At 37.1% G+C, this 72089-nt stretch overlaps 3 protein-coding genes across 4 annotated transcripts; 1 reads left to right on the forward strand and 2 right to left on the reverse strand.

Annotated features, from left to right (window-relative positions):
* Nucleotides 1-5113: 5113 nt before the first annotated feature.
* Nucleotides 5114-13669, reverse strand: LOC132600972 (uncharacterized). 2 transcript variants are annotated; one of them, XM_060314294.1, is made up of 2 exons: nt 12945-13658; nt 5114-6178 (listed from the first exon to the last, which is right to left on the reverse strand). In XM_060314294.1, the coding sequence occupies exons 1-2, from the start codon at nt 13508-13510 to the stop codon at nt 5734-5736; spliced, it is 1011 nt and encodes a 336-aa protein (XP_060170277.1). In that variant the 5' UTR covers nt 13511-13658; the 3' UTR covers nt 5114-5733. The 2 variants fall into 2 exon arrangements, with proteins under 2 accessions (XP_060170277.1, XP_060170278.1); XM_060314295.1 differs by having other exon boundaries at nt 6007-6189; nt 12945-13669.
* Nucleotides 13670-23672: 10003 nt separating this feature from the next.
* Nucleotides 23673-34905, forward strand: LOC132600999 (uncharacterized). The gene is made up of 15 exons (XM_060314296.1): nt 23673-26625; nt 26726-26854; nt 26978-27169; nt 27262-27314; nt 27427-27763; nt 27872-27941; nt 28056-28232; nt 30872-30985; nt 31609-31793; nt 31923-32138; nt 32223-32498; nt 32673-32820; nt 32951-33084; nt 33878-33964; nt 34041-34905. The coding sequence occupies exons 1-15, from the start codon at nt 23953-23955 to the stop codon at nt 34125-34127; spliced, it is 4878 nt and encodes a 1625-aa protein (XP_060170279.1). The 5' UTR covers nt 23673-23952; the 3' UTR covers nt 34128-34905.
* A 28189-nt stretch (nt 34906-63094) lies between these two features.
* LOC132625745 (zinc finger protein BRUTUS-like At1g18910) lies at nt 63095-64621 on the reverse strand. The gene is made up of 3 exons (XM_060340355.1): nt 64196-64621; nt 63534-63768; nt 63095-63202 (listed from the first exon to the last, which is right to left on the reverse strand). Exons 1-3 carry the CDS (start codon nt 64315-64317, stop codon nt 63110-63112), a joined length of 450 nt encoding a protein of 149 aa, XP_060196338.1. The 5' UTR covers nt 64318-64621; the 3' UTR covers nt 63095-63109.
* Nucleotides 64622-72089: the final 7468 nt, after the last annotated feature.

A 72089-nucleotide genomic window follows, 5' to 3' on the forward strand; every position in this document is an offset into this window, starting at 1 on the left:
AGAATAGTTCTACTACTTTTAATAAAAGAAAATCAATTATAACTTATGTAACACCCCCCCCCCCCCCCAAAACCAACCCAACCAAGTAATTATCCCTAATTTAACTTCTCCTCTGGTTAGTCCATATGGGTGACCCAATTTTAACTCAGTGAACATTAACTAACATTTTGTGACAATAAATGTGAACTTAGTATTATTTTGAGAAAAAAACGACGAACATGCTCGCAATTGCTCTCAAATAACTATATCCATACCAACAAATAAGTTATATTGTTTAGAAATAAATATTTGATCTAATTCAACCTCGAAAGCTTGCTTATGAGGCGAGGATTATCCAAGTCTCATATAATGAGATAAATACTCATTCTCTTAACCAACAAATGGAACACTTAACACCTCCGTTTGAGCTCGACTCAAGTTTAAAAGCTAGCGTATAAGATGAGTATTGTCCAAGCATATACTATGAAACAAAAACTTATTTAAAGTTTAAACAACCTATATGGAACGCACACTAAACATATTTATTACTCATAGACTAGTATTATGTTGAGATCGCGTGAAACACCCAAGCACTTTTCATATACTTTATTCTTTGGGTAATTAGGTGAGCAGCAAGGAAAATTAGACAAAAGAAAAGGATTGAAAGCGAATGCAAATTAAATTGAAGACTTCAAAGAGGCCCAAAACTTAAATTACTAAAAAAAAAAATCAACTAGATTGACCATGTTGTTCAGTGAAATAATGGGATATGGGATGTAGATGAAAGCAAAGACAACAAAGAAGACACAGGACATGTGATGTGGCACATGTACCTAATCAATTGACAAACCTATGTTATTTGGCTGACTTTTTCCCATAACCAAAGGCCATAATTCAAATTTCAAACACCAAAGCCTTCACAAATTTGGGGAAAAAAAAAACATCACGTGATGACTGTCCCATTTTCCAAAAAATGGTACCATCCGTACTATGCCGTAACACCTCATACTTCAATTATATAATCCTATATATGGCTAAAAAGATTTTCTTTAGAGTTCTTGCAACCTTATGTTTCTTGATTCAACTTTCTAACTGTTTTTACAACTAGCAAAAAACTATTGTTCTTATTCTTTGATGTTATCACCCTCTGCCAGTTGAGACAGAAGTCATGGCCAGGGTGTTAGGAAAATCGAAAGAATCGAATCAAATCATAATTATACCAAACTGACATAAAAAGTTGACGTATTCTCTAACTTGATTTGGCTTAGCTTGATTTTAAATTTAAGAAGATCGATGATACTTAATCTGATTTAGTAACCGTGCGCGCATACACACATGTTTAAAAAAATACATATTTCTAGCCATAATAGTCGGTTGAGTTTTGTATTCTTTTACTATATACTCCCTCCGGATAAAAATGAATGTTCACTTAGCTTTTTTTTTGTTTGTCAAAAAGAGTGTTCACTTATCAAATCAAGAAAGAATTGACCTTATTTTTTCCCCCCAAATTTTGCCCTATTAAGTGTTATGTGATCAAATCTCAATACCTACTTAATGAGAGGCAGTTTAGTCAAATTACCTACTTTTTTCTAGGAATTAGTATTTTCTTAAAGAATGTTCAAATGGCTAAGTGGATACTCTTTTTGATCCGGAGGAAGTATTAGTACCGTAATTATTAAGGTTACTATGTAAGTTTGGAATAATGTATGAATTTAACGTGGTGGCTTAATTTATAAAAATAAATAATTGTCATATTTCATGATGTGAGTTACTCACATATATATATATAAAGTTTATCCATTTGTTCAATTTTCATCTATGAACTGTGATGAACATATTAAGGTATTCTACAGAGACAATTTAATCATGCAATTAGTGGATTATGCTCTGTCGCTTTATCATATGAATATCTCTCACGATATCATCTTTTTGTTTTATTTTGTGGCCAAGGAGCTGAATGGCCAGCAGAGTGACAAGAGATGCTCATATTATTCACTTCTTACTTGGTGATCCAATCCGCGGATATATGATTCATCACATGCACAGCTCATTGAATCTATAAAGCTCTTGGAATTTCAACTAGGAAAAGATTCGTCTATGCATCAAATAATAAATACATGATATGTGTATTATTATGTTTAGATAAAAAAAAATATTAAGAAAATTAAAATCATTTGAATGAAACAATCTAAAGTTCATAGTACACAAGGCTCATAATCAAGACAAAAAATTGAACCATGAACTGGCAAAAGGAACGTTGAATTATGATCTGTAAAAAAAAAACCTCTCTTTTGTTATTTTCTGAATTGCTTAATAGTAAGTCGTAAAGTTAATTAATTAAACTTGATGGATACACAGTCAGTACGTAACTTTTATTCGTTTCAACTTTTCAAGCATAATTCAAATCTCTCAAGCTTAAAGGATTTTCCAGGAAATTCAGCCTTGAATACCACATATACCTGTTTTGAGAAAGATGTTTTGGACTTGAAACAAATGGGTCTAGCTTAGCTAGGAAGGAATTAGATGAGCTACAATGTTAAAAGTAAAGATTATTTTTTTACACGATCCAGAGGGTGAAGCTAGAATTTTTAGTTTATGAATTCTGAATTATCATTATTTTTGCTTATTGGATTCTGAATAGATTATTTACACATAGTTCAGGAAGGTAACATAAACTAGACATAGTTTAAGTTGCCTAGTTTAAGTATGAAACAAATAAAAACATGATAGTTTAGGTGGGTTTAGCACTTCAAATGGGTAATAAAAGCTAGGCGTCGTTTAAGTATGAAACTAATAAAAACGTGATAGTTTAAGAGGATTTGATCCATTATCTCCATATTAAATGATTTTAAAAAAAAATACAAGATTTTAGCCAATATTATTAAATTCTGCCTGAACCCGTAATTACTATTGTGGCTCCACCCCTGACACAATCATAAAATTTATTTTCAAATACTTATAAGTGATCTAATTAATAGATAGAACTTCAACTCTTCGAATAAATAACTTAAAAAGAACATTGGAGAGAAATGAAACTTGGGTCATGGATTGGGGATATATCCACATGGAGGCCCCTGTTGGGGTCACCCACGCTATGGAACACGGAGATTGAAATAATTGCTTGGAATCAGAAACACATGTACTACCTTTAATTTCTCAACAGTATGTCTAACAATTTATTAGAGCCGATATCTATTCAATCATTTATTACAATTCCACAACTCAATGAATGGTTCTACTTTCCAAACTACGGTCATGTTCAAGGTAGTAATCAAGAATACTTCAATGCATCAATTTTTTTTTATTTTTTAGGAATAAAATCAAGATATTTAGAAAGTAGAGTAAATTAGCATATGTGTATATAGCTAACAATTTTTGAAGAAAAATAAAGTTAACTAGCGGAACAATGAGGAAGTTCCTCCTTTAAGAGACAATTCGTCACGAAGATAATGAAGTCATTATTTGCATGTTGAAATTTAGGCTTTAATATTTATCTGTTGTTTCAACTTCAATTTGAAATAGAAAATATGAACGCAAAAAGTTTATTTGAGAAGTATTTCAAGTAAAATAATAGTTTTGCAAAAAAAAAAAAAAAAAACTTTTTTCTAATGAAGTTCATGTCCAACACAACTTTTTCTTAAAAATGCTGTTTTCAACTTCAACCAAATAATGTCCAAACTAATTTAAGGTAAGAAGTTGACATAGAAACATTTTTTCATAAAATTAATTTTCTTCTCGTTGAAAGCCTAACTATTCAAATAATGTCCAAACTAATTTAAGGTAAGAAGTTGACATAGAAACATTTTTTCATAAAATTAATTTTCTTCTCGTTGAAAGCCTAACTAGTACTACGTAAACACGGTTCAGGACCATTAGTTAGTGGAAGGTCACAAAGAGATACAATGCTTACCTTTCACATCCCCAAGATTTGGTTGTACCTTTGGGACCATCACTAATTCATTATTCACAGGAAAAAATAGTACTAATAATCTACCAAGTATGTTTATCAGTTTATGCAACGACAGAATCAAGATTTTATGCCCAACAGATGTAAGACCAAGTATAACAATCACTAAATAATTCCTATTGAGTTCAAGAGTCTCTTGTGGCACTTTGATGGATACATACATACATACATATATATATATATATATATATATATATATATATATGTTATATATATGTGTATATAATTAGGATGGTTAAAGCCTAATGATCCTTCTTTCTTGACATACTTATTCCAAGGGGTTACCCCATGTAGCAAGAACCATTAACTTCCCTCAATTTGACCCCAATTTTTTTTTATACAAGCCTCCAAACTGCCTGGATAATTTACCTTTCTGTGTACGTCCAAGAAAATCTGACATTGAGCTTTTAATAATTGCGAGTTAATACTTCTAATTCTTCAGGAAAACCTGATCAACTTGCTTGAAGTTTACTTAAAACTTGTAACTCATTTGCTATACAATAAAAGAGCAAACTATACACTAGGTTACTCATTCCTGGTACTAAACCGCGCCAGTTAATCATAGTTAAGTAATATAATGATATAAAAATGTGTTAAGTAATCATAGTCAAGTGACAAAAGTGCATGTAAAAGACACGACGTTTGTTCATTGATTTGGTGTAAACCAAAAGTGTCGGTAAAATTTTCTTCAGATAACAGGTTTCCATAGATGTCACGTACTTGAGAGTAGACAGGTGAATGAGAACAACGCAGAGTTAGGTCCAGGCCGAACTGGCAGCACAAGAGGAAAATATCATCACCTATGACCTAACTTTGCAACCTACCTTGTTTATAAGCTATAATCAGGGACCAATATAGCACTGTCACCTAAAATTTAGGCACTTACTTTCACTCTAAACAATACTTGCAATATTAAGTAGTTAGGACCATCTGCCAAACTATCATAAAAGAGCTCCAGCACAACACATACATCCACCCTTCATCACCGTGTACAAATACAGGTTTACAGCCAACCTAATAGCTTACAGCTCCCCTGGAGCCCTTTACTGAACCAGGTGCTAGCATGATCCGCGTAGAAAAACCTACCAAGTACTCTAATGAGGTTGCATCAAGTAGTGGAGAAGGATATAGTACCCCCAGAAAAGGAAAAAAACAAACCGAAACAAATTAAACAAAAAGTTGTGTTAGCTTAAAAACAATGGACTTTGTAATAAGTTTAAAGAAGTCAGTAATCTGCTATCAGTACATGATGCGGGAAAAAGAAAAGAGACCAAGAAAAGAACTAAGGGATTTTCTAAAGGGAGAAGCAGAATTCTTGCTCAATGTCAAGATACAATGGATGTAATCAGCATTGAACCAAATAAACGCAAGATCCTAGTGCACTTGCGTCCTGATCAGACCTAAAATCACAAGCAACAGAACAAAAGGGCTTGCATTAACGTCATCTATATTCTATCAACCAAATAATGTGAAGGGACATGTCCCGACCAATGGAAAAAATAACCCCTCCACCACCCAAACTCCAAAAAATATCCATTTTGCCCCTAAACATTGAAACTACTAGACCTTCCTAGTATTCACAGTTTCAATTGAAAGCATGTCCTATATTTACATCCAACATCTGCACTATCTACCTGTGTTCATAAGGTCACCCCTGGCAATCTGAATACTTATGTTTGTATGATCACCCCTGGCAATCTGAATACTTATGTTCATATGCTCACCCCTGGCAATCTGAAATACCTGTGTTCATATGGTCACCCCTGGCAATCAGAACCAAAAGACGATCAGGAAGATCCTCCAAGAACCCTCCTGAGATCAGATTTCTGTGCTTCTGTGAGCCTTGTTGGATACTTAACATCCATCTTGATTCTTAGATTTCCTTTTTTCCGAGGATCTTTTGAAATTGGCATCCCTTCATTTGGTACAACTACCTCATGCCCAGGTTTGACAATGTCAGTCAATGGGATAATGAGATTTCTCCCATCCAGGGTTGTCAGCTCCAGCGTTTTTCCAGTGAGCGCTTCAAGAAGTGAAATCTCTTGATTGACAGTAAGGTCATTACCATCTCTGACATAGACATGATGAGGTTTTTCCTCGATTACAAACACCAGATCTGCTGGAATGATACCAGGTTCCTGATTTCCCTTTTCAGGAAAAGTTACCTTGGTCCCCTTCTTCCAACCAGGTTTAATATCGATGGTCAATATCTCCTCAAGAGTCCGAAGCTTCCTGCAATAGAACTATATACATATCACAACAAAGGAAAACTTGGTCTGGATAATCCATCACAATCACTAATATTGATGAACATCCTAAAGCAAATGAAATTACAGAATGTATCATAAATTTGTCATCACATAGCGAACAGTACTCAAGCTGTCAAAAAACTTCTCTATAGATCAAAAAAACTACAAAATAATGTTCCAACTGGGAAGTTCATTTCTTGATGGAGTGTCATTGTTACTCTATAGTCTATACAACAATAATGTTGGCAAATAGTCAAAGATTAGATACCCAACCGAGATCATTAGTACTTAACGAGCAATTTACATTCATACCATAGCCAAATCCAAAGCAACATAAACCATTTCATGTAATAACATATTTCTTATTCGAAAAAGACCAGAGAGAACAACAGATTATAAGGAGACATACCCAATGAACCACAAAAGATTAACAATAGAAACTAGTATTCAAATTGAATAGAGCTAACTAATACAAGATCATGACTGATGACTCTCACAGTTTAAGAAAGTTTAAGAGTCCCACGTTCATGAAGGAAATGGTTGCTTCCTTATATTGTCTTGAACAAGATCCGAGGATTGTCCAAGACCATATAAGGAGACAACAATAATTTTCTTTACCAATGTGAAAATGACAATACCTGATTTAGACTGAGGGATCTCAATATCCAAAAAATACTTCAATCTGCTAAGATCCTTAGTTTGGAAGTGCTTAAAAAGATGTTGCTTCAAATTGATCGACTTAAGGCCTGCCTTGTGGCCAATGGTTACACTCAGATATTTGAACTTGATTAGAATGATACTTTCTCTCTTCTAGCTAAAATAGCATATGTCCGTCTTTTTCTATCCATGGTAGTCGTTTACAATTGGCTACTTATCGATTGGACATTAAGAATATTTTTCTCCAAAACTATCTCGAGGATAAGGTTTACATAAAGCAATCACCTGGCTTAGTTGCTTAGGAGGAGTCTAAGGTCTTGTTTGCTGACTGCTTCGGTTACTCTATGGTTTGAAACAGTCTCCTTGAGCCTGGTTTGGTAAGTTAATCATTCTTATTCAGGAGTTTGGCAGGACTCATAGTGAAGCTGATCATTCTGTGTCTATCGGTATTCTGCTCCTAATCTGTGCATTTACCTGGTGGTTTATATTGATGACAGTCATCACAGACACTAGATTAGCCACAACATTTACTGCAATAGTTTTCTGGGAAGACCACTGGCTGGGTAATAGCAGCCTCAAATCTACCTTCCCTGATCTTTACTCCATAAGCACTCAAACTCATCCCAGGTAGATAAATGTGGACTCAACATGGATGGGATTTGAATTTTAAAAGAGCCTTGGATGACTGGGATTGACAAGGTTTCTAGTCTGCTTCAGCACTAGGATCCTTTTGTCGAATCTCAGAACATTCATATAGACTCAGATGGAGACTGAACAGTAGAGGAATCTTCACTGTGAGGTCTGCATACTGGATCTCTAATCAGGGATGTCCTATGAATGGAATTTAGCCTTGGAAACTTATTTGGAAAACTAAGATACCAGTCAAGGTGTCTTGTTTTGTCTGGTCGGTGGTGAGGAAAGCTTGCTTAACTCAAGAAAATCTCTAAAGAAGAGGTCTCCAGATTTGTTCAAGATGTATGCTTTGTGGTCAGGATGGAGAAAGCAATGAACGTTTATTCAAGCACTGCAGGACAACTACAAATCTGTGGGACATGTTCTTTTGTATTTTGGGTACAAATTGGGTTATGCCTAGTTCTACTAAAGAGTTTCTGAGCTGCTGGAAGAGCGAGAAAAGGAATGCTGAAGAGGAATGGTGGCAGATCATCCCAGCTTGAATATAGTGGACAGTTTGGAAAGAAAGAAATTCTAGATGCTTTGAAGACAAGCAGTCCCATCTAGAAAATTAGGATGAATTGTCCTAGCCTTTTTAATTTTTGGTGTAAACAGAATATGTGGGGGAAGTAGGAGACTTGATAGATTTAATTGGCGATGTGTAAGTTCATAGTTTTTGGATAGGACTTCCCTTATACCTTTTTGCAATTGTAAAGTTCCCCACTTAACATGTTTTTGATGTTCAGATTATACCAATAAATGTGGCGACCTATTTCAAAATAAAAAAGTTTTGCTACAATAGTTTATTGGAGAATCTATCATATTTATTTTCAATACACTATACAGTCAAGCACAAAAAAGATCTTCCTTCCCGGCTTGGCCATTGGACTCGTTCGGAACCCAAACCTAATCTAATCAATCAACTAGACCTCAACCCAAATCAGCTGGAGAGTTTTGAATTGTTGATAAATCTAATACTTATAGTAGTTAGGTATTTTGGTAAACGTATCAATTTTTAAGTACAGTACACTCAAATCAAACAAGAAAAACGTTAATAAAATGACAAACAACACAGCCAACCCGTGCCAGCCAAGCAAAAGGGTTAGCCTTAAGTGGTGGTTTAACCAAAGGGAGAATGTGCAATGGTCGGATTCAGCACACTCTAATAGTTGTTCCAATCCGAACTGTCGTGGATCGCCAGGTCTAAGTTTTTCTTCCCGAAAGCCATAAGCCTCTATCCTAATGTTCGAATAAGGAGATTTCTCTAGAATTTGAGAAAGACTTTGCTTACATTGTTTCAATAAACAATACTCCCTCCGTTTCAATTTGTTAGTCTGGTTTTGACTTGACACGGACTTTAAGAAAGTAAAGAGGACTTTTGAATCTTGTGGTCTTAAATTAAAGATATGTAGAATGTACCAAAATGCCCTTTAATCTTGTGGTCTTAAACATGCCAAGTGGAAAGTTAGAATTAAAGAGTTTCCAAAAAAGGAAATAAACATTCTTTTTGAAACGGACTAAAAAGGAAAGTAAGACAAACAAATTGAAACAGTGAGAGCACAATATTGTATAAGACGATACAAAATAATACATTATGAAACGATGTGAAACAACAATCCAAACATTCTTAAGTCTCACCTTAATGAAAATTGCTAGAGAATGGCCTCAACAGTATCAACTAACAACGAAATTGGACCTTTGTTTTCTATTTGTCGAAGAATCTAGAACCCTAAAATGTGTGGTTCTAAACTCCTTACAAGCCACCTTTAATTCAAAATCATAGCGAGTCAAGGCTGGTGGATTGCTTTGGGTGATTTGGATGCATCCTGAATAGATATGGAATGGGCCAAGTCTTGAGACTTGAGAGCAACCTAAGAGAGGCTTGAAAAATGTACCAGGGAGTTGGGCCACATTTAAAGCCAAGCCCATGGAGGGAGCCACGTTGGTTGCATAGAAAGAATTATGGGCTATGGTGTGAAACTCAGACGATTCAGAATTTGGATCTTTTCAATGCAACATGTGTCGTGTTTGCAGGATACCACTTCATTGAATAGTATAACCTCTTCATTTATGAAATGTAATGTAGTATAACATCTTCAAAAAAAAAAAAAAAAACCGAGAGTATTAACCTCTTCTTAGACACAGGTAGAAATGTTCCTTTGACAGATTGGTTGAGTAGAAGGCTAACGTGATGAATTTGAATCAAGGAAAAATGTTGATTCACCCAGATCGTATCAGCTTGATTCTTTTGTTACCGATCTCTGAGTTTGATTTTGTTAGCTTATGGATGGAAGTTTAAACAAAATAGACCGCCATCAAGCTAGAAGACCTGTGCAGAGGAATTCCAGGAATGTATTCCTGGGCCCATGAGAAATCTTAAAGGAAGAAGGAGGATTAGGATGTCATGTGACCAACCAGTGTCCTCTTAATAAAATAAGAAAATCCACTCCAAAGATAAGGGAATCTTCTTTCATCAACAACAGATTAAATAAGTGTTGGCCCTTTTTTAAATGCAGCGTCCCAGTATGCCATTAAGTTCACAACTTCTCAATAGCTTCTGCAATGAAAGGCTGAGCAGGCAGAGGATTTATTGGGAGGGTGGTTCCTTTTGCACAAACCTCCCAAATTGATTTCGGGAAAAGGTATGCTTTATTGATGCATTGTTGCTGCTGTGAAATACATCCAAAATATATTATGTTTGTTACTGTTCACAAAGTCCACCATGCAGCAAGCAAAATCCAAATTAATTTGCGATTAGTATTGAGTGGGAACTTCGTTAAGACTTAAGATCTTTACTGCATAACGACCTTGATGTATTTCGTATCTGTTCGAGTTTTAGAATGAGAGTTAGCCATATAACTGATCGTTTTCTCCCTCCAGTTGCTGACTTCACCTGGTCTACCGAATGCTAGCAAAGGATTTGGCAATACCAGAACATCATAGCACATCAAGCATGGATTTTTCTGAAACTTTGCTTTCTTGCAATTCACCCACACCATATGTCCTCTATTTCTCTGTTAATTTTTCTTTGATCTAGAAAAATTTGTGACCAACTATGAAGAGATGTTTTTCCGCGATCTGAATGGAATTCAGCTTTGGAGTGGTCACTCCATTCATCCTTATAACTTAGATTTAAATAACTCAGTCATCATCGAAAAGATAGTTGCCAAAAGTAGGATAAAAACATATAAGATTTGGGGGGACAAAAAATGGGATTACAGGGTTGGTTTTGAAGGAATAGGGGAGGATGGTTAAGGGGTTGCAACTAGGAAGGAAGAGAAATAAGAGGGGGAGTTCGGGGGTTGATTGAAGTTAGCACATAAGCTGTTGGAACTCTAGAGAGAGGTAAGACTGTATTTCTTCTCCAATAATCTGAAAAACTGCAAGTTGAAATAAATTTCAGAAAAATTTCCATGATTGAGAGGAGGAAAAGTGACAACAATGGTTAAAAGGCTGGAAGAAGAACAAGAGATCACACATGATGAGGAAGACATGTCAGTTTGGAAGATAACTAGAGAAGGGATATTTGCAGTGAAATCCTAATCTATTGATTAGTACAGAGGAAGGAATGAACCAGAGGCTTTGGACAATGATTTGGAGATCAGAAGCCATTCCAAGAGTAGCTTGCCTTGGAATGTAACTACAATTATGCAACAGACATTACATGGTTCAAAATGTTCTAAAATCCTCCAGTCACTTTCATCCTTGCAGTAAAGTACAATAGATATGGTGTCTAGTGTCTACTCTTCAACTTCTTTAAAGCATGGCTGGTTATGCCTAAAACTATTAAGGAGAATTTTCGGGGCTTGGAAGGCAGTTAGAAGCATCACAGAGTGTTAAACAATTGGTTGTAGAGAAACAGAAGATGCTTTGAAACAAAACAGCATCAACGTCTATGTATAATTTAGGTGTCTCCAATCACTTAGCTTTTTGTGGATATGGATGTTAATCACTTGTTAGAACCTGATGTAACCCACTTTGTGATTTTGCTTTTTTCTTTATATAAAATGCTCACTTATCAAAAAAAAAAAAAAAAAACACTGAGATTTTTTGTAAATTGAGAAATGTATATGATTTTGACACTACTGTCGATTCTTAGTCTTTGTATGCTGAAGGAGTCTCTAAATCTCTTGATGTTGTACATTGTTTTGAGCACCTACTTGGTGCTACGATTGGTGAAATGGATTCTACTTATCAAAAGACGTGGGGGTGCCATTTGGTGCAAAAATGGCTAGAGTACTTTATATTCATGCATTTACAGTTAATTCTACCTAAGTATCACTCATGGACGTGAACCTTTTCCTTGACCTAAGAACACTCTTGGAAGTGAACCTCCCAGATAACACACATTCTTTTGCAAGTTTTACACTTGGTACTAAATGCACCAATTTCCAACTAACAACTTCACAACATCCAACCGATCTAGCCATCTTCTAAACTCGAAAAGGGCTGTTATGTTCCCTAAGCAAGTACTTACTCCATTGTGTAAAGATAAAAATGCACTATGAATCTAACGGTTTTATCAGGCATTCAAAAAAAGCACCTTAATCTCACCCAATGCACATCAACCGCCCCAGATACTAACCAACAACTAGGCATGAATGGAACTTCAAATTACACTAATGCACACACAAATCTCATTTAACTTTGAAAATGTTCTTTTTGACGTTCTAACAGCAGAAAAAGTAGCCTAAAAGCATACTACATCCCCATAAACTACTCTTACGAAATTCACAAAATGCACAAAGAATTCCCCGATAAAGAAAAATCTGATCTTTCACAAAATGCACAAAGAATTTCCCAATAAGAAAAATCTAATCTTTCACAAAATGGCCAAAGAATTTCCCCATAAGAAAAATCCAATATTTCACTAAATGCACAAAGAGTTCCCCCATAAAGAAAAATCCAATCTTTCCCAAAATGCACAAAGAATTTCCCAATAAAGAAAAGAAAACAAACAGTAACCTAATTCATCAACAAAAAGTATACAACTAAACTCAATCAGACAAGAAAAATGGGAAATTTAGTTCAGAAAAATTAAACATGCCCGGAAGCATATAGAACAGTCCTAGAGACCTTCATCTATTTTCTTGGCCCCTTTATACAAACCCTCCAAACTATGCAAAGGTAATTGAAAATGCTCTCTTGAAGTTCTAACAGCAGAAAAAGTAGCCTAGAAACATACTACATTCCAATTGCACTACTCTTATGATATTCACAAAATGCTCAAAGAATTCCCCCGCAAAGAAAAATCCAATCTTTTACAAAATGTAGAAAGAATTTCCCAATAAATATAAATCTAATCATGCAATTAACAAACAACAACAACATACAAATAAAAGAAAACAAACACTAGTAACCCAATTCATCAACAACAAGTAGCAGTACAATTACACTCGATCTGGGAAACTTGAACATACCCGGAAGCATCTAGAACAGTTCTAGAAATCTTCATTTTTTTCTTAGCTCCTTTATACAAATCCTCCAAACTACACAACAACGCATTCTCCACAGGCGCAACCTTTCTCAACCCACCTCCACTGCCAGATGTCCCCACCCCAGAAAACTCGGCCCCACCATTCGTCGTACTCCTAAAAAACCCATCTCTAGATTTCCTCGACTTGTCCGATGACGTGGACCCAAACAACTCGGCATAAATATCATCAGCATCTCGGGGATTAAACCGAAATGTAGGGTTAGGATGGGGATTTCCCATGTTGTGGGGTCCACCACGCGGTGGTGGTGGGACCTGACCTGTTTTCAACGCTTCCTCACCGTAGAGATCGTAGATCTGACGCTTTTGTGGATCGCTTAGAACATCGTAAGCCTCGGATATTTGCTTGAATTTTGCCTCGGCCTCGTTCTTGTTTGTGCCGAGGTTCTTGTCCGGATGCCAAATCATTGCTAAACGGCGGTAAGCTTTGCGTAAATCTTCTTCGCTTGCGTTGCGATTAACCTTCAGAATGTTGTAGTAATCGACCCCCATTTTTTCCGGTTAGCTATCTTCTTGCTGTATACAGAAAATGATGAATTGGGTTTGTTAAGACGTAGAGAGATGGAATTTCAGGTAGTGTGTCGGCTAGTTTTGCTAAGATTAATTTAAGGGCCCGTTTGGCCATGACATTTTTTCACCGGAAATTTTTTTTTCACTTTATTTGAAAATTAGTGTTTGGACGTCAAAAATCCAAATACAACTTAGAAAAACATCAAAAATCTTATTTTCACTCTTTTCTTTCACCTTTTTTACTTTCGTTATATTCAAATAACTAAATATTTTTTGCAAAAGTTATATCCAAATACTACTCTATCTTTAATTCTAACTTCAAATTTTCAAATACGGCGAATAAGTTTTTGTTTTCGCGGCCAAACGCCTACTAAACATTGCATCTCTGAGGGCCCCCATGTTATAGAAAATGGGATATAGTAGTGACCCTCCTGGGAAAGTTGCACATTTAGCCGATTTGATAATGCCTCTATTTAAAAAATAGTCAACATTTATAAATTTTTGATAAGTTTAGCCTTTTCTAAATTAATTAACTTCAGACACGCAAGTCTCAATTTTAAAAAACTTCAGATATACGTGTCAGAAGTTTTAATTGGAAGCTATGTTAGAAATTGGCATAAATTTAAATTTTAGATATTTATGTTTAAAATCAAATATGTCAGTTTCGTCGATATTTTAATTTTATTCCCCCTCCCTCAATTTTGACAACTGAAATTTGCTTGAACTATTCAATTGTTCATAAATCCTACCAAATTATCAAAGCCTTACTTGTAACTACTTACAATTTGGGGTGTACAAAAGCAAACTGACAAACCGCACCAAACCGATAAATCGAGGCAAACTGAGAAAAAAACTCTATTAGTGATTTGGTTTGACTTGGTTTGGTATTGAAAAAAAAAATCTACCATAATGGGTTTAGTTTAGTTTGATTTTAGCTAAAAAAAGTCAAACCGAACCAAACCAACCCGACATTACGTGTATTCGATTTTTAAAATATTTTATACACAAAAATTTTTATTTGTAATGTAATTTGTAAATATTTCTTAAATTTTTTCATAGTTTTTTGTCTTTTATAATATTATTTTAAGCTTGAACGTAGAATTTTGAATGCCAATAAGTTTTATATCTCATAGATGTTAGTAACCCAAATAAAGTCCAAATCAAAACCAACTCAACACTAACGCTAATAAAAGAAATTCAATTCTAACACTAGGAATGACAGTAATGTTGGATATTTATTCTTTAGTTTTGCATAATTGGTTTAGAGCGTAAAAATACATAGCTTAATTTTTTTCTTTGTCATGTAAATAATATTTATTAGCTGTACTTATTTTAGTATAACTTAGTATTTAGATTAAAGTCATTTTCTTTATGGCTTATTAACTAGCAATACTTATTTTAACCGATTTTATTATCTTTTTGGTTGAATATTTTAATACGATGTCATCACCCATCTCACATTTTGTGTTATTTTCTTAAGAAGCACCTTAGTTATATGGTTGTATCTTACTGAGACTAAAGAAATATTTGAAGTAAAAGTCATGTTTTGTATGAAGACTTTTTCGGGAAAAAACCGAATAACCCGAGAAAACCCGAAGTTGAAAAACCCGAATTTTATTGGTTTGGTTTGGTTTATAAATTTAAAAACCCAACGCAATTAGTTTGGTTTAGTATTTGAAAAATCCGAACCAACCCGATCCATATACACCCCTACTTACCATGTGTGGTTCAATTACCACACTGCATCGTCAAGACTCACTTGTAACTGTTTACATTAACTGTTGTTGAATTATTTTAAAGTGCTACTGGATTGATAAGATTTGGTGATTGCTCAGTTATTCACAAAATTTTACTAGATTGACGTAATTTGTATGTGTTGATCAATAATTTATTCTTTACTTTGCAATCTCAATCTAAATCAAACACTCCATATTTGCTCCAAATGTTCTCAAATTTTTCAAAGAAAAATACCAACATACATCAATCTCAAATAAGTAATTTAATTAAATTACATAAAATCAAGAAGAGTCATTTTGTCTTTCTCAAAAAACTTTCTAAAAGCCAAGAATATAGTGTTGAAAAGTTTAAAGAACGTCACTAAATCAATATTTGAACTAAAAAATTCAGTACAAATAGTAACTACTCCAACTATTTTAACAATAATCAACATCAACCTCAAATTTTCATCTCAAACAAAAATTTCAAGTTTCAAAATCAAAAAACTATGATGTTATAAATGAAGAATAAGAGCTAGAGAACAAACGAAAGAATGAAAAGCTAATTAAGAGGATATGTTACCTCTTTCTCCGGAAATATTTAAGTTGTTACTCCACACCTATATATAGATTAAGAAGTAGGAAGACGACGAGAAGAAAAATAAGAGGAGTAGGAGCGAAAAACTTGCATGAAGTTTATCGATACAGACTATAAATTAAATATTCTGAAAAAAATTGGATATAACTTAAATAGCAGGATAAAAACTGAAGACTTATTCTTGTTTCCATTTCTTATTTTGATAGCTGAATTTTGCTTCTACTGTTTTATTTTTTATTAGAACTGGAAACTAAAGTAAAGATCTTTCTCAATTGATCTATTTTAATCAAAACAAAACTTTTGGATCAATTATACAAGTTAGACAAAGGTGTATTTGTAGTTTGAACTTTATGGGTTTAAGATTTTAAGACAACTTTAAGAATTACTATCTGAGTTTTAAATATGATATTTATAAATATTTAATGGATTTCTTAACATATATATAAAATTTGAGCCAACAGTACTAAATTCAACCAAACCATATATTATACTCTACGTTTGCCCCCAGGCTAGATCAATCGTCAGGTTAGATCAATCGTTTAGGTGTTGATGCTACTTATACTACAAGTAGGTGACGAGGGATTAGATGAATCTTTTGACTTGGTTTATTTAGTTTTGGGGTTGGTATATGATATTTTAAATATTACTTCACTAATATTGCTTAGCAAAAACAGGAGTGCAGAGGACGAAACTAGAACTAAATCAAACGATGAAAGTGCATCCAAAAGAGTAATGCAAGTACAATTTTTTATTTTGTTGCCTTTGGGAATACCGAATCTCTAAGTAAAATTTGGACTAATTAATTGCAAAGAAGTCATAGTTCAGGTGTTCAAGTGCTCAATTGGAACAAGTCTAAATGAAATTTACTGATAAATTTTAGAAGTTGTGCATGTATTAAGCCAATTTAAATATTAAGGACCCCTATGTCCATATTTTTTAAGAAATTTGAAAAAACATATATTTAGAGATGATTTCACATAAGTGTTTGTTTATCAAATTATCTCATTATTTCAATGTCAGATTTGAAATATGAATTTTGAAGTTTGAGAAATAGGTTTCAGGATATTTTCAAATATTTTAATATTTTCTCATAAAACTTCAATTATATTTTCATGTCCAAACACGACATTAACTTCCATATATCATTTCTCTAGTTAACTTCAAGTTCTACTTTTTTTTTCTCTCTTCAAATATCAACTAACTCACATCCAAGGACTATTAATTCGCTCGTAAGTTTTCTTGGAACTATAGCTCATTATAGTGCTACTTATAGGAAACATGATTGCAGAGGATGAAATAGATCAAAAGTAAACAGTGAAGTGCACCCAAAAAGAGTAAATGCAAGTACGACTTTTGTTGTATTTTATGCCTTTGGAATTACCGAATCTTTAAGTGAAATTTGGGATAATTAAATTGCGAAGGAAAAAAATAACTCTGCTCAACTAGAAAAATGATAAAATTCATTGCAAGAAGAGCAAGAGACACAATTGTTTACTCCGGATTTGGATAATCAATTAAATTTGTGGATAAGGTATAGGATATGTGGCTACATCATAAACTTACTTGATGGAGAAAAGCAATATATGAGTATGTTATAGGGAGAAATCGGTTATCAATGATTTGCTATGAACACACGTTTCTACTAGCTCATAAGCGTTATTTGATTTAAGAAATATACGGAATGAACACAACAAATGTGGAGCGAATCTGATGTTTGAGAGAGATTTTGTATATATTTTGGTATTACAAGAATGCTTGATAAGAAGGAGCCAACCCTTTAAAAGGAGGACAATGCCCCTTATTTATAGTGTTGCCCCATGGGCTTCATACAACATAAAAGATAATAGAATAAAGAAAAAGTTCTGAGTTGGATTAGGTTGGGTTAGGTAGACCGTACGGTCTGTCACCCGTACGATTGGCAGTTGAACACAGCAGGACGTCATCGACGTGTGGCAACTGCGCAACGGATCTCCTGGACCACCGGTCACGGTCAAACGGACATACGGCCTCGAACAATCGGTCATGGAAGAACCGGACCAACTGACGCCCTTCCTTTGCTCCGGTCCAAGCGTTTCCCTGGTTTAGAATGGGAGCCTTCATGCACGTTGTTCCCTCTTTCCCTCCTCGGCCTTCGGTCTCACCGGTTTAACGCATTCCCGGTTTTTACCGTATACAACAATCTCTTCAAATGAATGGATCCAAGATTGATTGGCATAGAGAATTCAACAAAAATGTAGACTTTCAGGTGCGATCATGTATATATTAATATGTCTTGAAAATTACAAAACTCTATAATTTTTATAAATGGAAAATTTTCATTATAAGCTATATAACAATCTCAATTTTATTTCTTAAACTGAAACACAAAAACATCATATTTCGAATTCTTACAATATTGTCGCAAATATTTTATTGTTCGGACCACTGAGGCTAAGAGCCCGTTTGGATGGACTTATTTTAAGTGGCTTTTAAGAATAAGCCATAAATTAGGAATTGTAGCTTTTTGCTTTTGCTTATTTTGAATATTTTGACTTAAAAGCACTTTTTTACTTTATTCAAACGCTACAAAATAATTTAAAAGCTATTTTGACTTAAAAGCACTTAAAATAAGCCAATCCAATCGGCCTCTAAATATGGGAAAGTGAAGACAAATGGAGAGGGAAAAGGTTAGACAAAAGCAAAAGAAAATAAACTTTTTCACTTTTTAGCAAAACAAATATTTCAAGTTGTCATCACCTTGTTGGACACCCATACCATTTGCCAGATTTATTGTACAAGTTAACTCAATCATTTAGGTGTAAAATATTAATCACACTCTAAGTATGTGACAAGACCAAGGACTTGATTTATCATTTGGTTTAATTATATAACATTTGTGGTTGTGCCACGACCCAAATTACCGATCGTGCGGGCACCTACCTTATTATCATTATTAAGCGAATCCTTACCCGTTAACCCATTAATCATTAGCCAATTTCAACTTCTTTAAAATTTATTAACAGCCAATAGATAAGTAAATGAATAAATAGTCTAACCAAGTCATAAATAATATAAGTGCGGAAGTCTTACTATTACAACCCTCAAAATCTGAAAGTCATCGTACACAGACTCTAACCAACAATGTCTAAAGAATGAAGTATATCTCAAATATAATAACAAATAATGTTTGGAATGAAAGTAAACATCTGGAAAGAGAGATCTTCAGGTGGCATGACATGGATAGAAGCTCACCCTCGGATCCGATCAAGCTAACTAGCTTCAAGCTAAAGATGTGGTTTGGATGAAATCTCTGGAACACAATCTGCACTAAAAAAAGGTGCAGCAAGGTATACAAACACTATGTATCGGTAAGCATCATAGGCCGACTAAGATTAGTTCACGCATATAAGTATAAAATCAACAAGATAAACATATAGGTACTTAATACTCAAATTCAAGTCACATACCATCCCATTATTGAGTCTCAGCCTAAGATGAAGCTTCTAGACCACAAGTCTGTCAAGTCTCAATAATCTCATCTGATAATCACAAGTCCAAGTTCCGACCCTAGGTAGAATCACTAACCCATAATTTCACTCAGTCAATGATCATATGTATATCATAATAGCCATTCAACAAACCATACCAAAATTAGAACTAAATGAGCATATAATAATGCAGAATAAAATGTAATGTTGTGCAATGCAAAATATGATGAAGTGCATGCAATGCACTGGCCAAATACCTTACTTCTCAGTCACTTATCACTTGTGTACACACATGTTTTGGTGTCTTTGCCCAATAGTCATGACCTGCGGGGGACCCATGGTGTCCATGTACCACTCGTTCTAGAACGAACCTCTGACCACGAGCTCACAACTAGGCCACATCCTCACTCCCTGTCAAATGTGCCTTTTCACTCGTAGGCCACATCGTCTCCCCCTATCAAATGTGCCTTTTCATTTGTATAATAACACTGTCACATCACTCTCAAAGATCAATTTATCAAGTACCATGTATCAAATAATATCACAAGTTCAACAAGAAGATTATATTAACTTCTTCACATCACTTTCCATCATGTATGAATGCATAAATGAGTGTAAACGGGGTAAAACAATGCAAACAAAATAACAATGAAGGTACAAGTCACAAAGCCACAAGTCATATCAAGACTTAGATAAATCAGCTCAACCATAAAATGAATCATACCAACCAGCTCAACCAACATAAAGGTCTATGTCCTATTTACTTCCCAACATAACACGTACACCTCCTAACTAAGTGTCTTGTATCACCAAGATGCTCCATTTTCTCATATGTCAACACCAAGTCATAATTCAATATTAATATGCGTATGAATGAGAATGTACGCCATGCACGATATCGTTATCAACAATAAATCATAATTAAGATTTCATCTGCGTACTATCATAAGTCTATATCATGATTCAGATCTAAACTCATTATCCTTCCTTTCTCCGAAGATGTGTATCATAACAAGAGAGAGTTGACTACAATACGTATCACAATAACAACAATCCAGGTAACCACCTAATCATACTAACAGGGTAGCAAGCCACAGTCAACATCACGAGTATACATTAACTCCTTTCTTCCTATATCACCACAAGTACACCTCCTATTTCTTTCTCTCTTGAAAACTGACTTTGGGGTCTTGTGGGTAATGGTTCGGAGTTGGAATATAAAAATAGGGTTTTCTGCCCCTGTTGGTTGCTGCAGCGGTCTAGCTACGGCGGCCCTGAGTCCGCTACAGCGGACCTACTGGAACAGTCCGCACAAAAATGGTCATAACTGCCTCATACGGAGGTGAAACACGACGATTCTTTTTGCTATAGCTTCGTAATTACGATACGGATCTAATGGTTCAATCCTCACACAAAACAAAGGTCGTTTGATCAATATGGATCCCTTTCTAGCCAAAGACCTACGACGAAAACATCGAATACGAGCGCGACAAAATCCAAATCCATCTGAAACTCTTCGGATCCTCACCAAAACTTGTGGCCAAGTTCAAAATCATCATATTAACTTGTTGGAGCTTCCAAAACATTGACACAGGATCATCCTAACCCGACGTTGACCGTGGTCAACTCTAACTCGTTAACTTAACTAGCTTCTGCATTAATGACTCAATTTACACTCGAACCTTGCGGGAACCAATCCAATGACTTTATTAAGTCGTAGATCATACTAATGGAACTTGGGGAAGGTTTAACAAGAGTAAATGGTCAAAAACATTATAACGACCAGACGGTTCGGTAGAGGTTGGTATGTGAATTATATATTAGTTCACTCCAATTATAGGAAACAATATTGTAAAGGACGAAATTAAAGCGAACAATGAAAAGTGCACCCAGTAAAGTAATGCAAGTATGACATTGGTTGTATTTCTTGCCTTTGGATATACTCAATCTCTAAGTAAGTGAAATTTCGGGTTAATTAAATTACATATCAATATATATAGCTTGATTAGTAAAAAAAAAAAAAAGAAAAAAGAAAAAAAAGATACCTTGATATACGCACATTTCTTAAGAATTAGGAGAGCACGTAATGCGACCTCCTCCAGTAAATTTAGGAAAAAATTATAGTTCGATTAAGAAAAAAAAGAAAGAAAGAAAACTTATCAAGAATTATGAGTCACGTAATCCCATCTCCTTTAATAAAGTGGTATCACCCACCAAGTGAAAAATAAAAAAAGATCCATCCATCCTTAATCAAATGTCTCGAATTCGAGTCAAATGTCTTGAATTATGAGAGCACATTATCCTATCTCCTTTAATAAAATGGTATCACCCACCGAGTGGAAAATAAAAAAGGATCCATCCATCTTTAATCAAATGTCTCAAATTCGAGTCTTGAGAATGGAAAAATCGTGCTAGGGAGCAATTCACCGAGCTTTACCTGACGTGAATCCAAATTAATCACTATCTCAAAGCAAATACTGAACATCAGCTAAAAGAAAGATTTGGTTTAATTGTGATTGTGAACCAATACAGACTATTTGAGGCAAGAGTGACAAGTTTTGAAAGAAGGTTGTCCTCGTATATTTTTTGAGACCATATACAATTTATGAACAAGAAATAATTTAATCTATTTTAGAAACACACACCATGGAAAGGTTTCAATTTTCTATGTGGAGATTTTCATTATAAGCTACTCTATTTACTAAATTTGCTTTCTTAAATTAAAAAGAGGAAAAGTTTCATAATTCGAAATCTTTAAGTGGTTGTTGCAAATTTGTACTGGTTGGACCATGAGCCAAAACATGAAAAGGGAAATCAAGGGTGAGAAAACATTTTGACAAAGACGGAGGCTAACATACTTTTTCACCTTTTAGCTAGCAAATATTTCAGGTTGTTATCGTCTTAGTTGAAGACATACAAAATTTTCTAAGTTTCGTTATGTGTTCTTTCTCATAAATATATCATATACTAAAAGTAATCTGAAAATAATTCATATTGTTTTATATTATGACTCTGTTTCTATTCTTCAAAACGAGTTAATTTTAGGTAGAAATGATAATATTTCTTGTATAACTCAAACTTTAATTTCTTCTCTATAATTTCTATATATTCACTGCATATGTTAAACATTTTGTACATTTCTGTCCCATGACTTTAGCCGAAAGGGAACACACATTTGCTATCTTTCTCGAATGACAAAATTCTAAAGTTTTATTTTTATGGTTAACACACTTTACTGTTTACTCTGGAAAAAGAAAACAAATCAAGTTACTTCTATGTAGAAGTAAAAAAAAGAAAAGAAAAAAAGGAAGTAGTAATACTATCTTCTCAGCATAATTTGTATGTTTGCAACTCACTTAAGTGATGATGCATAACATTTTAGACAATTTAGGCAAGTGGCTATATTATTGGACGAGTACAGAAAGTTCATACTTAGCGGAATTGTGCCAATCTGCCAAGTTACGTTTCTCGAACTCAATTTGCTATAGCTACCTTTTCCGTTGGATATTTGTAATTTTTTAAATTTTTATAATGGTGATATTTGAACTGATTTTGTGGTATTTTCCACTTGTTTACTTGATGCTAATTGCTATTTTTATCCCTCAAGACTTGCACAAATATGATAACTCTTCCAGCATCATCTTTGTTGCAATTTCAATCTTAATTCTCTAACTAGTCATTTCAATTTTTTCGACGACCAAGCCACTCTTTTAAGGAATTTTAATTCAAGTTTTAGAAATCAACAATATAAACTATTTGTAATATAAAAATAAATTACAATGTTGTTCCTTATAATTAACATTAATTGATTACATCAAAAAGATCAATTTGCTAGAATTCTACATCATTATTGTAAATTATATACCCTATCAATACACAACTTCAATTATTCTTAGACTTTCTTCTGTTTTTTTTCAAAATCACCCTTCTCGTTAATGTCTTTAATTAACTTTCTTAGGGCCTGACTATCTCTTGTTTTAAGAAAAGTTTGGGAAAAAATAAAAAGATAATATTGATAAATTATTTTTTAATTAATTTTTTTTAAGGCCTGTTCGAAAAGCCTATAATTACACAGTTTAACATGTTTGTATGATCAAGTAATTATGCTATACATAAAAGGTGGTAGTATTACATTCCAATAAAAGTGAAAAATCATTAGCATTAAAGGTAACAAAATCTTAAAACAATAATTTCATCACGACAAAGAAAAGGAAGGATAGTAATTAGTAATTACTCCTACTAAACTCCAAAAGAAAAAAAGCACTGTCCTGAAAATTGCCCCACCCCCACGTTAATTAATCTCCATAATTCATTTTCTCCTTTTTCACCTTTTTCCACTTTCTCTCCCCCCCAAAAAAAACTCCACAGCTCAGTACAGTACATATCTTCCCACAAAAACATCGCCCTCCCACCTACCCCCCTACCCCCACCCCCACCAAGACTGACACTATACATACATATAATATATATCTATCTATACACAGTCTCTTTATCTCCGATCGATTTGTGTATCCGATTCCGACTATACTGTTTTCACCGGTAAGTTTCTCTATATCTATATATTTAATCTGGACAATTGCTATGTGTATTGTACGTATTTAAGGTTGTTTATGCCTTCGATTAAATCGAAGTAGGGTTAATTTAATGGGGCATAAGAAGCGAACTGTCGCTCCTCGCTCCAAACCCTTAACTTCACCCTCCGATGACGTGTCACCTCCGTCGCAGCTGTATGCTGACGTGTCAACGGTTCCTTCAATTACTAACGGATCGTTGACTAGAAACGATGACCTGGCACTAATTAATAATTGTGAGAACAGTAATTATGCTTCAATTAAGCTTGAATGTGAGCGTGCTTTAACGTCGTTAAGGCGCGGTAACCATACGAAAGCGTTAAGGTTAATGAAGGACTTGAGTAGTAAGCATGAGAGTTCGCCTTATTCGGCGTTGATTCACCGAGTCCAGGGGACGGTTTGTGTGAAGGTTGCGTCGATTATTGATGATCCTAACGCGAAGCAGAGGCATTTGAGGAACGCGATCGAGAGTGCTAGGAAAGCGGTGTCGTTGTCTCCGTACTCGGTTGAGTTTGCGCATTTTTACGCGAATTTGTTGTATGAGGCGGCGAATGACGGGAAGGAGTATGAGGAGGTTGTGCAGGAGTGTGAGAGAGCGTTGGCGATTGAGAACCCCATTGATCCTGCGAAAGAGAGCTTACAGGAGGAGAGTCAACAGAAGATCTCGTCGCCTGAAGCTCGGATATCTCATATACACGGGGAGCTTCATAACTTGATTCAGAAGTCGAATTTTGCTTCGATATCTACTTGGATGAAGAATATAGGTACTGGGGAGGAGAAATTCAGGTTGATTCCTATTAGGAGGGTGTCTGAGGACCCAATGGAATTGAGGTTGGTTCAGGGAAGAAGGCCGAATGAAATTAAGAAGGCGACTAAGACACCTGAAGAGAGGAGAAAGGAGATTGAGGTTCGGGTAGCTGCTGCCAGGCTGTTGCAGCAGAAGTCAGAAACTGTCAAATCAGATAATGATGGAGATAAAGGTTTGGATTCAACAGCAGGATCGGGTCCGAGAGCAGGTGATAGGAGGAAGAGTGGAAATGCAAAGAAGAATGCTTCTTCCACTGAGAGAAGGAATTGGGTGCAGTCATATTGGAATTCTGTAAGTTTGGATGCGAAGAGAGAATTGCTTAGAATTAGAATTTCAGATCTTAAGGCACATTTTGGTGTTTCTAAGGATCGTTCGGCTATTGAAGTATTATCTGATGCTCTTCCATTTGCCGAAACCCATAAAACATGGAAGTTTTGGACATGTTGCCGATGCAATGAAAAATTTGCTGATTCTCAATCACACATTCGTCATGCTGTGCATGATCACATGGGAGCTTTGCTGCCTAAAATGCAGTCAGTTTTGCCTCAAAATGTTGAGAATGAGTGGGCTGAGATGCTTCTGAACTGTTCTTGGAAACCATTAGATGTTAACGCAGCAGCGAAAATGCTTGATAAGCAATCAAGATCTCAAGGCCATGGTTTTCTAGATGACTCCTATGGAAGAGATGATGGAGAAGGGCCTAAGGATGGCTATTTGGAGGCGTTCTGCCATGAAGACGAATGGGACTCGTCCCCTAGAAGGAAGAAAGTAGGGGATAGACCCAATGGAAATATGGTTGAGAGCAGAAAAAATGATAAGATCTCAGATATTGACTTTATGGATTGTGATGAAGATGGCGCTTCAAAGATCTGTTTACTTCCGGAAGGCTTGCCACTGTCTGATGACCCTGAGCGAGCAAAGCTTCTTGAAAGAATCCGTGCTGTGTTTGAGGCTCTTATTAAAAATAAATATCTTGCTTCAACTCACCTCAGCAAGGTTATGCATTTTGCTGTGGAAGAGCTTCAGGGTCTTCCTTTTGGCTCTCAACTCCTTAACTACAATATTGATCAAAGCCCTCTGTGCATATGCTTCTTGGGTCCTGAAGAACTGAAAAAGGTACTAAAATACTTGCAAGAACTTTCTCATTCTTGTGGCTTAGGGAGGTATCCTGAGAAAATTGTTGCTGTAGATGAAACAAACAATGGATCTCATGGATTCGACAATCTAGAGAAAATAGTTTTCAGTGAGGATAGCACATGTTTGTTGTTTGATCATCATTTCCTGCAGCACAATCTTTCTCCCAGCGCATGCCTTGATGCAGTTTCTAATGATAGAAATGCAGCAATTTTGTCTGGTAATCAGTATCAAAATGGAGTTTTGATTGACCCAGATGCACTACTGTCCTGGTTATTTGCTGGTCCATCAAGTGTTGAAGCTTTGGCATCATGGACACGTGCAAGAGAAGAGAAAGGTCAACAAGGTATGGAAATTCTCCGATTACTTGAGAAGGAGTATTACGACCTCCAGGGTTTGTGTGAGAGAAAATTTGAGCACCTAAGTTACGAGGAAGCACTGCAGGCAGTAGAAGATCTTTGCTTAGAAGAGGGTAAAAAAAGAGAACATGAAGTAGAATTTGTCCGACAAAGCTATGATTCCGTCTTGAGGAGGCGACGAGAAGAACTCATAGAAAGTGACAACGATGGTACAATTATTAGCAATAGGTTTGAGTTGGATGCTATATCAAATGTTCTGAAGGAAGCAGAATCTCTCAATGTAAATCAATTCGGATTTGACGAAACTTACGGTGGTGGAGCATCCCAATTTTGTGACTTGGAGTCTGGCGAAGAGGATGATTGGAGACTGAAGGACTACCTTCATCAGGTGGATTCTAGCGTGGAAGTTGCAATACAGAGACAGAAGGAACATGTCTCCATTGAGGTTGGTGCATCAGCTATAGTCTAACATTCTTTTTCTTTTTTCTTTTTTCTTTTTCTGCATTGCTTGATTGTCTTTTGATCTTACAATTTCATGGATGCAGCTTAGCAAAATTGATGCACGAATCATGCGGATGGTTACCGGGATGCAGCAGTTGGAGTTGAAGCTTGAGCCTGCATCTGCCCAAGATTACAGGCGGATTTTAGTGCCTCTACTGAAATCATTTCTGCGGGTATCTGCTGTTGTGAAATACATATGTTGCTCTTAGAATCTTTACTGCTGTTTCTCCTCCTATGTTCTTTTCGCCTTTTTCATTCTTCTTTTGATTAGGACGATCTTTTCTTCTCATTCTTAGGCACACTTGGAGGACCTGGCTGAGAAAGATGCTACTGAGAAATCTGATGCTGCAAGGGAGGCTTTTCTGGCTGAACTTGCACGTGATTCCGAGAAGAGTTCAACTGGGGGAAATGAGAAGTATAAAAATGCCCATGAAAAGACAAAGGACAAGAAAAAGAACAAAGAGTATCGAAAAGCAAAGGATTCAAAGGTTTGAGCTGTGGGTCAGACTTTTGTTTCTGAAGCAGTTGTTTGTGTGTATTGCTGGGGGGAGGTATAACCTGTTTCCTCTTACTTGTGCAGCCTAACAGTGGTAATGAATTGCATGTGCTTCACGATGAGACTCTGGAACATGCGTATGTCTCTTCCTAGTTCCAACAGCCTATTTCTCCATTTACCCAACCTCTAGTTATGCATCTAAGCAAACCCTCCACGTCCTTTAATATTTCCAAGTATGTTTTGGTGCAGCTCATTTCCACTTGCTCATGATGGAGATGATCAAGAGAGTGAAATTCCTCAAACTGGTAATACCTTAGATCTACAGGAGGTGGAGGAGTACAAACGTATGATTGAGCTTGAAGCCGAGGAAAGGAAGCTTGAAGAAACTTTAGAGTATCAAAGAAGAATTGAGAATGAGGCTAAGCTGAAGCATCTGGCGGAGCAACATAAGAGAACTGCAAGAACAATTCAAGAGAATATGGATGCAGTTAGGAATCCTGACTCTTACCCATATCAAAAAATGAATCCCGACACGTGTTGTGATATTGATCAGAAAATCAATGAGCAACGGGAGAATAGTGAGAAGGTTAACACTCTGATTGTCTTTTTTCTGTTAGAAATTTTGTCATTCTGATTTCTCATGTTGTTAAAAGTTAAAACTAAGGCCGTAACATGTGACTTTCCTTTTATGCAGAACAATGTACTATTCAACAGTTTAGAAGGTCTTTCGAAGAACTTTCCAGAAAGAATGGCACAAAGCGATGGTATTGCCTTGATTTGTGACAGGAATTATTTATGCTTCCCAAATAATTTGTACCAAAGGTTACAGGGTTAGGAAGATGTCATCTGAATATGCTATCATTGTTTCTCTTATTCAGGATCGTCAAACAAAGGAACTCCAGAGGATGGTATATTGATATCTGATAAGCGATCTGGAAGAAAAGGCCGGCGCCAGAAGGATTCGTCTAAATTTAGTGAGGGGAATTATCAATCTGGTTCTTCTGAAAGGGAAAAACCTGAAATTAGTGAATCAAGAGCTCTGGATTCTTCACATGGTGAGTAATTGTTTGCTTAACTTTTATGTAACTGGCTGCTTCTGCTTTTCTTGAAGATGACTTCTCTTTTGCTTCTTCAACATGAATGGGTGGTTGATGCTTTTGCATTTTCTGCTAGTTGCTGTTATTTTTACTTGTAAAGGAAAGTTGGTTGTGTCAGAAATGACGGGATTTCCTGGTTGTAGAAAAAATGAACAGTTTCATGTTGGAGGGTATTTCTTACATGGTGGATGAATTTAATGTAACCCGTGATTGACTGTTCTCAGGAAGTGTCTGTTTTATAGTTCAAATTCCTTACTGCTTCTTTATCATTTGGTGTTCACTAGTTTGTTAAATATGCAAGGTGAATGTGGGCTCAATGGAAGTGTGTATTACCTTGGGAAAAGCTTCGGGATTGTTGAAGAATGACATTCATGTGATAACTCCGCCTGTGTGTTAGTTAGTGTCATCTCTATAACACAGCCGGTCCCAAGCCCGGAGAAAGGAGGAGGGTTGTTTTGTTAACCTATTGACTTAAAACACTAAGTATTTCTTTTCAATATTGAAACAGAGAGTTCATTTATTCATTTGATCAAATATAGATTACTAGGTTTAAATGTTATGACGGCTTTTAAGATAGGTAATTTTTGGGTTGATTTTGCTCTTATAAACTGTCGCTTCTAAAGTTGGACCACATCCTGTATTTGAATCTTTGGAACAAGCAAATCTATGCCTAAGCTAATTTCTGTTGTATTAGCAACAGTGATTGGTGAACTCAATCATCTCTTTCCATTTTTTCATTGGTTAAACTTTGAAGGAGCAAGGGGTCTTGGTTTCAGATAAATGATGTAGCAATTGTGGCATTACTTGACCATACTCAAGTTGGCATGTTATGCTATAGCTAAAAAGTGAGCACAATCTAGGACTAACTCTATGAACAACAACAACATGTCTGGTGTAATCCTACAAGTGGGGTCTCGGGAGGGTAAGCTGTACAATACTACGTGAAAACTAAAAAAATACTACTAAATAAGGAGAAGATGAATAGAGCAGACTAAAAAAATACTAGTAAGATTACGACACCACTCGACTACCTACTATCCATCTACCCTAACCCTCGACCTCCAAACCTTCCGATCTAGAGGCATGTCCCCTTTTTTTTTTTTTTTGAACAGGTATCAACTTTGTATTATAGACCAGTACTTAGGTAGTACTGAAAACCCCTTTACAAAAGAAAAAAGAAAACTAAGAACACGAGTCAAGAACTTCTAAGATTGATTCTGCATCTACAGAGGGATTCTTTGTACACCAAAAACAAAATAGCAACATACAGTCTTGCTTGATCTTCTGTAGAGTGCTACTTCTATCCTCAAAACATCTGGAGTTCCTTTCTTTCCAGATTGTCCACCATATGCAAGCTGGAATGATCCTCCAGTAGCTTCTATTCCTTGCCCCAATCCCAGCCTCCTCCCAGCTAGAAAGAGTGTCAACAATCTTGCTAGGCATTGTCCAAGATATGCCTCTGAGATTGATAAAAATTTTCCATAGCTGATCAGTAATTCGGCAATGTAAAAACAGATGCCCTACTGTCTCGGCCGCTTCCCCACATAAGCACCAATTTGAAACTAATATAATCCTTCTCTTTCTCAGGTTTTCATGTGTCAAAACAGCTTCTTTGGCTAGCAACCATGTAAAGCATGCAGCCTTAAGAGGTATCTTAACTTTCCAGATTTGTCTCCATGGCCAGAGTCATGTCCTTAGTAAGCCGAAAATGAGCCATGTCCTGTCTAATCACTTTCTCCTAGTTCTTCTTCGGCCTACCTCTACCTCTCCTAAAACCTGCTAAGCCAACCTGTCACACCTCCTTACTGGTGCATCCACGCCCCTCTTCACATGCCCAAACCATCTTAGTCTTGTCCGCCACGGAGGCCACTCCCACCTTGTCGTGTGTATCTTCATTCCTAATCCTATCCATTCTAGTATACCCACACATCTATTTGAGCATCCTCATCTCCGCCACCTTCATCTTTTGAACATGTATGTTCTTGACTAGCCAACACTCTGCCCCGTACAATAGAGTAGGCCTAACCAACACTATGTAGAACTTACCTTTGAGCCTTGGTGATACATTCTTATCACATAGTGACGCGAGCCTCCATTTCATCCACCCCGCTTCAATACGATGTGCAACATCATCGTCAATCTCTCCGTTTTGTTGGATTATAGACCCAAGATACTTGTAACTTCCCCTCTTGGATATGAGTTGTGTATTGATCTTAACTTCCACCTCCGCCGCATGCATAACATCACTGAACTTGCATTCCAGATACTCCGTCTTAGTCTTGCTCAACCTGAAATCCTTAGATTCCAGGGTCTGTCTCCAAACACCCAGCCTACCAACTCTATGAACCTTTGACATAAAAAATCGGTGGAGTCTCTTTTTAAAAAAACTTTTTGGAGTTGCACACAGTTTTGGGCCAAATTGAGATCCTACCCTTTTGATCTCTCCGGCAACCTTCTTCAGAATTTTTTAAAAAAAGCTGGTGGGTGTAAATAGGTGCTCTGCCAATATTTTTCCATGAAATTTCACTTAGAAACTGTTCTATGCTCGGGTTCTGTTGAAGTGAACTAAATTCACTACTATTTGATTTCAATCCCAGAAAATAATGGTACCAGAGATAGTGGAACAAAGACATTGAGGCAGCTACATGTGGAGGAAGATGATGAAGAAAGGTTCCAAGCTGATCTTCAGAGAGCTGTACGCCAAAGTCTTGGTATGTCTATTTATCTTTGTAACAAGCCCCGAGATAGTTTTAATGTGTATTAACTTAAGCCCCGAGATAGTTTTAATGTGTATTAACTTAGGCTGTTCTTTATTTTTTTTGGGAATTAGTAGTCTAGGCTGTTCTCTATCTGTATCTAGTTCTCTGCTTAAGCTTGATGATCAGAAGACAACTTATCTACGTTTCTCCCATCTTCTGTCAAATTAAGACCCTTTTTAATGGTTTTTGAAGGAAAGTGACGTGCTATAGCTTGAGAACTGATGCAGCATTTGTTCTTCCATTTGGCTTGAAGATTTAGAGCCCGTTTGGATTGGCTTATAAGTTGCTTATAAGCTGTTTTCAGCTTTTTTGGGTGTTTGGCTGGCCAGCTTAAAGTCATTTTGTGCTTAAAATAAGCTCAAAAAAATAATTGGGCCCATTTGACTTAGCTTATCTAAAGCAGCTTATAAGCTGTTAAAAATAAGTTAGACTACCCCAACTTATTTTTTTTAGCTTATAAGCTGTTTGCAGCTTATAGGCATAAGCCCATCCAAACAGGCTCTTAACTGCATTAGTATTTCCTATCTCCTGATTGTTCAAGTGACTTCTGTCCTCATTCTCTCTTTTTATGTCAGATGCATTCCATGCACATCAGAGATTTCCCTTGATGGCAAGTTCAGGGGCACAGAGGATGATCTCTGAAACCGGGGATTCGGATAGTGAAATTAGTCTTGGAAATGTCAAAGAATTGGATGTATATGGCACTGGGCTAAAGAATGAAGTTGGAGAATACAATTGCTTTCTAAATGTTATTATACAGGTTAGCAGTGATTACAAGTGCTAATGCTTTGTTTTATAATAGAAAAGTTAACTTTGGTTCTTCTGTTTCCAGTTTTCTTTAACTTCAAGTGCGTTCTCTGATTTATATTGTTTTCTTGCCACATTTTAGTCATTGTGGCATCTAAGGCAATTTCGAGATGAATTTTTGAGAAGATCATCCTCAGAACATGATCATGTGGGTGATCCATGTGTGGTATGTGCTTTATATGACATATTCACTGCTTTGAACACGGCTTCCACTGAGATGCGAAGAGAGGCTATAGCTCCTACTTCTCTGAGAATTGCCCTCAGCAACCTTTATCCTGATAGTAATTTCTTTCAGGAGGTAAATACAGAACTCCATCGATTGCCTCATATTTTACTAGGAGTCAGCTTCTTTGAATTCAATTAACGAGATATTGACTTACAGGCTCAAATGAATGATGCTTCTGAAGTACTGGGTGTAATATTCGATTGCCTACATCGATCATTTACATCAACTTTAGGTGTTTCGGATGCTGAATCTGCGGATAGCAGCTGTATGGGCTCTTGGGATTGCTCAAGTAGTGCTTGTACTGTGCACTCTCTTTTCGGGATGGATATTTTTGAACGGATGAACTGCTACAATTGTGGATTGGAGTCTAGACATCTGAAGTACACATCGTTCTTTCATAATATTAATGCCAGTGCTCTCCGAACAATGAAGGCATGTTTTGTTGTTCCTTGAGGCAATTTCACTTTAGTTTCCATTCAGTAAATTAATCTTTTGAAGTTCAACGAGAGACATTGTTTGGATAATGAGCAATTTGATTTACTGTTATTCTGAGGAGGGGACGAATCAATTTACACATTTTACTGAGTTTTTGTTCTTTCATTTCAGGTTATGTGTCCAGAAAGCTCGTTCGATGAGCTTCTGAATCTTGTTGAGATGAACCATCAGTTGGCTTGCGATCCTGAGGTTGGTGGATGTGAGAAACTTAACTATATTCATCACATTCTCTCTGCTCCACCACATATTTTCACAACGGGTAACTATAGTTTCTGATGTTCCCCTTTCCCTTCTCTCTCTCTATTTTTTTTTTTGTTCCCATGGGTGATGTAAAAATCATAAGAGAATCATATTTGTTTCCAATGTGACTTGTTTTTTCCTCCCTGCAGTTTTAGGTTGGCAGAATACATGTGAGAATGTAGATGACATAAAAGCGACATTATCAGCTTTATCTACTGAAGTGGACATTGGTGTCCTTTATCGTGGTCTTGATCCGAAAAACAAACATTACTTAGTTTCTGTGGTAAATGTTTCTTATTCTTTTGTCTGCTGACATTTTCCTCTCTGTATTGCTAGGGGCCTTAGTATTTAAAATTCCATAACTAGCTCAAGACAAAATATAATAAAGTAACTGGCAGTCTGGCACCGAATATACAAGCCCATCCATATTTCAGATAATTTCCTGCTCCTCCTATTTTGATAATTCTCACACGTTCCTTGTCTATGTTATATTGTATTCTCAACTAGTTTCTTTAATACATAAAACCATGTCAACTGTTTTTTGCTTCTAAAATATTACTTGCAAGCTGGTTCATATTTCCTTTACGATTTCTACTAATTGAGGAGTATTTTCTGTCATCTTTGAAAGAACTACTTGTGTTATTGTGTCCTTTTTTGTACATAAAGCCGTATTTTCATGATTGATGAGTAAATGTGACTATTTGATCAGCCCGGGTATATTTTATTCCATTTTTTCTGTATTTCCTTGTTTGTGTCAAGAACATTACTGTTTTCCAGTCAGAGCTTGGGTCAAAAACGTATCTCAAAGTATACAGCTTCCTTTTTGTTGCCCTGTTCAGATTTTTTCTCTATGAATCCTCAATATGCTTGAGCTTGCTTTTTTTCTTTAATTTATCTTCATCTGCATATGCTTAAGCTAAAGGTATCTTTCATGTTGCTAGTTTGAATATGAGAATCACTTTGTAGTACTTTTGGATGTCGAACCAGCTTCAGTTTGCATTCTAACAAGTGTCTTTTTAATTCTGATGTGGAATGTGTCTAAGATGGATAATTTGATCGCTTGACATTTCTTTCAGGTTTGCTACTATGGACAGCATTATCACTGTTTTGCGTACAGTCATGATCGTGGACACTGGATCATGTATGATGACAAAACCGTAAAGGTAAGATTCTGTTTCTTCCATTTTTTCTTGTTATCTTTCAAATAAGATTCTGTTATTATTGATATTTTATATTCAGGTAATTGGTGGCTGGGATGATGTTCTCGTTATGTGTGAAAGAGGGCATTTGCAACCACAGGTCCTTTTCTTCGAAGCTGTAAACTAGTCCAGCCAGCAAATGGTACCTCTCCAATAGTCAAAAGATAATCTGGAATTTCGTTGGTTTCTTGAAGCTGTAAATCTATTTCAGCTTAGAAAATATACCTCCCGACACTGCAATGAAGACGTGCTACTGTGCTTTTCCATTCAATCATCAAAGGCAATCATGCTACTTGTGCACATATGTTATTCAATTGATCTGCAAAGTTACAAAATTGTGTGATAAACTGTACTATACCATCAGAAATTTGTTGACGAGATGAAGAGAAGATAGGAGTAGTTGGCCTGCTAGCGAGAAGAACTTCAAATTTGTGTATCATGGTGGAAGTTATCAGAGGATTGGAAAGAAAAATATAAGTTTTGGTGCTCTTGATACTTGGTAGCATTGGCAAAGTAAAGTTTTTGCGTCATCTGAAAATTTTGGAATCCCTACAATAAGGTGCGTGGTTGAAGAAAGTAGAGTAGCCACCAGTTTCGTGGTCATGAGGAACATGTAGATGTTTGATTTCCGAATGGCAACCTACTATTACCAGATATTGCTTCTGTACACAGGTAATGAATCATATATCTTTCACTTTCAATGTAAGCAAGTCTGTATAGATTGGCAATTGGTCTTTAGTCTTTAGTGATGCAGTCAATAGTAAGTCTTCTATACTCTCTCTATATTCATTTTGTTGTTTCCTCTTGGAGGAAAAAGAATTTTGAGTGCCCAGAAGTTGTGGGAACTTTGTATTACGGATGTCTACGAAAGTTAAATTAAATGAAAGGGAAGTTGACTTTTTGAACATTGCGAGTAGTAAGATTGTTAGTACATCTAATGTGTCTACTACTCATTTCGTACTTTTTGAAACTCGATCTTTCCGACTTGAACTTCTGGCTATTTTTTTGGGTATCATGGTAGCAACCTGTAGGGGTTCTGGTATTTTTATTTTTTAGCAACCTGTGGGGGTTCTGGTATTGTTTTTTTCCTTAATCTATTACTGTATATCTTAATTGTATTTTCTTAATGCCTTGCACAGGTTGCTGATAAGGATATCTATTGCTTTAGTCAACTACTCAACCATGTCATTTTTATATTGTAAACGTGGTTTATTTCCCTATTTAAGTGAACAACCGTAATATTCCTTCTACAAGTTCTTATAAAATCCTAAAATTATATGAGGTTTAAATTAAAATTTTGTCTTAATCATTTAAACAATTTGGATTTGGCTTGGGTTTGTTTTCCAGCGTGTTGGGATTATAATTGGATTAGGAATTGGTTTTATAAAAGAGAAACTAAAAAGGGGGCAAAAGTTCTTATCTTTTAGTGACGGTTATGTGTACTTTATCTTTTATGTTACCTCATATTATCAAAATTCTTTTGCACAGTTAGTATGTAGAGGTCAAAATCTATTTATTTATTTATTTTTAGAAACCAAGTAGACTTCAAAAACCAAGAACCAAAGCCAAATAGGTTTGAAGTTGGGTTTTAAAAACCACACAACTCCTATAAATACCAGCGCGGACCTATTTGATCCTAGCTTTTTCTCTTCTTCTGCGTCTTCCTCCTAGCTAAAAAAAGATTTTCTCACGGCATCATCATATCATCATCAACCTCAGGGAAGAGGTTTTTGATCTTAAAATCTTCTGATGGAGACGAATTTGAGCTTGGAAAATCCATTGCCATGGAGTCTAAAACAATCAAAAACATGGTGGAAGATGATTTAGCTACTAACGTCTTTCCACTTCCCAATGTTGACACTGAGACGCTATTCAAAATCATTGAATAACTCAAGAAACATGCAGAGGTTTCGGGTTCAAACGAAGAAGAAACCAAGAATTACGATGAGAAATGTGCACTAGCCTTAAATCCCTCTTGGAAATTGCTTTGGCTGCAAATTACCTTGAGATTAGAACTTTGCATGATCTTTGTACAGAAGAAATTGCTGAGAGGATCAAGAACAAGTCGCGTAAGGATATACATGAGACATACGATAATATCACGCGTGATTTCACCGCAGAGAAAGAGCAAGCGATTCACAAAGAATTTGTACGGGCCTTTAAATTAAGAGATATAAATGGCTCTATTGCCTACTCGACTCGTATGATCGTAATGGTTATTTTCTTTGTTATCTTTTTGGTTCGTTATTTTTGAATTTTAGATATGAATTTATGTTATTTAAATTTACAGTATAACGTTTTTACATTATTAGTAAATTTTAAATATTAATAGCTAGTTATATATTCATCTTTGCCAAGCTTATATACAATAGAGATTCATGTCATCAGTTGATAGAACTTAAAGATTTATGTCATCAATACATAGAATTTTGAATATATTACTATATTGTGATTGAGTAAAAACTTTTCTTGGGATTGAAAGTTGCATGAGCTGTTAACCATCTTAATGTAACTTTTGTTTTTAATCAATACAGGAGTAATAGAAGTGTTGATGAATTTGTGATTTGTTTCGCAATCAAAAGTAAAGGTTCAAACAAGCCATAAGGCCATAACATACGAGTCACAACACGTGTAACTAACGTAAACGGGAAGAACTAAAATTTGATTCAGTTCCAATAAACCCGTCTCAATCTCAAACTTGTTAAATTATCGTGGATTAGAGCCATTTTTTTTTTCGCTGTCCGCTAAAAAAATAATAATAGCCTACACGGCTATATGTAATATATGTATATTAAGCTAGCGGCCGTACTTTTGGATAACATAGATACATGAAAAATAACGTCATGTTTTTCCTGCGGTCTTTTCAAGTGGTAGAAACAGACACTTAAGCAACACCTAAAAATCACGAATATGACCAAAGTGGTCTTTAATGATTTATAAGGGTTGAGCTATTTTAATCCGTGATATATACCCCTTAACTGAAATAAACCTTAATATATACAAAAAGTGGATACTTTTTGCCCTAAACCTTTAGACAAAAGCGCTGGTTGTTGTTGTTGTGACTGTTGTTGGAAAAGCTTGATAACATTGTAGGTGTTATTGGAAAAAAGTGAAAATACTGGTAGAGGTGAATTAAGACTGTAAGTGGAAACATATTTCACCCAACTTCAGATAACTACAACTTCAGATTTACATGTTGGTAAGTTGTAACTGTGTACACTGCTTTTTCAACTTTAGTCGCATAAGTCTGGAGTGGCTAAACTTACAAAAATTTATAAACTCCTATTGCGACATAAATAGGGGTCCCAAAATCAGCTATTCGTGTAATCGCTTGTGATGGTACTATCTAAAAGATGGCCGATTTTAAAGCTATTTAAACTTTAGCCAACGTTAACAACCTTCAGACCTCTGTTTATGATACTCTTCTTCTGCGTTGCAACTTCACACATGTACTTGTATGGTTTACATATATAGAAATGGAAATAAATACACAAGGTTTAAGAGCAAATGGAATTTCACCACTCATTTGATACATACGGAGGTGGTGTGTGCAATCCTGTTAAGGAAATTTGAAAGGACATAACAATATGGGTTGCTATTTACAACAACAAATTTTGCTGGCCAGAGAAACAATTCTACTTTTTCTAAAGTAACCAGCTTTTGCAAGCATTACTTCGTGAATTTCAAACCTGAATTGCCAAAGCCTAAATTCAGACCTCATGTCTGAATTTGAACTGCATTGTCAGAGACTTTAGACCCGCGATTTCAACTTCAGACACTGCACGTATGAAGTTGGTTCTGAGGCGGCTAAACTTAAAAACTTTGTAAATTTTGGCTAAATTTTAAGGGTCCTAAGATGACTATTTATGGACTTGCCCCGAAATTCTTGGTAGGGAGCACTTCTCTATTAATGGGTCCACGCATCATAAATCAGAATTAGTCGGGCCACTAGGTTCCAAATATCAAATGGTTAAACAAACAAACAAAAAAAAAGGATAGTATGACGGAATAATAATCAGAGGATACATAGACGTTTGGATTTAAGAGACAATCATGCTCACAATGTAGATCAAGTCTGATACAATTCATTACTCAATTATGAAAAAACTGTCTGGAATACATCAGACAAAAATGAAGAAAGACCCTTATTTAAGTCTCTTCTTTATTATCTCACTCAAAATCTATCCATGTTAGGAGTTAGTATTCTCACTGTTAGTACTGATGATGAATCAGAACCCAAGAATCGTTGCAATTTAACATAGGATGATTGAAGAAAAAGAAGCATATACATTATTCATCGACTATGAAAAAACAGAACTGCTTCATGCATCCCAAGCATTCAAGGTGAATATCTGCAACACTTCCTCAACTGTCTGGGACAGGATGATCTACCACTGAAGTTGGGGGTTCGACAGGACCCAGTAGTTTTGGCTTAGATTTTATATTTGTGTTAAGAAAATCCACTTAATATGTATAAATAACCTATCCCTGATCACGTTGTTATCCTGTCCTATTCAAAACACCCATAAACCTAAAATCTTGGATCCGCCTCTCGACAGGGAGCACAAAATCAGCTTTTCAAACAAACTCTGGATTTTGATCATATAAGCCTTGTGTTATATGAACCACAATGTGAACACTTATGATAGTGCCAGTGGAAGGAAGCAGTTCCTCTCTTTTGACAATCATTGCATAAAATAACCTGTATGTAACCTTCTCAGTGTCAAGAGGATTGATATCACATTAACCCCAATTAAGAAAGATATTCGTATATGGAAACACAATACATGATTTGAATGAACCTGAATCTGGCCAGCATACTCCTCGGGAATTTTCTCTTCGGACATAAATGCATCTAACGCCTCAAAGAGCACCTGAAATTGAGCATCAAATGAGCTAAATATAGAATAATTTTTTTTAACCACAAACGGTTTAATGAGCTTTCACATTAAATAGTTTGCTAACCTTCACGTCCCCAAGTGTCTTGCTACAGATTGGGCATGTGTAATGTGTGTACGTGTAGTCCTAAAATTAGAAAAAGAAAAAGATAATAAAGAAGAAAAGATAAGCAATACAGTGGGAAAGTCCGTTTAGTTTTAGTTAACTAAGGAACTTTGTATGATTTTTAATACCTGAAAACATGTAGAGTGCATCACATGACCACAAGGAAGTGCCTTAACAGGAGAGGCTGAAGTGAAGATGTCCTCATGGCAGATTGGACAGTTATCCTCCAAGAACTTCTCTCGACATGTGTGAACAGAGAGAGCCTTTGACATGCAAGCATTGCAGGTCATGCAATGAAAGTATCCGATGCCCAATCCCTTCCCCAATCGGCACAAATTGCAGAAAGGACAGTGGTATATCTGTCTGTTCGCAAAGTTGAAGCCAGAATTAGTGAATGAAGCACTCTGCAGGAATTTGTTGGAACAGACAAATGCTAGTCTATGAAGTTCGAAATAACTAAGTTCAGAATTAGTGAACAGGCATAAACCTTTTTTATGTTATCAGTATAATTTTAACCTGTTGTAGTAGGTAACCTGCCTTATTATCTAAATTACTAATCTCTCTTATTATGGATAGTTACCTGTAAATCTGTAATTATTTTTGAGGTTATTTGATAGTGTAATATTTTTATATGTAGTCAGTGTATAGAAGTTAAACTCTGAACTTCAGGCAGGCACTGATTACCCGTTTATGAATTTTTCCACCTTAGCTGCTATTAGCAGAAGGAACTAGGTGAGGGGACATAATCCCCACAAGATAATCAGAAGAATGTAAACTCGATTCTCACCTGTCGTCGTCAAACACTTTGCAGATTCTGCAATAGTATTTAGCCATGGAGAAACTGTGGCAAGAGAGAGTTGAGCAACTGGGACAGATAGGTTGTATCTTCAAGCATTTCATGCACATCATCTGGGTGATAGATTTTCTGCAAGCATGTCATAACAAGAGTTGTGATACACCAATCAGCAGGGAAAAAAAAAAAAAGATAGTCTTGAATTTGCCAATAGGCATGGAGACCAAGTGCATCCCACTCACACCTGTCCAGACAATGATCAGTAATTTCGTCGTGACACCGTATACATGGAAAAAGCTCATTACAACATGGAGCAAGTAGCTTGCAGTTCCTCTTGTAATGCTTGCAACCAAAAACTGATTCGGTTTTATCACGAAATGACGGACATTGACCATTGATTTTCTCCTTATCGTTTGCAATAGCAGCCTCTGAATGAGATTTCTTCTGTGTCAAAATCCATTGGCTGAAGAACCAATATAAAGTCAAGTCAAATAAAAGAGGCAGAAGAAATAAACTGAATTCTAGAGAAAAGAAGAGAAGTATAGGTGCTTTTGCATTTATCTACAGTATAGTAGTAGAATCGTTTGTATATTTAAATGTCAACAAATTGCCATTCCAAGGATTCTAGAACAAATGTAGTTCACTTAATAATATTCCCAATAATCCAGAGGAAAATTGACTTTGTTTTTTCTAAGATTCACTAGATAAAAGTTCAAATATTTGTCCTCCTGGATATCTAAATTGTATAATCACTGTATTTTCTAACATATTATTTTTGCAGTCGAAATTTTTCTAGCTACTAAAAGTTCTGGAGGAACTCATAGACAAAGATAAACCAAAAAACTAGATAATGCAAGAAGTTGAAAATGTATTTGCCTCATCAGCAAGCTCTGCATGAGGTATGATTTCTTTTCAGAATCCAACGAGGAGTCACATGATACTCTTCTTATTACATCAACCAGCTTGTCTTGAGTCAGCATTAGATGGTTCTCCTTTTGCCTAGGCTTCTCGCATAATTTTATATCCTGACAAGTTGTCTCTCTCTGATCACCAATGCCAATTGTGTCGTTGCATCTCTTCTTGTCAACCTCAGTAGAATGCTGTGTTATACCTCCGGATAGATCAACAATTTTGTTCCCCTTGGCATTATTGGTTTTATCAACATCATGATCAGCAGACTCTGTCAGTGAATAGTTCTCGCTTTTTTTGTGGCAGATGCTTGAACTCCTGAAATCATCTCTTGACAAATATGTAGAAACAACTTCTAAAGGATCAACAGCCAATGAAAGAGAATCCTTTGATTCCTTCTCTGCATTTACACTCTCATCTCTCTTTATACCTTCCCACCACTCCCTCAGCCACTCAAAAAACTTCGTATTCTTTGTGACTTTTTGCCAGATCGACATAATGCCTTGCTGTTCTTCTGGTGTCAAAGATGCCATCAACCAGGGGATCATTTCTTGTAGACTCTCCGCTTTGGTTCTTCCAAGCATGTCTCCGATAATATTTTCTTGTTCCTCAACAGAAAAATGTTCTTTGAATAGTGGCAAAAGTTCAACTTCTTCACGATAGATGTGATCGGTGAGTGTTTTATGCATAGATATGCATGCATCATGTAGATTTAAACACAACATCTTGTATTTCAGCTTATCACCTTGCAAACTGGTGATCTCGCTTAAAATGATAGATATTTTGTCGAACTGCTCAACCTCCAATTTATGGTCAATTCCATATGAATGGCTGATATTTTGGAGTTGTCCCTTAGATTCCAAGGCAGGAAAGGCAATTTCATCCTCGGATTTACTATGCAGCTGATATAGAAATCGTACGTGATTGAAGCATCTTTCGAATTCAGCAAGAATTCCCACATTTTCAGTCAACTTAACTGACACAGAAAGAACATACTGCAAATCTTTTTTCAGGGCCTTGTGGAAGAAATGGAAGAAGTCAATAGGTTTTACATCAAGACTGGAAAATCCCATACCATCAGCAGCAGTTTCAGGAAGGCAGCATAAGTTTTTCAGTGAATCTGAGAAAAATATATGAAGATTGATCCCATTAGAATAAGGTGTATCATGATTCCTCAAATTACCTAACGTCATGGCTGAATTTGGTCCCAGTAATGCAGTCCTAGATCTATCAGAGGATTGCATTTCCGAGTGCGAGGAACAACTTCCTGAGTTCTTACTCCACTTTTCAAACAAATAGCTTCTGCTACTGAACATTTCTTCCAGATCTTTTCTGAACTTCTCAACAGAAGTTTTGCCAGAATAACCCATCCGAACCCACTCATATAAGAGAGTAGAAAATGACTTGTTAACATCAGCAGATTCCAACTTTATATTGTTCAATATCATTTTGGACTCATCCTCCGATAAATGAGCAGAGAACCAAATAATCATGCACTTTAGCAACCCAAGTGGCAACACATGCAGGGTCATGTACAACAACCAGAGCTGCAATTCATAACTGAAGGTCTCTCTAATGAACACAAAAACCTGAAAGAAACCAGAAGAACAAAAGTCAACATAAAGTCTAGTTTCCAACTACTTAGGAAACACCCTAATTGTGAAGAAGTAGCTGAAAGTAGAAATAGAAAATTATTAAGAGTCTATTAACAAATGAAGTTAATTGGTCCTTAATATATATTTACTTCATAAAAGGTGATGGATGGATTGACACGGCAAATTCAAGGTGATGTGCCATGGTGTATGCTTTTCACGGACGACATAGTCCTGATCGACGAGACTCGTAGCGGAGTTAACGCTAAACTGGAGGGTTGGAGACATACTCTGGAGGCTAAAGGGTTTAAGCTGAGTAGGACCAAGACAGAGTACTTGGAGTGTAAGTTCAGTGAAGCACCTCAGGAGGCTCGCGTGGAAGTGAGGCTTGGTACACAGGCCATCCAGAAGAAAAGTAGTTTTAAGTACCTTGGGTCTATTGTGCAAGGTAGCGGGGAGATTGACGATGATGTCACACATCGTATTGGGGCAGAGTGGATGAAATGGAGCTTGCTTCCGGAGTGCTATGTGACAAGAAGGTGCCACCAAAACTTAAGGGCAAGTTCTACAAAGCGGTGGTTAGACCGACTATGTTGTATGGGGCGGAGTGCTGGCCAGTTAAGATCTCTCACGTTCAAAAGATGAAAGTTGCCGAGATGAGAATGTTGAGATGGATGTGTGGCCACACCAGGAGCGACAGGATTAGGAATGAGGATATTCGGGATAAGGTGGGGGTGGCCTCGGTGGAAGACAAGATGCGAGAAGCGAGATTGAGATGGTTTGGGCATGTGAAGAGGAGAGACACAGATGTCCCAGTGCGGAGGTGTGAGAGGTTGGCCATGGATGGTTTCAGACGAGGTAGGGGTAGGCCGAAGAAGTATTGGGGAGAGGTAATTAGACACGACATGGCGCAATTACAGCTTACCGAGGACATGACCTTAGATAGGAGGGTTTGGAGGACCCAAATTAGGGTAGAAGGCTAGTAGATAGTCTCGTTATCCGTTCTTATTAGTAGTCGCAGTATCGCAATATAATTTCTTGTGCTCCGATTTATGCTATTATCTGCTATTTCCTGTGCTTTGATTATCCTGTGGTATCTGTGTCGATTGCATTATTTTATTTTATATTATTGCTCTTCCATGTCGCTTTGAATTTCTTAGCCTTATCTGACTTTTTTTATGCTTTTATGCTTTTATGCTTTTCTTGAGCCGAGGGTCTTTCGGAAACAGCCGTCCTACCTTGGTAGGAGTAAGGTCTGCGTACACTCTACCCTCCCCAGACCCCACGATGTGGGATTTCACTGGGTTGTTGTTGTACTACATAAAAGGTAGGCACCGTCACGTAGTGGTAAAACTACAGCTGGAAAGGCAGCATACCTCGTTTTCTAGAAACAGCAGCTTTTTGTTGATCTTCCCAACAAATGATTCCAATTCCTGGCAAAGCATATCTATGAAGACCCTTAATTGTATCTCCTCATGCAGCTTATAGTATAGCAATCTCTGCAGTTCTTCAATTTGACTTCTTTCAATAAATTGTTCATGAAAAGATGGAGGGGCTTCCTTGTTCAGTTGATCTACCAAGGGATAGTAAATTTGATCCAGAGCATTGCTGGAAATTAAAGCAACACTCAGAAAGAAAGAAAAATGGATCACATTGACTTTTTATCAAGTACAAGAATTTGGCTGAGAAGTGACTGAATGAGCATGGCCTACTTACATGTAGAAAGTGAACACGTCTGCAAAAAACTTCAACTGTGTAACCAGGGATAACAAGGTCGAAACACATAGCGAGCTTCTTAATTGATATAGTTCCTCCATAATTCCTCTTAGATCTCGTGTAATAGCAGCATGCCAGATATGAAAACCATCAATTGGATTCTGTTCTTCTGAAGCCTTCGGCTGCTGCTTTTCCAGTTCAAATATGTACTTCATATTGGTTTTTCCATAATGAAATTTAGCGCCTTTTCCATATTTTGTGCGGGACAGGAAAGACGCTTCCTTGTTATCATCAAGCCATGAGATGAACACCTTCAGAAAATGACACAAACTAGTTAGATAGAGGACGTAGGACTTTAAAGTTAACAATATTGATGGAGAATTACTTTAAATCTACCTCTTGAATAAGTTTCTCTTCAGGTGAGACAAAATTTATGAAATTCAGAAAGTCTGTCTTTTCATCTGAAGAAAGACCAGCTGTTAGCCATGGCAGAAAATCCTCCAGTATCATTAGAGGAACACTGCATAGGTATTGCCAAACAAGCCTAGCTTGCTCTTTGGAAGAGAACTTCTGCATCATCAATGGAAAAATCTGCACGGAGATTTTATTTGCTAGAGATTTCAGGAAAAAGAGATCACGCGAAATCGGGAATCTTCTTTTAAGAATTAATAATATCATCTTTGAGCACTCAACTGTTTTCAGTATATTAAGTCTATCAGCAAAACTGTCACGACCCAACCCCGTAGGCCGTGACTAGTGCCCGATCTGAGCACCCGAACCCATCTATTAAGTATTATCTCAAATTCCATCAACTCATTCTAGTATATGGCGGAAGCCGACAAGGCTTTATTTCAAATTTAAGTAATTTCCAGAAAAATTTCGGCAGAGTTTCCTTTGTTTTACGGACTATCCAATATACCCTGCACGCAGAAAATACCAACAAAAGCCACACAGGGCTAACCAAGCAAGATATAAACATATGCGGACCGGCCGCCTCGGCGTATAGGATCGCCCAAACAACATATGCGGACCGGCCGCCTCGGCGTATGGGATCACCCAAACGACATGTACATACATCCATACAGAAAGACCCTAACCCACAAACATGTCCACAGACCTCTAAACAGACCGACAGAATCATATGACGGGACAGGGCCCCGCCGTACCCATGAACGAATATATACAAATGCACTAATAAATATATATACCAAAAGTATAAGCTCCGGAAAGAGAGGAGCACTCCGAATAGCAGAAAGGGTGTCCTAAACAGGTGGATCACCAGGCTGTGCGTCTGTACCTGCGGGCATGAAACGCAGCCCCCGGAGAAGGGGGTCAGTACGAAATATGTACTGAGTATGCAAAGCAGAAGGTACAGAAATAAATCTGAATAATAATCGAATCAGATATATAGAAAATAATACATATCAAAATGTTTATTCCCAAAGTATAAATTATGCATAGGGCACTGGAAAATGTGGTCGCCCGCCTGTCGATGGCGCCACAACACAGCATAACACCAGAAAGTTTCAAATCTCCGAATCCCCGTCACACATCACAACACAGCATAACGCCAAACACAGCATAACGCCAAACATAAGTGGAACCCGGCCCTCGAGCAAGGAGCACGGTGAACCATAAACACAGCATAACACCGGAATATATCAAAAAGCGCACGACAACAGAACCGGCCCGGGAACCGGCGAACGATATCATAGTAGGCACGAGCGGAGTAGTGAGGAATCATATGCATAAAATCATTATTATAAATCCGAAGGATAAGTAAAATAGTCATATTTGAAATCGGAGTAATAATTATCACTTTTTGATTCAAAGTTGTCGAATTTACATAAAGGGCGTCGCGGGACCCACGGACGAGTATAGACCCGAACTGAGTCCGCCTATGAAAAACATACCCATTATACATCAAGCAAACTCCTATAAAAATTATTGGAGCGATCCGAGCCTCTATGCGAAAAATATGGCATTCAGAGATTACAAAATTCCTTAAAGCGAACATTTTCCATGCGAATTTCGGAAAGCGATTACTTCAAATACATCATGGTTCATATTTCATAAAAACATACATAAGAGTGCCAAAGAATATATATATATGGATCATAACATGCTCGGATCTCGAATTTGGAATTCCCTTAAAGCTCCAATCTAGCCTATGTGAAACTAAGGCACGCCAAAAGAAGGAAGGTTGCTTTACATACCTCAAACGCTCTCCAATATGATCCAACTCCAGCTAAGTCCAAACTATGATTCGGGCTGCCCAAGGTCTACAAACAAGCCATAAAATGCCAAACATTAGCTAAAGACTTTTTGGGCATTAAATTCCAATTTCGCCCTTAACTCTACGGAAATTTGGGCGGCATTTCCCCTGTAAATAGGCTACCCCGAGAATTTAACTCGGCCATATCAATCAACAACAACAGCAACAACCAACCTAACAACATCAACAACTAATTCGGAAAGCAATACAACAACAATAGCTTTCTTTTTCCACTATTCAACAACTTACATAAATTCAATTCGACAACTTACCTTCAAGCCAAAATCGACGCTTATACATTCACATACTAACCCATGCCCCTACCAACAATATTTAAGGACATTCTAAGCAATTCATACAACATTTCCAATAATCCAAATTTTTCTCCAGCTACCCGAAACAGCCCCCTAACCGAAACAGCCCCTCTAACTTTTTCTTCATTTACAAATTATGGTTTGTATTCACAATTCACCTTCTAACAATACTATCTCGCCCATATACCAATTACATTAAATATACAAAAGCCCCCAAATCAGTCCGCAACATCTACAACCTCAATTTGAACCAATGAACATTCATTTCCAGCATAAAATTCAAAGCGACGACGATTAAAACATTAAGCGATATTCATTCGCTCATTGTCATATAATGTGAACCATTTCAATCAACACTACACATACACATATATGGATGATTCCCAATTGTTCTTCACCTTACAATGATCATAATCAACTAACTAAACATTAATTCATAATTTCAATCACAACACAACAACACCCATCACACGCCCAACCCTCATACATATGGCATCCACTTCACCATTCTTTATTTCATGATTTTTAACCATAATAAGATACTACAACATGAATATAACCATCATAACACAAGAACAAGATCAAATCTTACCTTTTTATCTTCAACTTCCACAAGCCTAGGGTTTCCACAAGATGAGAAATAGTGGATTGATCGCTCCCACAATGCTTCCACGCTACTTAGGGACCTCAATATAGTTGATTTGTGCCAAAGAAATAATTTTTGGAAGGCTAGAATTGATCTTGATTTTTTTTTTCAACTTGGCCGTGAGGTTGGGGGTTTTCTCCTTCAACTTTTAGATATTTTTTTTTTTTGTGGGAAGTGAGAAAGATGAATACATGGTCATCTTTTAACTAATATGAAGTGCATTGTTGTCCCTTGGCCCACATTAAATGAGTTGGACCACTTAAAAGATGACACCAAATTGTGTGGGCACCACATGGAATTTGTGGATGACTTTCCACTTCTAATTTTATCACTTTTGGTCCCAAATTTTTCCTAATTGATCCATACCAATAAATTCATGCACAACTTATATCTCAAAATAAAATCGAAGGTCAAGAATCCCGACTTTGTATCCCGAAAAAATTTTGTCCCTAACTTATCGTAATTAATCCAGATTATTCCACTGTACAAAAATACGGGTTCTAACATCCTCCCCCCCTTAAGAACATTCGTCCGCGAATGTTAGATTTATCTCACGGGTCATACAAACAATTTGGGGGAGTTTCCTTCTCAACTATCACAACCATACATTTATTGATCAAACAACAAAGTCAAATAGAGAATTGGATTACCTGTAGGTTCCGAAAATAAATGAGGATACTTCTTCTTCATATGCTCCTCAGCTTCCCAGGTCATTTCCTCTCGGTTATTGTTCCGCCACAGCACTTTAACAGAAGCCATATCTTTGTTCCGCAACCTTTTTACCTGACGATCCAATATGGCTATAGGCTGCTCCTCATAAGATAGCTCCTCTGTGACTTGAATATCATCTACAGGAAAAACTCTGGAAGGGTCACCAATACACTTACGAAGCATAGAAACATGAAATACCGGGTGTACCGCTCCCAAATCAGCTGGCAGATCTAATTCATAGGCCACCTTGCCTATTGTACGAATAATTTGATACGGCCCAATATATCTCGGACTGAGCTTCCCTTTCTTGCCGAATCTCATAACACCTTTCATAGGCGACACTTTCAGGAACACCCAATCGCCAATCTGAAACTCTAACGGTCGACGTCGTTTATCAGCATAAGATTTCTGTCGACTCTGGGCCGCTAGCAATCTCTCTCGAATAAGTCTCACCTTATCCACGGCCTGCTGGACCACATCTGGACCGATGAACTGAGTCTCACCCACGTCAAACCAACCAATCGGAGATCTGCATTTCCTGCCATACAAAGCCTCATAGGGTGCCATCTGAATACTGGAGTGGTAGCTGTTGTTATATGCAAACTCAACAAGCGGTAAATGGTCGTCCCAGCTACCCCTGAAATCAATAACGCAGGCACGCAACATATCTTCCAATGTCTGAATAGTGCGCTCGGCCTGTCCGTCAGACTGGGGATGGAAGGCTGTACTCAGGCTCACCTGGGTTCCCAATCCTTCCTGAAACGATCTCCAGAACCTAGCTGTAAACTGGGCACCTCTATCGGAAATAACAGACACCGGAACTCCATGAAGTCGTACAATCTCCCTGACATAAAGCCTGGCATAATCCTCAGCTGAATAGGTGGTCCGAACCGGAAGAAAATGGGCTGATTTCGTCAGCCGATCAACAATAACCCAAATAGAATCATACCTCCGTGGAGTGCGAGGTAGACCTGTAATAAAGTCCATATTAATGATCTCCCACTTCCACGTCGGTATCTCCATCTCCTGCAATAGCCCACCGGGCTTCTGGTGCTCAATCTTAACCTGCTGGCAATTTGGACACTGAGCAACGAACTCTGCTATATCTCTTTTCATACCGTCCCACCAATATAGGCATCTGATATCATGGTACATCTTCGTCGACCCTGGGTGAACAGAATATCGGGCGTAATGTGCCTCGCCCATAACCTGTCGCCGCAACCCTGCAACGTCAGGTACACACAATCTGCCTCTGTGAAATAACACTCCATTAGGTGAAATCTCAAACGGAGTCTTCTCCTGTGCCAGCGCTGCGTCTCTGTACTTTGCCAGAATAGGATCCTCATACTGATGCCGCTTAATATCTTCTGTAATAGAGGACTCAGCAATACCTCGAACAGAAACCCCAACATCTCCAGAATCAGCCAAGCGAACTCCAAGACTAGCCAACTGATGAATATCGCGAACCATTTCTTTACTCTCTGATGGCACGTCTACTAGGCTGCCCATAGACTTGCGGCTGAGTGCATCCGCCACAACATTAGCTTTCCCAGGATGGTAGAGAATGTCAACATCATAATCTTTCAGCAACTCTAACCACCTCCGCTGCCGCAAGTTCAGCTCCTTTTGCCTAAAGATGTACTGAAGGCTCTTATGATCTGTATAAATGTCAACGTGAACCCCATATAAGTAATGTCTCCACATCTTCAAGGCATGAATGACCGCGGCCAGCTCCAAATCGTGAGTAGGATAATTCTTTTCATGTTTTCTGAGCTGCCGGGAAGCATAAGCTATCACCCTGCCATGCTGCATCAACACACATCCCAAACCAATACCAGAGGCATCACAATAAATCACATACCCATCTGGACCCTCCGGAAGAGTCAGGACTGGAGCCGTAGTCAACTTCTCTTTCAGCAACTGGAAGCTACGCTCGCAAGCATCTGACCACTGAAACTTAGCTCCCTTCTGAGTCAGCCTTGTCAAAGGCGCTGAAATGGAAGCAAACTTCTCCACGAATCTCCGATAATAACCAGCCAATCCCAGAAAGCTACGCACCTCTGTCGGCGTCGTAGGTCTAGGCCAATTCTTTACGGCCTCGATCTTCTGGGTATCCACCCGGACGCCATCAGCCCCAATAATATGTCCCAGAAATGCCACTGAAGATAACCAGAATTCACACTTAGAAAATTTAGCATATAATTCCTGGTGCCGAAGTGTGCCAAGTACCGTCCTCAAATGGTCTGCATGCTCTGCTTCTGACCGAGAATAAACCAGAATATCATCGATAAATACGATCACAAACATATCCAAGAACGGTCTGAATACCCGATTCATCAGGTCCATAAATACTGCTGGGGCATTTGTCAGCCCAAAAGACATAACTCTGAACTCATAGTGCCCATATCGGGTCCTGAATGCTGTCTTGGGAATATCAGCCTCTCGTACCCGTACCTGATGGTAACCCGATCGCAGGTCTATCTTCGAGAAGTACCTGGCACCCTGCAGCTGATCAAACAAATCATCAATCCTGGGGAGGGGATATTTATTCTTGATGGTTACCTTATTCAACTGCCGATAATCAATGCACATCCGCAGCGAGCCGTCTTTCTTCCTCACAAATAATACTGGAGCTCCCCAGGGTGACGCACTAGGCCGAATGAAACCCTTCTCCAATAAATCTCTCAGCTGCTCTTTCAATTCTTTTAATTCTGCAGGTGCCATTCTGTACGGAGGAATAGAGATAGGCTGAGTGTCTGGCAACAGATCAATAGCAAACTCTATCTCCCGTTCGGGAGGTAGACCCGGAAGCTCATCTGGGAATACATCTACAAATTCATTAACCACTGGGACTGACTGAAGAGTCGGTGCCTCTGCCTCTAAATCATGAACACGGACCAGATGATAAATATACCCCTTTCTGATCATTTTCTCAGCCTTGAGGTATGAAATAAACTTACCCCTCGGCGATACTGTATTACCTGCCCACTCTATAACTGGCTCCCCTGGGAATTGGAATCGGACTATCTTCTTTTGACAGTCAACATTAGCATAGCAAGAAGCTAGCCAATCCATACCCATAATCACGTCAAACTCGATCATATCTAACTCTACCAAATCCGCCTTAGTGCAGCGGCCACAGATAATCACGGAACAATCTCTATAAATCTGACTGGCTATAACAGAATCCCCTACTGGTGTAGCTACCTCAAAAGGCTCTATCGGTTCGGATTCTATCCCAATTTTATCAGCAACGAGTGGAGATATAAATGATAATGTAGAACCAGGATCAATCAATGCATACACATCACGAGAGAAAACCAGTAATATACCTGTGACGACATTAGGCGAAGCCTCCTGGTCCTGTCTGCTGGCTAAAGCATAAATGCGGTTCGAAGGACCGCTAGAACCCGAAGCTCCGCCACGACCCCTGCCGCGGCCTGCTGGTGCTGGAGTACCTCGCCCCGCAGGGCGCATCGCCACCGAGGCTGAAGATGAACCACCGGCTGACCCGGTAGACTGAGCTGAACTGCCTGTACCACCTCTAGCCGGACAGTCTCTCATCTGATGGCCCTGACGGCCGCACACAAAGCATGCACCCGTAGCTCGGAAACACTCTCCCGGGTGCTGTCTCCCACAGTAGGAACACAAAGGTCTGGGTGGCCTCATCTGACTGCTGGAACCTCTGTTCAACTGTGAACCTGAAGCCCTGGAGCTCGGGCCTGCCCCTGAATATCCGACACCCTCAGATCTCCTGCCGGTAAACTGTGGGGGTGTACCCCGGCCTGACGGAGGAGGATGTCTGCCTGACTGCTGCTGCTGAGGCTGTCCGCCTCGAGAGTCTCCAGAATAACCTGCGAATCTGGCCCTCTTGGGCGGCCTCCTGTCCCGATCTCTGCTAGAATAATCAGCTCTATGTCGGTCCTCCATACCTAGGGCATAAGCCTGTAGTCGGGCAATATCCATGTCTGCCTGCAATGCCACCGCCATACAGCCATCAATCAAATAGCGGTCTAACCCCATCACGTATCTGTGCATCCGATCGGCCATATCTGCTACTATGGCAGGTGCATACCGGGCCAAAGAATCAAACTCCATATTATACTCACGGACGCTCCGACCCCTCTGCTGCAGATGCAAAAATCGGTCAACCCGCGCTCGCCGTAACTCTGGGGGCAAAAAGTGGTGAGTGAAAGCAGTCACGAACTCGTCCCAAGTAGCTGGGGTAGCACCCTCACCCCTGGATAGCTCCCAGGACTCATACCAGTGAGCAGCAACATCCCGTAGTCTATGCGAAGCCAACTCAACAGACTCAGTCTCTGAAGCCCTGACCAAATCTAGTGAGCGCCGCATCCCCCGAATAAAGTCATGGGGGTCCTCGTCGGGCTTAGACCCGTAAAACTCTGGAGGGCCACATAATAGAAACTCTCGAACCCTCAGGCTGTCACGCCTATCGTCATCATCATCATCTCTCCGCCCGCGTCTGCGAGCCTGTCCCGCTACCAGAGTGGTCAATAACTGCACAGCCTCTCTCAGTGTCCTGTCCTCCGCCCCTTGCTGAGGAGCTGGAGGCGCGGGAGCTGAAGCCCCTGGAGCTAATGGTGAAGCTGCTCCAGACTCCTCTGACGATGAAGACGTAGCAGAGTCGGCTGGCCGGGATGTAATATCACGCATCATCTGAGCAAGGGTCCGAGTACCCTTCTGAGCCCGGCTGGTCTCTCCTACTACGCCCTTTTTCTTCTGGGCGGCCGTCGCCTTTTTCGGAGGCATCACTGAAAGAAAAACAACAACAGATCAAAACAGAATCATCCTAATAGCACAGTTCTATCGCACGATCTAAGATCAGAAGAAAAGACAACATCCTAAATGTCCTGTAGCCTCCTGTTTATAGATGTGGTGCACAACACACCGATAAACAAGACTCTACTAGACACGATCTGTGGACACTCCGAGGACAAACCGCTCTGATACCACTTCTGTCACGACCCAACCCCGTAGGCCGTGACTAGTGCCCGATCTGAGCACCCGAACCCATCTATTAAGTATTATCTCAAATTCCATCAACTCATTCTAGTATATGGCGGAAGCCGACAAGGCTTTATTTCAAATTTAAGTAATTTCCAGAAAAATTTCGGCAGAGTTTCCTTTGTTTTACGGACTATCCAATATACCCTGCACGCAGAAAATACCAACAAAAGCCACACAGGGCTAACCAAGCAAGATATAAACATATGCGGACCGGCCGCCTCGGCGTATAGGATCGCCCAAACAACATATGCGGACCGGCCGCCTCGGCGTATGGGATCACCCAAACGACATGTACATACATCCATACAGAAAGACCCTAACCCACAAACATGTCCACAGACCTCTAAACAGACCGACAGAATCATATGACGGGACAGGGCCCCGCCGTACCCATGAACGAATATATACAAATGCACTAATAAATATATATACCAAAAGTATAAGCTCCGGAAAGAGAGGAGCACTCCGAATAGCAGAAAGGGTGTCCTAAACAGGTGGATCACCAGGCTGTGCGTCTGTACCTGCGGGCATGAAACGCAGCCCCCGGAGAAGGGGGTCAGTACGAAATATGTACTGAGTATGCAAAGCAGAAGGTACAGAAATAAATCTGAATAATAATCGAATCAGATATATAGAAAATAATACATATCAAAATGTTCATTCCCAAAGTATAAATTATGCATAGGGCACTGGAAAATGTGGTCGCCCGCCTGTCGATGGCGCCACAACACAGCATAACACCAGAAAGTTTCAAATCTCCGAATCCCCGTCACACATCACAACACAGCATAACGCCAAACACAGCATAACGCCAAACATAAGTGGAACCCGGCCCTCGAGCAAGGAGCACGGTGAACCATAAACACAGCATAACACCGGAATATATCAAAAAGCGCACGACAACAGAACCGGCCCGGGAACCGGCGAACGATATCATAGTAGGCACGAGCGGAGTAGTGAGGAATCATATGCATAAAATCATTATTATAAATCCGAAGGATAAGTAAAATAGTCATATTTGAAATCGGAGTAATAATTATCACTTTTTGATTCAAAGTTGTCGAATTTACATAAAGGGCGTCGCGGGACCCACGGACGAGTATAGACCCGAACTGAGTCCGCCTATGAAAAACATACCCATTATACATCAAGCAAACTCCTATAAAAATTATTGGAGCGATCCGAGCCTCTATGCGAAAAATATGGCATTCAGAGATTACAAAATTCCTTAAAGCGAACATTTTCCATGCGAATTTCGGAAAGCGATTACTTCAAATACATCATGGTTCATATTTCATAAAAACATACATAAGAGTGCCAAAGAATATATATATATGGATCATAACATGCTCGGATCTCGAATTTGGAATTCCCTTAAAGCTCCAATCTAGCCTATGTGAAACTAAGGCACGCCAAAAGAAGGAAGGTTGCTTTACATACCTCAAACGCTCTCCAATATGATCCAACTCCAGCTAAGTCCAAACTATGATTCGGGCTGCCCAAGGTCTACAAACAAGCCATAAAATGCCAAACATTAGCTAAAGACTTTTTGGGCATTAAATTCCAATTTCGCCCTTAACTCTACGGAAATTTGGGCGGCATTTCCCCTGTAAATAGGCTACCCCGAGAATTTAACTCGGCCATATCAATCAACAACAACAGCAACAACCAACCTAACAACATCAACAACTAATTCGGAAAGCAATACAACAACAATAGCTTTCTTTTTCCACTATTCAACAACTTACATAAATTCAATTCGACAACTTACCTTCAAGCCAAAATCGACGCTTATACATTCACATACTAACCCATGCCCCTACCAACAATATTTAAGGACATTCTAAGCAATTCATACAACATTTCCAATAATCCAAATTTTTCTCCAGCTACCCGAAACAGCCCCCTAACCGAAACAGCCCCTCTAACTTTTTCTTCATTTACAAATTATGGTTTGTATTCACAATTCACCTTCTAACAATACTATCTCGCCCATATACCAATTACATTAAATATACAAAAGCCCCCAAATCAGTCCGCAACATCTACAACCTCAATTTGAACCAATGAACATTCATTTCCAGCATAAAATTCAAAGCGACGACGATTAAAACATTAAGCGATATTCATTCGCTCATTGTCATATAATGTGAACCATTTCAATCAACACTACACATACACATATATGGATGATTCCCAATTGTTCTTCACCTTACAATGATCATAATCAACTAACTAAACATTAATTCATAATTTCAATCACAACACAACAACACCCATCACACGCCCAACCCTCATACATATGGCATCCACTTCACCATTCTTTATTTCATGATTTTTAACCATAATAAGATACTACAACATGAATATAACCATCATAACACAAGAACAAGATCAAATCTTACCTTTTTATCTTCAACTTCCACAAGCCTAGGGTTTCCACAAGATGAGAAATAGTGGATTGATCGCTCCCACAATGCTTCCACGCTACTTAGGGACCTCAATATAGTTGATTTGTGCCAAAGAAATAATTTTTGGAAGGCTAGAATTGATCTTGATTTTTTTTTTCAACTTGGCCGTGAGGTTGGGGGTTTTCTCCTTCAACTTTTAGATATTTTTTTTTTTTGTGGGAAGTGAGAAAGATGAATACATGGTCATCTTTTAACTAATATGAAGTGCATTGTTGTCCCTTGGCCCACATTAAATGAGTTGGACCACTTAAAAGATGACACCAAATTGTGTGGGCACCACATGGAATTTGTGGATGACTTTCCACTTCTAATTTTATCACTTTTGGTCCCAAATTTTTCCTAATTGATCCATACCAATAAATTCATGCACAACTTATATCTCAAAATAAAATCGAAGGTCAAGAATCCCGACTTTGTATCCCGAAAAAATTTTGTCCCTAACTTATCGTAATTAATCCAGATTATTCCACTGTACAAAAATACGGGTTCTAACAAAAACTTTGGGTTAATAGCAACTTTTCAGCTAAATATGGAGCTACTTTACTACACATGGATACGTAATATAATTCAACGACGACAACTATGCCTCGATCCTAAGAAAGCGGGGTTGGCTATATGAATCTCACAGCCCATGTCGCTCCATTTAGGCTGCTCTGGGTGCAATATTATCAAAACTTAGTTTCTTCTATAAGTTCTCTAGATTTTCTACTGGCATGTAAATCTCTTACAAGACTAAATTAAGTGATACTTTTGAATTCTCTGAATTGCTTCCACCCTTCATTAAGTGATACGCTCGCTTCAACTGCTACTGGATAGTGTACAAGAATTGAAATTTCAGCGCAGTTTGATTAAGTACCATATCTTTCCATCAAGAAAGAAGGACCAAACATACAATGGAAAGAATAAAAATTGTGTTTGTATAGAGAGAAAAGGATCAGAATATCTATGCTGTATTTCCTTATATAGTTATCAACATCTTATCTTACAATCCACGCGGTTGGAACTGCCTTAGATTATCGGCTCTAGGTGATAATCCTGATTATATTGGCATGCAATGTTGTACGCTAATAATTTACCACACTTAATCTGTAAAATTTAAAAGTGTCAGAACACTCACTCATCTCTCCTTCTCAGTGCTTGTAATAGAGAAATCGGAACTCATTTTATCTGAATAAGAAATAGGGCATTTCGAAAACAATAGAGGCCTACGAGCGAGAAATTGATTACTCTTCAGATCAAAAGTAGATAATGAAGATTTGGCGAATACCTGCTCCTCTTCTTTCAGCATATGCTGAGAAATTGTTGTCTGGATGGTACCTATGCTGCATGTAAGTTCATTAAAGAGCTTCGGAGCCTCCTCTTTCTCCTTTTGTAAGCGATCCAAGCAATCGAAGATGGAACTGAACAGTTCATCTATACTATTGTGTTCAAGTGAATATGTGAAGACCACATTCTTCACTTGTGCATCTAGTGCTTGAAAAAGGACCTGTCAGTATTAATATTCAAATTTTGGCTTAACAAATCTTAGCGAATGCCAAAATTTTATCATAACTTTCAGTAAGCTGAGTATACTGATGAAAAATGACATTTCTTGGTGAAACTACCCTCTGTATCCTTCTTTTTTGTCAAAATATCAGTTATTTAGGTGCTGTTTTTTTGTGGCTTTGTGTCAAACACTACCAAGTTAAGCCAGAAAGACACAAAACAAAAAAGTACAGACTTGATATCAGTATATCGCGATTCAATTCTCCACATTTACAAGTTTTTGCAGTAATTTGAGACCTTTTTGAATTTGTTACCATCGCGTTGTACAGTGAACTTTAATCCTTAAAGACATCAAATGATTAGGAAGTCTGTAGTAATTTAAGTAGCGTTGTCGCATATAAAATCAGAACTCTGCGCCGTGCATAAAGGGATCTTAGCTCTCTCCAAATGTTTCACACAACTTAACTTGCTATCAGAGTTGAGCAAGTCTGACCACACTTGACGGAAGGTATTGCAAAACGTAATAATTTAGTAACTTATATCAACACGGTGTAAAGAATTTTAATACTGTGGATGTGTTTGGTATGAAGGAAAATATTTCCCCGGCTGGAAAGCCCAAAACTGTCTCACTATTCAACACTCTCTAAAATATAGTAGGAACTAGTATATCGAGTGAACTATCAGACAAAAACAAGAGCATGAACATTGTTTTTCCCCTGTTAATAGAAATCTTTTTGGCGTTTGCTTTCCAGAAAAAAAAGGACTTATTTTCACCCTATGAGTACATGTGAACATATTATAGTAGGTAATGAAGTTGTCTTATTTTTCATATAGTAACTAATTTCTCTTTATATATGAACGACTACATGTAATTATCTTTTAGACGACCTCATAGTGTAAAAAATCGTTTTGACAGTCACCGCATAAAAATTAAACTTGATGAATAAATAAGTTCAGAAATATGTATGTTATGTTTACCTCATCTTCAGCAGCGCAATGGTACTTATAAACAAGTTTCAAGAAGTGAAACCGCCGGCTAAGTTCATCAACTACTTCTTCACCGCCACTATCCAAGGCTTCAACTGCTACACGGCGAATTTGAACAAGCTCAACATCAACAGCTTTATGAGAAAGAACGAAAAAAAGAATAGGCGATTCAACTAATAATTTCACATAATCTGAAGAAGAAGAAGAAGAAGATGGCAAGGCCAGTGTCTCATCATCTTTCTTGAGTTCTCGGCCAGTATTATTACCACCCATTTAACACCTGTCATTAATGGCAACAAAGACCAAATTTGAAGTAGTTTTTTCAGCATTGAAAATGATCAGGATGATAATAGATTTATTCGTTTGTTTTTGGCTCTTTGTACTAGTTCTTTGAGCCTGAGGCCTTTTTGGTGCCTCTTCAAGTTCAATTCTTCATTTGTTTATTATGCCTTGTGGCTTATAATATAAGAGGAGTAGTATTTTATTTCTTACGTATATGTATATTGTTAATAAATATTCAATGTTGTTGATTTGGTTTGATGTGAAGCTTACCTAACGACTATTATTGCCGAGCGCCTTCCCTTGGTTATGTTATGTCGACATTAATTAGGTTTTATATCCGTAACAAAGACGTATGAAACTTTGTGTAATATTTGCTATGTAATTAACTATGTTTAGTGATAAGAATATATTTGAAAGACATATATTATGTATAACGAATCATTATATTTAGTTGATATCAATACTAGGTATAAGTAAGTTTCTATCCAAACACGCACGATACGTGACAGTAAAGAATGCATTCTGTCAAAACGCTCATTACGACACAATAACACAGGGTGTCTAAGACATATTTAAAATTATGAAAAATATTACCTGCAAGGTTAATGTGTGTGAGAACAACTTTTTATTTCCCCCTCTTTTACAAATTCAGGGAGAAAGCATGTATTATAATTATAAGCTTTAAATAAATGTACAAATGCTTGCCGTTAATTTTTTTTAACCCCGTGCTAATCTCTGACCTGGAACGTGCTGTCGACATAACCACACATGTTCCTCTCGTGTCTTTCTTCTCTCAATTTTTTTATTTCGAGTGATTGATTAATTGGGTGTATTAGCGAAAGAACAAATCAAAGAAAACAAGTGATGTGCTCATACTGACAATGTAAATTGACTAAAATCCAAGACATTAAATTACCATTATTGTTATTATGATTTATTTCTTATCAAGTCTCAATCATTTAACGTATAGCCTAAGCCGGCCATTTTTCAAAGAAAAAGAAAATAAAACAAAAATCTATACCATGTATCAAATAGCTGACCACCGGACCAAAGTCAACACAGTCAGATGGTTTTTTTTTTTGCTAGATTTCTTGAATGACATGAGCATATAATCGTAACGTGTGTGACATGAGATTGAAAGATTTGCAAAATCTAGATAATTATTAGTTTCTATTCCCCTTTATTTTATTTTTATTTTAAAAAAATTGTGAATCTTTAGATAGTTATTTATGAGATATTCAATATTTGCAAAGTATTTAAAATATAATCGTAATTGATTTAAGCGAAAATCTGATTTTCTAAATTGTAAGTCCTGAAGTCCAAATTGTGTAGTTCAAAAATACTCTACTTAAAAAAAGCGAAAGAGATCATTTTTTGTATTGTTTTCAAACTCCACAACATCATATTGAAGATTTAAGTTGCAAAACTGAACTCAGGACAATTTCCTGGAGTTTTAGCTTGTCCTTCCTGCTCAAAACAGTGTTCTAGAGTTTAAAAAAAGTTTAAAAAAAGTTTAAAAAAAAATAAAAATGAAGAAACATGTCTTTGTTAAAATTTTAAGTTGAGATAGTATTTCCCAAATATATTCATGAAAAAGTAGGGGTAGGGTGTTGGGTGTGCGAACAAAGTACCACATTGATAGCTGAAAAGAAAAAAGAGTTATTTATAAGGAGTTGAATACTCTTAATGATGTGAGGCTTTTGGGGAAAACCGTGCGGGCTTGACCCAAAACGGACAATATCACATCATGTTAAGAGTATCTTTGGCCCGTTTTAAACCAACAACTGGTATTAGAGCCAATGGTTTGGCGGGACGAGTATGAAGATGGCGGAGTGTGGCGTGGGGCCCGGATTAGTGCCTTTTTCAGTCTATGGGCCGGTTTACGACCTTTACCCGTAGCTTTGAAGACGCATTCACAGTCTTTGGGCTTCGGTGACCGTAAATACTCTGACAGTGTGGGTGGCACACAGGCATGTTGAATCTCTGACCCGTGGTATGATAATGAGCCACGTGGAATTTAGTTCGAGGGGGAGATTGTTGGGTGTGCGAACAAAGTACCAGATTGATAGCTGAAAAGAAAAGGGAGCTATTTAAAAGGAGTTGAATACTCTTAATGATGTGAGGCCTTTTGGGAAAACCGTGCGGGGTTGGCCCAAAGCGGACAATATCATATCGTGTTAAGAGTATCTTTGGATCTTTTAGCCCAATATAGGGTATGTGTACACTTTATCCTCCCCAGACCCCGCTTGTGAGACTACAGCGGGTAACTTGTCCTTCCGGTTCAAAACAGTGTTCTAGAATTTAAGGTTACAGTATAACGTTTTTACATTATTAGTAAATTTTAAATATTAATAGCTAGTTATATATTCATCTTTACCAAGCTTATATACAATAGAGATTTATGTCATCAGTTCATAGAACTTAAAAGATTTATGTCATCAGTACATAGAATTTTGAATATAATATTATATTGTGATCGAGTAAAAACTTTTCTTGGGATTGAAAGTTGCATGAGCTGTTAACCATCTTAATGTAACTTTTGTTTTTAATCAATACAGGAGTATGAATTTGTGATTTGTTTCGCAAATCTAAAGGAAAGGTTCAAACAAGCCACAACATACGAGCCACAACATGTGTAGCTAACGAACATGGATTAGCGCCACTGTTTTTCTTTTTGCTGTCCACTAGAAAAATAATACGTGATAGCCTATACGGATATATGTAATATATATATCCCAACTTTTAGTACTCAGTTCGTTATAGTTTAATCTAATCATCGTGCAATCCCGATATTGTCTGTGTGAGGCGTATGTTAGACTTGGATAGCATAGATACATGCAAAATAATGTCTTGTTTTTCCTGCGGTCTTTTCACGTGGGAGAAACGGACACTTAAACAACACCCAAAAATCACGAAAATGATCAAAGTGATCTTTAATGATGTATATGGGTTGACCTATTTTAATCCGTGATATATACCCCTTAACTGAAATAAACCTTAATATATACAAAAAGTGGATACTTTTTGCCCTAAACCTTTAAACAAAAGCGTCGGTTGTTGTGGCTGTTGTTATTGGTAGGTGTTATAGGAAAAACGTGAAAATACTGGTAGAGGTGAATTAAGACGGCAAGTGGAAACATATTTTACCCGATTTCAGATTTACATGTCTGTAAGTTTTAAATTCGTACACTGCTTTTTCAATTTCAGTACTCGCATGTATCTGGAGTGACTAAACTTACAAAAATTTATAAACTGCTATTACGAAATAAATAGGGATCCCAAAATCAGCTATTCGTGTAGCGCTTGTGATGGTATTATCTAAAAGATGGCCGATTTTAAAGCTATTTAAACTTTAGCTAGCGTTGACAAACTTCAGACCTCTGTTATGATAATCTTCTTCTGCGTTGCAACTTCACACATGTACTTGCATGGTTTACATATATAGAAATGGAAATAAATACACAAGGTTTAAGAGCAAAAGGAATTTCACCACTCATTTGATACATACGGAGGTAGTGTGTGCAATCCTGTTAAGAAAATTTGAAAAGACATAACAATATGGGTTGCTATTTACAAAAACAAATTTTGCTGGCCGGAGAAACAATTCTACTTTTTCTAAAGTAACCAGCTTTTGCAAGCGTTAGTTCGTGAATTTCAAACCTGATTTGCGAAAGCCTAAATTCAGACCTCATGTCTGAATTTGAACTGCATTGTCATAGACTTTAGACCCGCAATTTCAACTTCAGACATTGCACATATGAAGTTGGTTCTGAGGCGGCTAAACTTAAAAACTTTGTAAATTTCGTCTAAATTTTAAGGGTCCTAAGATGACTATTTATGGACTTGCCCCGAAATTCTTGGTAGGGAGCACTTCTCTATTAATGGGTCCATGCATCGTAAATCAGAATTAGTAAGGCCACTAGGTTCCAAATATCAAATGGTTAAAAAAAAAAAAAAAAGAGGATAGTATGACGGAATAATAATCAGAGGATACATAGACGTTTGGATTTAAGAGACAATCATGCTCAATGTAGATCAAGCCTGATACAATTCATTACTCAATTATGCAAAAACTGTCTGGAATACATAAGACAAAAATGAAGAAAGACATTTATTTCAGTCTCTTCTTTATTATCTCTTAAAATCTATCCATTTTAGGAGTTAGTATGCTCACTGTTAGTACTGATAATGAATCAGAACCCAAGAATCGTTGCAATTTAACAAAGGATGATTGAAGAAAAAGAAGCATGCACATTATTCATCGACTATGAAATAACAGAACTGCTTCATGCATCCAAAGCATTCAAGGTGAATATCTGCAACACTTTCTCGACTGTCAGGGACAGGATGATCTATCATTGAACTTAGGGGTTCGACATAACCCAGTAGTTTTGGTTCAGATTTTATGTGTTAAGAAAATCCACTTAATATGTATAAATAACCTATCCCCAATCACGTTGTTATCCTGTCCTAGAATTCAGAACACCCATAAACCTAAAATCTTGGATCCGCCTCTTGACAGGGAGCACAAAATCAGCTTTTCACACAAACTCTGGATTTAGATCATATAAGCCTTGTATTATATGAACCACAATGTGAACACTTATGATAGTGCCAGTGGAAGGAAGCAGTTCCCCTCTTTTGACAATCATTGCATAAAATAACCTGTATGTAACCTTCTCAGTGTCAAGAGGATTGATATCACATTAACCCCAATTCAGAAAGATATTCGTATATGGAAACACAATACATGATTTGAATGAACCTGAATCTGGCCAGCATACTCCTCGGGAATTTTCTCTTCGGACATAAATGCATCTAACGCCTCAAAGAGCACCTGAAATTGAGCATCAAATGAGCTAAATATTGAATAAAAATTTTTAACCACCAAACGGTTTAATGAGCTTTCACATTGAATAGTTTGCTGACCTTCACGTCCCCAAGCGTCTTGCCACAGATTGGGCATGTGTAATGTGTGTACGTGTAGTCCTAAAATTACAAAAAGAAAAAGATAATAAAGAAGAAAAGATAAGCAATACAGTGGGAAAGTCCGTTTAGTTTTAATTCTCCGTTCTATGAAGATGTTAAGACCGCTCAAGCAGACCATTTCCAGGGCTTTTTAAAACAAAAGTAGCAAGCCCGAGTGGAAATGCAAGAAAGGCTTAACTCTCATACTGAATGGGAATTTCTCTCGAGAAGGATGACCTCCTTAGCGGAAGAAAGCAGCGCTCTCCAAGAAAGAATAAGCATTCTCGCCAGAGGCGCCCCATAATATACGCCTTTTTTTGTTAACTAAGGAACTTTGTATGATTTTTAATACCTGAAAACATGTAGAGTGCATCACATGACCACAAGGAAGTGCCTTAACAGGAGAGGCTGAAGTGAAGATGTCCTCATGGCAGATTGGACAGTTATCCTCCAAGAACTTCTCTCGACATGTGTGAACAGAGAGAGCCTTTGACATGCAAGCATTGCAGGTCATGCAATGAAAGTATCCGATGCCCAATCCCTTCCCCAATCGGCACAAATTGCAGAAAGGACAGTGGTATATCTGTCTGTTCGCAAAGTTGAAGCCAGAATTAGTGAATGAAGCACTCTGCAGGAATTTGTTGGAACAGACAAATGCTAGTCTATGAAGTTCGAAATAACTAAGTTCAGAATTAGTGAACAGGCATAAACCTTTTTTACGTTATTAGTATAATTTTAACCTGTTGTAGTTGGTAACCTGCCTTATTATCTAAATTACTAATCTCTCTTATTATGGATAGTTACCTGTAAATCTGTAATTATTTTTGAGGTTATTTGATAGTGTAATATTTTTATATGTAGTCAGTGTATAGAAGTTAAACTCTGAACTTCAGGCAGGCACTGATTACCCATTTATGAATTTTTCCACCTTAGCTGCTATTAGCAGAAGGAACTATTTGGTGAGGGGACATAATCCCCACAAGATAATCAGAAGAATGTAAACTCGATTCTCACCTGTCGTCGTCAAACACTTTGCAGATTCTGCAATAGTATTTAGCCATGGAGAAACTGTGGCAAGAGAGAGTTGAGCAACTGGGACAGATAGGTTGTATCTTCAAGCATTTCATGCACATCATCTGGGTGATAGATTTTCTGCAAGCATGTCATTGCAAGAGTTGTGATACACCAATCAGCAGGGAAAAAAAAAAAAGATAGTATATTTGATCCAGCGCATTGCTGGAAATTAAAGCAACACTCAGAAAGAAAGAAAAAAGTATCACATTGACTTTTTATTATCAAGTACAAGAATTTTGCTGAGAAGTTACTGAATGAGCATGGCCTACTTACATGTAGAAAGTGAACACATCTGCAAAAAACTTCAACTGTGAAACCAGGGATAACAAGGTCGAAACACATAGCGAGCTTCTTAATTGATATAGTTCCTCCATAATTCCTCTTAGATCTCGTGTAATAGCAGCATGCCAGATATGAAAACCATCAATTGGATTCTGTTCTTCTGAAGCCTTCGGCTGCTGCTTTTCCAGTTCAAATATGTACTTCATATTGGTTTTTCCATAATGAAATGTAGCTCCTTTTTCATATTTTGTGCGGGACTTGAAAGACGCTTCCTTGTTATCATCAAGCCATGAGATGAACACCTTCAGAAAATGACACAAACTAGTTAGATAGAGGACGTAGGACTTTAAAGTTAACAATATCGATGGAGAATTACTTTAAATCTACCTCTTGAATAAGTTTCTCTTCAGGTGAGACAAAATTTATGAAATTCAGAAAGTCTGTCTTTTCATCTGAAGAAAGACCAGCTGTTAGCCATGGCATAAAATCCTCCAGTATCATTAGAGGAACACTGCATAGGTATTGCCAAACAAGCCTAGCTTGCTCTTTGGAAGAGAACTTCTGCATCATCAATGGAAAAATCTGCACGGAGATTTTATTTGCTAGAGATTTCAGGAAAAAGAGATCACGCGAAATCGGGAATCTTCTTTTAAGAATTAATAATATCATCTTTGAGCACTCAACTGTTTTCAGTATATTAAGTCTATCAGCAAAACTTTGGGTTAATAGCAACTTTTCAGCTAAATATGGAGCTACTTTACTACACATGGATACGTAATATAATTCAACGACGACAACTATGCCTCGATCCTAAGAAAGCGGGGTTGGCTATATGAATCTCACAGTCCATGTCGCTTCATTTAGGCTGCTCTGGGTGCAATATTATCAAAACTTAGTTTCTTCTATAAGTTCTCTAGATTTTCTACTGGCATGTAAATCTCTTACAAGACTAAATTAAGTGATACTTTTGAATTCTCCGAATTGCTTCCACCCTTCATTAAGTGATACGCTCGCTTCAACTGCTACTGGATAGTGCACAAGAATTGAAAATTCAGCGCAGTTTGATTAAGTACCATATCTTTCCATCAAGAAAGAAGGACCAAACATACAATGGAAAGAATAAAAATTGTGTTTGTATAGAGAGAAAAGGATCAGAATATCTATGCTGTATTTCCTTATATAGTTATCAACATCTTATCTTACAATCCACGCGGTTGGAACTGCCTTAGATTATCAGCTCTAGGTGATAATCCTGATTATATTGGCATGCAATGTTGTACGCTAATAATTTACCACACTTAATCTGTAAAATTTAAAAGATGTCAGAACACTCACTCATCTCTCCTTCTCAGTGCTTGTAATAGAGAAATCGGAACTCATTTTATCTGAATAAGCAATAGGGCATTTCGAAAACAATAGAGGCCTACGAGCGAGAAATTGATTACTCTTCAGATCAAAAGTAGATAACAAATCTGCAACAGGTAAATATCTTATAACGAATGCCAAACTTTTATCAAAACTTTCAGTAAGCTGAGTATATTGATGAAAAATGACATTTCTTGGTGAAACTACCCTCTGTATCCTTCTTTTTTGTCAAAATATCAGTATTTTAGGTGCAATTTGTCTGTGGCTTTTTGTCAAAAACTACCAAGTTAAGCCAGAAAGACATAAAACAAAAAAGTACAGAGTTGATATCAGTATATCCCGATTCAATTCTCCACATTTACAAGTTTGTGCTGTAATTTGAGACCTTTTTGAATTTGTTACCATCGTGTTCTACAGTGAAATTTATTCCTTAAAGACAGCAAATGATGAGGAACTCTAGTACTAACTTAAGTAGAATTGTCATGTATAAAAACATAAACTGTAACTTATGAAACTGTGTGTGCGTTTGGTATGAAGGAAAATTATTTCCGGGGGCTGGTTGTGTCACTGTTCAACACTCTAAAATTTACAAACTATTTCAAGTGGACTATCAGAGAGAAAACACAGCTAAGAACGTCGATTTATGGAAATAATTTTTTGGTGTTTGGTTGCAAAAATGACTTATTTTCACCCTACGAGTACATTTGAACCTATTATAGCAGATAATTATGTTGTCCTATTTTCCATATAATGGGTACACATTGTAATCTTTTACATATAAGACCTGACAACATATATAAAAATTCTTTCAGATTGTTAGTGCACAAAAATTTAACTCGATAAATGAATAAGCATAAAACATGTACATAATTCAATGTTTACCTGATCTTCAGCAGCGCAATGGTACTTATATACAAGCTTCAAAAAGTGAAACCCCAGGCTAAGTTCATCAACTACTACTTCACCACCACTATCCAAGGCTTCAACTGCTACTCGTCGAATTTGAGCAATCTCAATATCAACAGCTTTATGAGAAAGAACGAAAAACAGTATAGGCGATTCAACCAACAATTTCACATAATTATCAGAATTTTTGACCGAAGTAAGCTATTATTTAAGTCAATTCTCCAAAATAATACGTTTTTTTGAAAGTTAACAGAACTAGCATAAACGTATTCCTGAGTAACAAATTAGGTATTATTTTATTAAAAAATCCAACGGACAAAAAAGTCACCGGTTAATGGTGTTAAAATGTAATTTGTTACTGCCAGTAACGTATTATGGCTAATACGTTACTGACAGTAACAAATTTAGAAATTCCAGGTAAAAACAATCTTTCTATGAAATCTGACATTGATTGATCCTAAAGTCGTAACCCGCAATTACGACTTCATTATAAAACGTAACTGACAGTAACGTTTTTTTTAAAACTAGGTACGCGCTATCGAATCTTGCAGAGAATCCTGCAAATTGGGAATCCTTCTGACTGATTTGACTATAAAACGTTATCTATAGTTACGTTTTATTTGTAAAACGTGACACACAATAAAATTGTAAGTTTATGTCTTTGTTCAATACTCGCGAAGACACTTACAATCTTATTGTGTGTCATGTTTTACAAATAAAACGTAACTACAGATAACGTTTTATAGTCAAATCAGTCAGAAGGATTCCCAATTTGCAGGATTCTTTGCAAGATTCAATTGCGCGTGCCAAGTTTCAGAAGAAACGTTACTGTCAGTTACGTTTTATGCTGAAGTCGTAATTGCGGGTTACGACTTTAAGATCAATCAATGTCAGATTTCATAGAAAGATTGTTTGTACCTGGAATTTCTAAATTCGTTACTGTCAATAACGTATTAGCCATAATACGTTACTGACAGTAACGTATTAGCCATGATACGTTACTGGCAGTAACAATTTATATTTTAACACTGTTAACCGGTGACTTTTTTGTCCGTTGGAATTTTTGAATAAAATAATACCTAATTCGTTACTCGGGAATACATTTATGTTAATTCTGTTAACTTTCAAAAAAACATATTATTTTGGAGAATTGACTCAAATAATAGCTTACTTCGATCAAAAATTCTAATTATCAGAAGAAGAAGATGGCAAGGCCAGCGTGCCATCATTCTTCTTACCATCCATTTACCACCCGTCATGAATGGCAAGAGAGATTTGAAGTAGTAGTAATTTTCAGCATTGAAAATGATCAATACTGGGGGCCATATAATAGATTAATTCTTTTGTTTTTGGCTCTTGCTAGTTCTTTGAGCCGAGGCATTTTTGGTGCCTCTTCAAGTTCAAACTTTTATTTGTTTATTTATCATGCCTTGTACGTAGAGTATTTTATTTGTTACGTGTATGTTGTCGATGTTGTTGATTTTGGTGTGATGTGGAGGCTACCGAACGATTATTAATCTATAATTGGCTCCATCTCTTTGTTATGTTGACATTGATTTGATTTTGTATGATTTTGTGTACTATTTATTTAGGGGTGGATTTAAGTGGAGGTGAGGGTGAACACTCTCAGCAAAAAATTACAGTGTATATTTAGGATAGATTTTCTATATTTATGTATATATATTAACTTTTGAACACCCTAAACATATGCAAAAGGTTAGCTCAAGCGGTCCAAAGTGTTTAAAATTGTCTCTAGCATCCTAGGTTTGATTCCCATTAACATCTTTTTTTTATATTTAGCCTTTTTTTTTCTTTCCGAATCCCCTGAGTGAAAATCCTGAGTCCGCCACTGTATATATTGCCATGTCAGCTGCCACGTCGATATGTTTACCCTGCATGTCTCAATATATCTTTGATTTGCACTTACTACTATGTTTCTTTCTGGAAAAAAAAAAAATCAAATGTGTACTAGTATTTATATTATTCGAAATTGATTAACTTTATCTTTAATATGCACAACTTAACATGCATGAGAAAAACAGCAAAACCTCCAATAATTAAGGAGTTTAAACATACAAATTCGTTTTTTTTTGTCAAAACAGACCTCTAAGTCAGAGGTTGATAAATGTTTTTCCCACCTAAACTTGCAAATAAATTTTCTTTGGACACTTTACATTTATAAGTGCCACTTTACACATCTAAAACTTGTAAAAAATAGGTCAAAGACTCTAAATTCCCTGATAATGCGTTAGATAACTTTAAAAAGAAGGGTTGTATTTCACGCGCTCTACACATGTCATAGACAAAAAGATAATTCTATGATCTTTAATTCTTTTAATTAACAATTTCAGGGAGAAAGGACTTAGTTCTATATATATTATTATTATTATTATTATTATTATTATTATTATTATTATTATAAGCTTTAAATAAATGTTCAAATGCTTGCCTTTCCTTTTTACAGCCCATGCTAGCTCTTACTCGGAACGTGCTGTCAACATAACCAAACATGTTCCTCTCGTGTCTTTCTTCTCTCAATTTTTGTTTTTAATTTCGAGTGATTGATTAATAGGGTGTATTGGCGGATGAACAATTAAAAGAAAATAAGTGAATGTGCTCATACTGACAATGTAAAATGACTGAAGTCTAAGACATCAAATTAATATTTTATGTTATTATTATGATTTATTTGTTACCAAGTCTCAATCATTTCATATTGCCTAAGCCGAACCATTTTTCAAAGAAAAAGAACATAAAACAAAAAAGGATTTTATTACTATCATGTATCGAATCATTGACCACCATACAAAAGTCAACACATTCAGATGTTTTTCGCTGGATTTCTTGAATGACATGAGCATGAAATCGTAATGTGTATGACATGAGCTTGGAAGATTGCAATACCTGGAGTGCTATTGGTCTCTATTTTCCTTTATTTGTTTTTAAAAAATGCTAAGATATGCTCATTTGGGTGTAATTTCCTACTTTTCAGATAGTTAATTAAGAGATCTTCAACATTTTCAAAATATTTAAAATATAATCATAATTGATTTTAGATAACTCGCTTTTTCGAGTTTCAAGTCCTGAAGTTCGAATCGTGTAGAAAAACATTAGCCCCTATTTTTCCGTTGTTTTCAAACTTTAGAATATCTTGGAGCTTTAAGTTACAAAACTAAACTGCACGATAGTTTTCTAGAGTTTTAGCTTGTTTTCAAGTTCAAGACAAGTGAAAAATATGAAGAAGCGGGTCTCTGCCAATTTTTTAAGTTTTCTAATTTATTCATGAAAAAGTGGCTAGATTTCGACTAGTTTAGGAACTACGGATTATGTACAAATAGCAATCGTAAAAATGGTTAATTTGTGAATTTTTCGCTTTCAATGGAGGCCCGGTCCAGATACTTCTGATTTTCAAAAAAGCCCAATGAATTGGACGGGTCCAAACCCGATTTCAAATCTAAATTCTTTTCTTTCTTTTTTCCACCTTGGATCTGAAAAATTTAAAACAACTTGAATTACGATTAAAAAAGAAGTTATGCTCGTGCCATTACCAGAATTTAGGTAATGTGGAAAGAGGCAACACAATTGTTCATTATCGAGCTTGGTAATTAATTAGTGAAGAGTAAGGTTGCTGGATTAAAGGAGAAAGAGAGATGAAGACAACGAAAGGAGGCAAAGTCATGAACCCTACCGATGCTTATCGCAAGGAAATTCGCAAACGCGAATTAAAAAGGGTATAATGCACTTCTCATACATTATTAATCAATTTTAAACTAGTTTGGAATTCGCTATCTTCAGTATTCAACATTGACACCTATTGCCACCTCCTAGGTTTTCGATCAACGACCTTCATATTATAGCAAAATCCTGTGGTCTCCCTCTTTTTTTTTTTTTTTTTTTTTTGTGTTGACATAAGTACTGGGTAGCTCTGTGCACTAATTTAGACAACAACAACATACCCAGTGTAATCCCACAAGTGGGGTCTGGAGAGGGTAGGATGTAAAAAGACCTTACCTTGCTTTGTGGGGAGTGGGGTGGGGGTGTAGAGAGCTTGTTTCGGATAGACCCTTGGTTCGGAAGAAAAGAAAAAGGAATCGAAGCATGGTATCAAGAAAAAAAATGACATCAAAATAGCAAGATAAAAAAGCAAATGAAGCAACAAATATTAATACTCATTGAAGAAAAGAAACTATGCTTGTCCTTATCTGACCTTTTTTTCGCCATGCTTTCTCTTGAGCGGAGGGTTTTTCGGAAACAACCCCCCTACCTTCCTTCCAATGTAGGGGTAAGGTCTGCGTACACTTTATCCTCCCCAGACCCCACATTGTGGGATTTCACTGGGTATGTTGTTGTTGCTGTTGAAGAAAAGAAACTTCGCGGTTACTAACTACTACTACTAATAAGGAGAACAATCGGCTACCTATCTAGCCTAATCTTTGACCTCCGTAGCTTCCTATCTAGGGTCATGTCCTCAGTAATCTGAAGTTGTGCCATGTCGTGTCTAATCACCTCTCTCTAATTCTTATTCGGCCTACCTCTACGTCTCCTAACACCCGTTATATCCAACCTCTCATATCTCCTTATTGGCGCATCCACACACCTCCTCTTCACATGCCCCAACCATCTCATTCTCGCTTCCCTCATCTTGTCCACCAAAATTTAGACAAATAGTAAGAAATCAAGTACATGGCATTTTTTGTCATTTGCTGGGATTAAGTTGCGTAGTGCGCCTTGTGGTTGCATGTTGGCTTTTACTGCAGATGTACATCCTTTTATGCTTTCTGGGAGGTTTCTGGAATTGTTTCACTCACCTGTTTTAAGTTTTTCGCTCAGCTGGATTTCTATTGCAAAATCAAAGAAAATTCAATTTTTTAAAGGAAAATCTGTTTATTTAAATTTGGTTTAAAAGCTGCTAATAATGCTTAATGCTTTATTTTATTATGTTTCCACAGAACAAGAAAGAAAGGAAGAAGGTTAGAGAAGTGGGTATCTTGAAGAAGGACCCAGAGCAACTAAAAGAGCAGATTGATAAACTAGAAGTGATGAGTAAGTTGCTGCACATTTTGCAATTTGTAGTATACCACTTGTATATCTATCTAGAGAAGGTCGTAAGAGATTTGGCCATGTTATAAGTAAATCTTCATATGTATCTATGCACCTGTCCTAGATGTGACGAATTGACTATTGAAGGTGTTAAAGAGGTGGCGAGGTAGATAACATTGTATCAGAAAAAAATCATAAAAAGATGTACGACCTATCGAAATCAATGTGAACTTAAAGGATT

The sequence above is a fragment of the Lycium barbarum genome, chromosome 1 (genome assembly GCF_019175385.1).
Source record: "Lycium barbarum isolate Lr01 chromosome 1, ASM1917538v2, whole genome shotgun sequence".
In the NCBI taxonomy this organism is placed as follows: Eukaryota; Viridiplantae; Streptophyta; class Magnoliopsida; order Solanales; family Solanaceae; genus Lycium; species Lycium barbarum.

Excerpts from the sequence above, each read along its gene's own strand:
- LOC132600972 (XM_060314294.1), bottom strand. The coding sequence starts at position 13,510 with ATGGGGGTCGATTACTACAACATTCTGAAGGTTAATCGCAACGCAAGC. Across the intron at positions 6,179-12,944 it reads ACTGTTCTAGATGCTTCCGG|GAAGCTTCGGACTCTTGAGG; the intron begins GTATGTTCAAGT and ends GTTCTATTGCAG.
- LOC132625745 (XM_060340355.1), bottom strand. The coding sequence starts at position 64,317 with ATGATGTGCATGAAATGCTTGAAGATACAACCTATCTGTCCCAGTTGC. Across the intron at positions 63,769-64,195 it reads AAAGTGTTTGACGACGACAG|ACAGATATACCACTGTCCTT; the intron begins GTGAGAATCGAG and ends CTTTGCGAACAG. Across the intron at positions 63,203-63,533 it reads TGCACTCTACATGTTTTCAG|GACTACACGTACACACATTA; the intron begins GTATTAAAAATC and ends TTGTAATTTTAG.
- LOC132600999 (XM_060314296.1), top strand. The coding sequence starts at position 23,953 with ATGGGGCATAAGAAGCGAACTGTCGCTCCTCGCTCCAAACCCTTAACT. Across the intron at positions 26,626-26,725 it reads AGGAACATGTCTCCATTGAG|CTTAGCAAAATTGATGCACG; the intron begins GTTGGTGCATCA and ends TCATGGATGCAG. Across the intron at positions 27,170-27,261 it reads GAAAAGCAAAGGATTCAAAG|CCTAACAGTGGTAATGAATT; the intron begins GTTTGAGCTGTG and ends TTACTTGTGCAG.